This window comes from Salmo salar, chromosome ssa25 (assembly GCF_905237065.1).
Source record: "Salmo salar chromosome ssa25, Ssal_v3.1, whole genome shotgun sequence".
NCBI lineage: Eukaryota > Metazoa > Chordata > Actinopteri > Salmoniformes > Salmonidae > Salmo > Salmo salar.
In genome coordinates, this window is record NC_059466.1 from 6,146,162 (window position 1) to 6,218,250 (window position 72,089).

Consider the following 72,089-nt stretch of genomic DNA (forward strand, 5'->3'; position numbering starts at 1 on the left):
TATCTACTGAGAATATTGCAAAATGTGCTTTCACCGAAAAGCTATTTTAAAATCGGACATATCGAGTGCATAGAGGAGTTCTGTATCTATAATTCTTAAAATAATTGTTATGTTTTTTGTGAACGTTTATCGTGAGTAATGTAGTAAATTCACCGGATGTTTGCGGGGGTATGCTAGTTCTGAACGTCACATGCTAATGTAAAAAGCTGTTTTTTGATATAAATATGAACTTGATTGAACAAAACATGCATGCATTGTATAACATAATGTACTAGGGTTGTCATCTGATGAAGATCATCAAAGATTAGTGCTGCATTTAGCTGTCTTCTGGGTTTTTGTGACATTATATGCTAGCTTGAAAAATGGGTGTCTGATTATTTCTGGCTGGGTACTCTGCTGACATAATCTAATGTTTTGCTTTCGCTGTAAAGCCTTTTTGAAATCGGACAGTGTGGTTAGATAGTGTGGTTAGAGTCTTGTCTTTAAAATGCTGTGAAATAGTCATATGTTTGAAAAATTGAAGTTTTTGTATTTTTGAGGAATTTGTCATTTCGCGCCACGCCTATCATTGGATATTGGAGCAGGTGTTCCGCTAGCGGAACGTCTAGATGTAAGAGGTTAATGAACACAATGACTAAATTGGATGACAAATCAGCAGAACTCATTGAAGTCGCTGACCAAATGAATGATGAGAGAACTCAGGTGATGAAGATGGAAATATTGATTTCTAAGCAAGTGGAGGAAATCTCATCACTGAATCTCTCGCTCCGTACTCAGGACCTCTATCTGCAAACCATGACAGATAAGTTTGAGACCGAAAGGAGCAAGTGCAAAACTCACGTGTCCAAAGTCAGTACTCTAAGCGCTCAAGTGGACTCTGCAATGCAGCAGAATACCACCCTTAGGGACCATCTGGAGGAAGTCCAGAATGGTCACGCTCTACAGCGTGATTACCAATCCAAGCAACCGGAGCCCTGTACTCACAGGAGTAAAGACGATAGGTTTCAGACTTTGCCTCCCTTAAGTGTCCCTCAGTCTTCTCCTCTTGGCCATTCGGCACTGAGTAATATGGCGCCTCTTGGCCAACAACAACAAGGCTTGGCTTCTCCTCTTGGCCTTTTGGCCCCAATCTTCCCACAGGATGAAGCCAACCCTCTCTGCCCGCTTGGTGCGGAATACCTTGACAAACTCGTCAAGAATTTCCCCACCTTTGACCCCGTTCCAGGTCAGCCAAACTATATTGAGATGTTCCTAGATTACATAGAGGACGCGTTGGATGGCTAGCCAAACTCCAGGGTTCTGACGGGGTATACCTGTTGAAGCAACCGTCGAATAGACACGTGACGAGGTTCATTCATCTACAACAGCAACACGTGCTAAATGACTACGCAAAACTTGCCACAGCTTTGAAATTAGAATTCAGTGGTTCTGCAACTTGCAAACACGATAGCTCACTGGCTAACACCGTCAAAATAAGCTTGGAACGAACACCCACAAGCTTACTATCATAGACTTCGTTCAGCTTACTTTGGCCTACTCACTGAAACAGGAATGGAAGAGCTGTTACCATTCAAACAAATGTTTCTGTCGAACATGTATCCCACCTTCATTACCTACTTGGGCCCTGCAGCCCACATTGGCTTGACGATCTTACAACTCAGAGAGCTTGCAAGCACAGCTTTTGAGGCATCAAAAGTTCACAATGCTAAGAGCCCCGACCACTCGGTTTTGAAGTTTGACCAAGAGCACTCACTCCAGTTAGAAGGTGCATTATCAGGTATTGGAGCATTGAGAGATGACGCACAACAATGGTTTCTACCACGAAACCATGATTCCAATAACCTCTGCGGTCAAAATAACTGTAAAGTACGTCGCCATCAAAACGACTACCGCTACAATCAACTGGTTCGCTACGTTCCTGCACCCAACCCACAAAAAAGTGTCAGGAGCACAAGGGTAACAAAGGCTTGAAGGATGATCAAAACGTAGACCAATGTTCTCCAGAAGTTCCACTACGGGAAGAACTAAAGCGAGAACAATTTGAGAAAAGGGTTAAAGATAAGTCACAAGGACTAGACGGGGGATTACCGGACACCAGGTCAACAGGAATTAACACCCATTGCAAGGACGTTAAAGTTAAAATTTCTCCTTTGAATCTACAGCACTCACCAGTTTTCTTCCCAGAAGTCCATAGTTCATCCCTGTAGACTGCCCAAAACTAGTGCCTTGCAGCTGTAGACTTATCATATAGTTATCAACTTAGGATTGTGCCTAAGCAACACACCAAGTAGGAAAACCCTAGATATGGCTTTAGAGACAATGCCATGATAGTCATTTTGCCAGAACATTGGATGTATATAGAATACTGTCCAATTAGATGACTTTTGTGTGAGAACTATATTTTGTTTATCTTTTGTTTATGCTTTCATTCCTTTTCGGTTCAGTTCCTTTGACACTTAGGAAGTGATAGAGCCATAAACAAAGTCCCCATACAACCATCACTTAGTGCCACACCTCGCTCATTGGCGAATGAATGTAATTATAAATATTTCATGAGTGTGTGCGCGCGTGTGTGCGTTGTTAACTGAGGCTACGCAGATTTGTGAAGTGGCTATAGCACCCCCTAGCACCGGTGTAGTGCCGTGCCAGACAGGATGACGTATTCCTACGAAGTCATGTCGGAACAATGGAAAATGTCAGAGTAGGCCTACCTATAGTCATGTGTATTTATGCCAACCCCAGCTGTAACTTTTCTCTTTCAGAGTAAAAAATATATATGCAAGGAAAATGCAATTAATCATATGTGACCGAGCGGCTCAAATCGGTCTTATGTAGCAAAACTTGAAATTGTGTTTTTTAAATTGGATAAAAGTAGAGACTTAAAAAATGGTATATCATACACTACAGTTGAGGAACAATGGGAAAGTAATTTTGCTTTGAAAGTTGATAAACTTTTGAGAAAATCGTCTTTGAATATTTTGATACTACTACTGGCGAGCCCTTTGTCTACACCCATTCAATATCGTTCACACCCTCTTGAGCTTTAGCCCCACCTATCTCTTTAAGGGTTGATCTGAGCGTTCTGTCCTAACAACAGCAGTGAAGCACCCAAGCTAACTTGCTAGATACTTTCAGACACAAATGAGAGAACAGCTCACTGAACATTACTCGCTCTAGCAGAGCTGGTTAGGCTGTTCTGTTATCCAGAGCGTTGGTGACTAACTGTGCTGCTGGAAACAATTGAATTATACTTTTTTTGCCAATGTTTACTTACACCGGTCATATTCAACAGGTGTTCGAGCGTTCATAAATTCATCAGTTATTCTGCACTCTGGCACACAGATGACAGGGCTCTGAAATTCGGAGTAGATGGCCAGACTGAATTTACGAACGCACCCGAAATGGTTACTTTCATAGCTGGCTAGCTAGCTAGCTAAACAGTGAACAATAATCCCAACTCATGATCTTACTACCATATATGCATCTACAGGTAGCTAACCAACCAGGTTCGATGTTAGCTAGCTAACATTAGGCTATAACTAGCCAAGCAAATGGCTCTGAGATACGAATAATAAAGTCATACACATAACATTAGCTAGTGAGCCAGCCAGCTAACGTTAGCTAGCTAACAGTACACTTTAACTTGAAATTAAAAGACTTTGTCAAAATTAGAAACATGTAATATCTGAAAATGTAGCTTGCTGGACTATCTTACCCGGGGTCTGAAATCGGAGTAGATAGCCAGGGTGAATTTACCAGCTAGTACGTCTATCAACAGATGTTGCAGTGACATTTTATTGAAATGAATGCTTGCATAGTGGAGTCTTTTGTTAAAACTTCTTCAGGATTGGTGGGTCCCCTACGGGACGGGTGAGCTAATGTTGTCACGTCCTGACCAGTAAAGGGCCTATTTGTTATTGTAGTTTGGTCAGGACGTGGCAGAGGGTATTTGTTGTACATGTTTTTGGCTGTGTTTATATAGAGGGTTATTTTGTGTAGTGTTTCTGGGTTTAGTGGTGTATCTATGTAGAAAGGGTATTTGATTTAAGTGGTTCGGGGGTTATTTGATATGTATTTATGTAAGATGGGGTGTTTGATTTAGGTGTTCTGGGTTGTTGGGTATGTTCTTGTATTGTATTTCTAGGGGGCTGGTCTAGTGTTGTATTTCTGTGTTGGCCTGGTGTGGCTCTCAATCAGGAACAGCTGTACATCGTTGTTGCTGATTGAGAGTCATACTTAGATCGCCTGTTTTCACCTGTTAGTTTGTGGGAGGTGGTGCTTGTTTAGCTGTGTGCCTGACAAGACTGTCCAGTTCGTTTGTGTTTTGTATACGTTTATTGTGTTTCCCTTCTTCACCAAATAAAAAGAAGATGAGTATATATTTTCCCGCTGCGTCTTGGACTTTACCCTACGACACCCGTGACAAATGTAGGCTAATGAGATTAGCATGATGTTGTAAGTAACAACAAAATTTCCCAGGACACAGACAAATCAGATATTAACAGAAAGCTTAAATTCTGACTGCTCTGTCCAATTTACAGTAGCTATTACAGTGAAAGAATGCCATGCTATTGTTTGAGGAGAGTGTGTTAGACAGGATTACCTAGACATACTGACCAGCTCAAATAGACATAAGTGTGCTATATGGCAGACCAATCCAAACTAATTTCTCTGCATTTCCAGCCCACTCGTTATCTCATCCAATCATGGCTAGTGGAAAGGTTGCTGACTTTTTCTGTGGCTAAACCAACTAGGCTCATAATTTAAATGTTTTATTCTTATTTACAGATGGTATACATGTTTGTTATTAAGGCACATGAAAGTTCACATGTCCGAGAAGGCATTTCTGCCAAAAAATGCATTTTGTTAAAAAAAAGTTATGTTCAAACCACTCTCTCTTGAAGTATTGACCCGTGACATACGCCTAGTTTTCTTAAACGTGTCACATATTCAATCAGAGTTGCTTAGTCATTACTAGCAGTTTTTCCGTTGTGTTTTTGCTGCTGTCAAATTTTCTCAGATATCTCTCTGAGGATGACTCTGCACATGTCGGGGGTCTCTCCATTTGGCGGCCCCCGAAGGCAAAGACGGATGCATCCATACACAGAGCAGCACCACCGGGCAGCAGGCCAGATCCATCTCCATCACCCCAAGCAGGCAGGAAAGGGGGATAAACGAAGGGGAAAATGGAAAAGGGAGATGGAGAGGAAGGTTAAAGAGAAAAAAATAACAGACACCTGAAAGGTGAAGAAGAGACAGTGAGCATTTGGACAGATGCAAAAACAAGAACATTGGACAGATGTAAAACGAGAAAAAAATTTAAACATGCAAATAGAAAAAGGTAGATAAAGAGGTAGGGAAGAACAAAGATTGGCACAGAAAAGAGACTGTGAGAGCGGAGAAAGCAACAGAAGCAGAGTAGGAGAGAGGAAGTGGAGTCTCCCATGGGGTGTAACTGACTAAAGCAAAGGAACCATTGAGGACGATGATCACGGTCAAAATAGAAGAAAAGGGATGATGGAAGCGAGCTCTCCGAGGACTCTGCCATGTGTGCGCCGGAGGGAGCCAAAAGACCAGAGCCACTCTGATGGAACATGGAGGCAAGAGAATAGAAAGATGCTGTCTATTCTAGCTCTGCACCACTGGATACAGCGGTGCCTCTACTTGAATTGACATTGGAAAGACAGAACATTGGGCAACCTCTTGATTGTTATAGAAATTAAAAGTCTTCTATAAATTAGCAGTCTAGACTGAGTTTGATTTGGTTGGTTAAAATGCAGGTGTCTAACAAAACTGTTGTAAAACAAAACATTTATTTATTTGAAATTAAGAGGATTAAATCTCTTGAGATGCAATCTCCTTTATTTTCTAGAAACATCACCTATATCAAATTGCTCTGTGTTGGCACCACTCCACTCACAATCACTCTTTGCACCTTGTTGACTTAGTGCCGTCACATGGCTTCTGATCTTTTAGTGACTATATTTCAGCATTGAACTTCCATTTTCAAATGTTCCCTCAGTGATTGCCCAGTAGTGAGACCTGCTGACATGTTTATTCTTTTATTGCAATCTTTTTCCTGTGTGTCACAGCTTTTGTGGGTGGCCAAATAGCATAACCTCATCACATTAATGTTGAGACTTATTTCCACACGCAGGTTGCCATACACAAGGATGCTGGTTGAAATCTCAACTCCTAACTCTAAAAATAAAAGTTGTAATGCCTTCATTTACTTGATTTTGTGTATAGAGCACACTTCTGTCAAAACAGAATAACGTTTTTATTCCAGGTTTTCTAAAATGTTCTGCAATGTTGCAAACTAGCATATGCAACAACTATGTAAATATTGTCCTACCTGGTCGCAAACCTGTGACGATTATAACAAACACACAACAGGATTCTACGGCATGGGGGAGGGTTCTTGACATGTAATATCCAATCAAAATGTAGCCACTGGAATCCAGCGCTCCATTCTATCGGTTTCAGCTACTACAAAATTCTCCAGACCCCCAAATGAGGCGTGAAAACAACGTGATTTTGAAGGTATGGCTACACAAGACTATGCTGTGGTAAGTTGGGAGATGTACTGTCATGTTGCACAGTAGACCACGTTTGGCACGCATGTATCAGTGTATCTGTAGGATATTCTTGGAGACGAATGTTCTTGAAGACAAAGTCTCTTGCCGCTTTAGAAAGCCAAGCCCAGGAAGAAGTTTTCAGGTGACTGAAATGGTGTAGGTATTGCATGTAGGAATTCAGTTCAATCCCCATGGTACTTGACAGAGTTGACTTGTTTGTATGTGTTTTGACTGCCTGTTATGGACATATGTTTCCTATGTGTCTCAGCTTTTGGGAGTGGCCAAATAGCATAACCTCATCACATTGAGACTATATTGCCACATGCAGGTTGCCACAAATCCCACCCTAACTCCTAATCCTAAAAATCAAATTTCTTACCTAAACCAATCACATGTATTTCTGCCCTCAAGGCAGAGCTGCCCTTTGAACAGAATTTTGTGTACAAACTGGGCAGTGAGTGAGTACGAACTGGGATTTAAACTTGCTGCTTGTTGCTTACACTTCTCTCCTTCTCATCATTATTTGTATTTATTTCTCCCTTTGCTCTACATAACACCAAGAGAGAAAACAAACCTCGATAAACACTAAAGACCCAGCCCTCAAGATTGGCCCTGAAGGGACAGCTGTCAATCAAACGTCTCCCAGGCAGCACGTAGACCAATTCATTTCCCCCAAACGGAGCACAGACGACACAGATGAGGGACAAATTGGCCATTTATCCTCATGCTGTGTCATAAATTAGTCACGAGTCATTTGTCATTGTATCTCGGGAGATAGTTATAGTATTTATTGATCTTCGTTGAGGTGAAATAAAAGAAAATCAAGCTCAGTGAGAGAAGATAGAGAGAATGATTCTCTCTGGTGATTTGATTTCAGACAGGCTCTGTTCTTTTCAGCTATGGCTGTCCGTGTTGATGCCCTGAAGGCATTCTTAGTGGGATTGCCCAGTGTAGCTTGTAGTGCTGAGAAAAAAAATCCTTTGAAACCCCTTCAATCATCATTGGGATGATCATTATAGTTGGGTGTGTTTTCTGAGAGAACTGTATGAAGGGATTGTCCTACTACACCAAAGTTGTTTCTGCTTCATTTTAAATAAATTAGAAAAGGAAAATAAATAGAACATTGGTTTCTGCTGATTGTGACATTTTGAATTCCCAAAACACTCATAAATTGCATTTGGTTAGATTTTGAAGATGTTGCCTCAGACTCTATCTTGAGTTTCCCTAAAGTAGCATGCTGTTAGCATGCTGTTAGCATTTCCTTTTATTCAGCCGTTTTGATGTATGTTTGTGGCTCTGAATTGGACTATCGGAGAGTGTTTTAAATTTAGTGTAGTATTGGAGTGTAGTCAACCAGTCAACTGACGGGTATCAACTATAATTGAACCCAACTTTGCTGGAAGTGTAGTAGTGCTAGCTAGTATAGGTAGAGGGCTTGAGGGTGCGTGTATGTGAGCGAGAGAGGACAATGTTTGCCTCTGTCCCCGTTCTCGGTGATGCTAGAAGACCTATTACTGCTGTAGGAAACAGCTGGATGTTAATAATTGAAGGGAGACGCTCGACGGTACATGCCAGTGTTAGAGAGTTCAGACCCAGGCAACGTCCCAGTTTCCCAGCCCTGCTGTTGGCTTCTGTTAGCTGCAGAACGACTGGCAGCGACGGGCAAGAGTTCAATCTGCTAAAGAGCAAAACCACCAGACAATTCCCCCGTTAGAGTTGGGCGCATTACTAACTGCTTTTCTTGGCTCGTTCACAACAGAGGTGTGCCATTTAGGTCCTATTGGGCTGCAGTTTCTAGATTGATGTTTTCTTATCTGTCATCGGACAGCTGGGTTACAGCATTGAGCCCACATGATTAAATCACACTGCTTAAACCATGCATTAGGCCTACCTTTCACTTAATCAAATGAAATCAAGGTTTATTTGTCACATGCGCCGAATACAACAAATATAGACTTTACCGTGAAATGCTTACTTACAAGCCCTTAACCAACAGTGCAGTTCAAGAAGAGTTAAGAAAATATTTACCAAGTAGACTAAAATAAAACGTAATAATAAAAAAGTAACACAATAAAAACAGCAATAATGAGGTTATATACAGGGGGCACCAGTACCGAGTCAGTGTGCTGGGGTACAGATTAGTTGAGGTAATTTGTAAATGTAGGTGGGGGTGGGAGGGGGGGTCAATGTTAATTGTCCGGTGGTGATTTTATTAATTGTTCAGCAGTCTTATGGCTTGGAAGTAGTAGATGTTGAGGAGCCTCTTGGTCCTAGACTTGGCACTCCATTATCGCTTGCCGTCCGGTAGCATAGAAAACAATCTATAAATTGGGTGACTGGAATCTGACATTTTTATGGGCTTTCCTCTGACACCGCCTATTATATAGGTCCTGGATGTCAGGAAGCTTGGCCCCAGTGATGTACTGGGCCGTTCGCACTACCCTCTATAGCGCCTTATGGTCAGATGCCGAGCAGTTGCCATACTAGGTGGTGATGCAAATGGTTAGGATGCTCTCGATGGTGCAGCTTTAGAACCTTTTGTGGATCTGGGGACCCATCCCAAATCTTTTCAGTCTTCTGAGGGGGAAAAGGTTTTGTCAGGCCCTCTTCATGACTGTCTTGGTATGTTTGGACCATGATAGCTCATTGGTGTTGTGGAAACCAAGGAACGTGAAACTCTTGACCCGCTCTACTACAGCCACATTGATGTTAATGGGTGCCTGTTCAGCCCACCCTTTTCTGTAGTCTACGATCAGCTTAGTCTTGCTCACATTGAGGGAGAGGTTGTTGTCCTGGAACCACACTGCCAGTTTTCTGACCTCCTCCCTATAGACCATCTCATCGTTGTCGCTTATCAGGCCTACCACTGTTTTGTCTTCAGCAAACTTAATGATGGTGTTGGAGTCGTGTTTGGACACGCAGTCGTAGGTGTACAGGGAATACAGGAGGGGACTAAGTACACACCCCTGAGGGGCCCCAGTGTTAACCTCTCTAGGCTAGGCGGGACGAATTCGTCCCACCTACGTAACAGCCACGGCTATCCTGTGGCGCGATTTTCAAAACCTTAAAAATCCAATTACTTCAATTTCTCAAACATATGACTATTTTACAGCCATTTAAAGATAAGACTCTCGTTAATCTAACCACACTGTCCGATTTCAAAAAGGCTTTACAACGAAAGCAAAACATTAGATTATGTCAGCAGAGTACCAAGCCAGAAATAATCAGACACCCATTTTTCAAGCCAGCATATAATGTCACCAAAACCCAGAAGACAGCTAAATGCAGCACTCACCTTTGATGATCTTCATCAGATGACAACCCTAGGACATTATGTTATACAATACATGCATGTTTTGTTCAATCAAGTTCATATTTATATCAAAAACCAGCTTTTACATTAGCATGTGACGTTCAGAACTAGCATACCCCCGCAAACTTCCGGGGAATTCGCTAACATTTTACTAAATTACTCACGATAAACGTTCACAAAAAGCATAACAATTATTTTAAGAATTATAGATACAGACCTCCTCTATGCACTCGATATGTCCGATTTTAAAATAGCTTTTTGGTGAAAGCACATTTTGCAATATTCTAAGTACATAGCCCAGGCATCACGGGCTCGCTATTTAGACACCCGGCAAGTTTAGCACTCACCATAATCATATTTACTATTATAAAAATTTCATTACCTTTTGTTGTCTTCGTCAGAATACACACCCAGGACAGCTACTTCAATAACAAATGTTGGTTTGGTCCAAAATAATCCATCGTTATATCCGAATAGCGGCGTTTTGTTCGTGCGTTCCAGACACTATCCGAAATAGTAAAGAAGTGTCACGCGCTTGGCGCAATTCGTGACAATAAAATTCTAAGTATTCCATTACCGTACTTCGAAGCATGTCAACCGCTGTTTAAAATCAATTTTACGACATTTTTCTCGTAGAAAAGCGATAATATTCCGACAGGGAATCTCCTTTTCGGCAAACAGAGGAAAAAATCCCAAAGGCGGGGGCGGTCGGGGTCACGCGCATAAGCTAGTGTCTCTTGATGGGCCACTTGAGAAAGGCGATAATGTGTTTCAGCCTGGGGCTGGAATGACGACATTCTGTTTTTTCCCGGGCTCTGAGCGCCTATGGACGACGTGGGAAGTGTCACGTTAGAGCAGAGATCCTTAGTAAATGATAGAGATGGAAAAGAAGTTCAACAAATGGTCAGACAGGCCACTTCCTGTAAAGGAATCTCTCAGGTTTTGACCTGCCATTTGAGTTCTGTTATACTCACAGACACCATTCAAACAGTTTTAGAAAATGTAGGGTGTTTTCTATCCATATGTAATAAGTATATGCATATTCTAGTTACTGAGTAGGAGTGGTAACCAGATTAAATCGGGTATGTTTTTTATCCAGCCGTGTCAATGCTGCCCCCTAGCCCTAACAGGTTAAAGATCAGCGTGGCAGACATATTGTTGCCTACCCTTACCACCTGGGGGTGGCCCGTCAGGAAGTCCAGGATCTAATTGCAGAGGGAGGTGTTTAGTCCCAGAGTCCTTAGCTTCGTGGGCACCATGGTGTTGAACGCTGAGCTGTAGTCAATGAACAGCATTCTCACATAAGTGTTCCTTTTGTCCAGGTGAGAAAGGGCAGTGTGGAGTGCGATTGAGATTGCATCATCTGTGGCTCTGTTGGGGCCGTATGCAAATTGGAGTAGGTCTAGGGTGTCCGGGAGGATGCTGTCTTTCAAAGCACTTCATGGCTACTGACGTGATTGCCACGGGGCACTAATCATTTAGTCAGGTTACCTGTGCTTCTTTGGGCCTGGGGACTATGGTGGTCTGCTTGAAACATGTAGGCATTACAGACTCGGCCTGGGAGAGGTTGAAAATGTCAGTGAAGACACTTGCCAATTGGTCCGCGCAAGCTTTGAGTACACATCCTGGTAATCAGTCTGGCCCAGCGGCTTTGTGAATGTTGACCTGTTTAAAGGTTTTGTTCACATCGGCTACCGAGAGTGTTATCACACAGTCATCCAGAACAGCTGGTGCTCTCGTGCATACTTCAGTGTTGCATGCCTCGAAGTGAGCATAAAAGGCATTTAGCTCGTCTGGTAGGCTCACGTCACTAGGCTGCTCGCGTCTGGGTTTCCCTTTGTAGTCCGTAATAGTTTTCAAGCCCTGCCACATCCGACGAGCGTCAGAGCCGGTGTAGTAGGATTCAATCTTAATCCTGTATTGACACTTTGCTTGTTTGATATTTCTTATAAGCGCCCTGATTATTCTCCTGCTCCTTGAAAGTGGCAGCTCTATACTTTAGCTCGATGCAGATGTTGCCTGTAATCCATGGCTTCTGGTTGGGATATGTATGTACAGTCACTGGGGACGAGGTCATCGATGAACTTATTGATGAAGCCGATGACTGAGGTGGTGTACTCCTCAATGCCATTGGATGAATTCCGGAACATATTCCAGTCTGTGCTAGCAAAACAGTCCTGTAGTGTAGCATCCACGTCATCTGACCACTTCCGTATTGAGAGAGTCACTGGTACTTCCTGCTTTAGTTTTTGCTTGTTAGCAGGAATCAGGAGGATATAATTATGGTCAGATTTGCCAAATGTAGGGAGGGGGTGAGATTTGTATGCATCTCTGTGTGTGGAGTAAAGTTGGTCTAGGATTTTCTTTTTGCACATGTGACATGCTGGTAGAAATTTGGTTAAAAAAATAAAGTTTGCCTGCATTAAAGTCCCTGGCCACTAAGAGCGCCGCTTCTTTGTGAGCATTTTCTTCTTTGCTTAAGACCTTATAGAGTTGATTGAGAGCGGTCTTAGTGCCAGCTTCGTTCTGTGGTGGGAAATAGAAAGCTACGAATACCATAGATGAGAACTCTCTTGGTAGATAGTGTGGTCTACAGCTTGTCATAAGGTACTCTACCTCAGGCGAGCAATACCTAGAGACTTCATTAATATTAGACATCGCGCACCATCTGTTATTGACAAATAGACACACACCCCCACCCCTCGTCTTACCAGGGGTAGTGTCTCTGTTCGTCCGGTGCATGGAAAATCCATCTAGCTCTATATTGTCCATATTGTCGTTCAGCTGCGTCTCGGTGAAACATAAAATGTTAGTCTTTAATGTCCCGTTGGTAGGATAATCTCAATTGTAGGTCATCAATTTTATTATCCAATGATCGCACGTTAGCAAGAAGAACGGATGGCAGTGGGAGTTAACTCGCTCGCCTACAGATCTTCAGAAGATTTCCCGATCTGCGGCCCCTTTTCCTGCACCTTTTCTTCACTCAAAAGTTGGGGATCTGGGCCTGTTCCAGTGAAAGCTGGATATCCTTCTCGTCGGACTCGTTGAAGGAAAAAGTTTCTTCCAGTCCGCGGTGAGTAATCTCTGTTCTGATGTACAGAAGATATTTTCAGTCATAAGAGACAGTAGCAGCAACATTATGTACACAATATGTTACATAATAAGTTACACAAAACACCCAAAAAATTGAAAATAGCATAATTGATTGGGAGAATGTAAAACATCAACCATGTTCTTCGGCGGCATCTTTGTTTGTTCAAGTTTAAACTCAAGTTGAGGTACAGAACCAGTCATCACTGTGGCCCTGGATGTGGATGGTGTGGATCAACTGTGGCCCTGGATGTGGATGGTGTTGATCAAGCAGCTACAGTAACAGTACTCAAGTTAAAGTCAAAGAAATAGCTTAATAGAAAAAGGAACAGGTCAAGTGCAAATTACCTTGCAAACTCTGGCAATGGTCATATGAATCCTTAAAAAACAGTATTCAGAACGTTTGCTGAAGCATTACTATGCAAACTTGATTGGACTTGGTACAGCAGAATCAACAATTTACAATAACAGAGGTACACAGTGCAGGAAATTGCTGTTCCATATTCCATCAAGCTACAGTTACTGTACTTGAAGATTATAATTTAAAATGCCAAATGGAGGGTAGCACTGAAAATATTGACAGTTTTCTGGTGATCATTCCAAGTAGGAAATCATAACCACAGCACAATTTCCTTGTAAGCCCGTATAGTTATTTGATATGAAAGACTTTTACAACTGAACCAGTTTTGTAATGATGTTTGGCAGAATGTCAGCACACACAAGTTTACCGTCTCACTTACCCAATCAATAGAAGTTTAGATAACTTCTTTGGGATAGGGGGCAGTATTTGGAAGTTCGGATGACTGAGGTGCCCAAAGTAAACTGCCTGTTACTCAGGCCCAGAAGCTAGGATATGCATATAATTGATAGTGTTGGATAGAAAACACTCTGAAGTTTCTAAAACTGTTAAAGTAATGTTGTGAGTTTAACAGAATTGATATGGCATGCAAAAACCCGAGGAGAATCCATCCGGAAATGTTCTTTTTGAGGTGACCACCCATTGAAAAGCCTGTCTATGTGAAAATCAAAGGAAATCCTCCCAGATTGCAGTTCCTATGGCTTCCACTAGATGTCAACAGTCTTTAGAAAGGGTTTCAGGCTTTTTGTTTTTGTAAAATTAGCTAGAATTTGTAGTTTTTCTAGATGGCTCTCATTTTGAATGTAGTGTTGTGGCGCGTGTGGATGAGGGCGTGCACATCGTTATTTATCTCCGGTACTGAACACACTATTCTCTGTCTTAAATTGTATAGTTTATTTACATATTAGGGTACGTGAGGATTGATGAGAAACATTGTTTGACTTGTTTGGATGAAGTTTATTGGTAACTTTTGGGATTCCTTTGTATGCGTTTTGATCGAGGGGAACAGGTGGATTGTAGTCCCCTGTGGCTCAGTTGGTAGAGCATGGTGTTTGCAACGCCAGCATGGTGGGTTCGATTCCCACGGGGGGCCAGTACAAAAAAAATAAAAAAATACATGAAATGAAAATGAAATGTATGTATTCACTACTGTACGTCGCTCTGGATAAGAGTGTCTGCTAAATGACTAAAATGTAAAAAAAATGTAAAAATGATTACTGAATCAAGCAGTATACAATATACACTCACACTTAAGAAAATGTTCACACCACTTGACTTTTACACATTTTGTTGTGTTACAGACTGAATATAAAATAAATTAAATTCAGTTTTTTTTTGTCACTGGCCTACACAATTCCCCATAATGTCAAAGTGGAATTATGTTTTTCAAAATTTCTACAACTTCATTAATAATGAAAAGCTGAAATGTCTTGAGTCAATAAGTATTCCATCCCTTTGTTATGGCAATCCTAAATAAGTTTAGGAGTAGATATTTCAAATAAAATCACAGTTTATTTGTCACATGCGCCGAATACAACAGGTGTAGACCTTACAGTGAAATGCTTACTTACAGGCTCTAACCAATAGTGCAAAAAAGGTATTAGGTGAACAATAGATAGGTAAAGAAATAAAACAACAATAAAAAGACAGGCTATATACAGTAGCGAGGCTATAAAAGTAGCGAGGCTACATACAGACACCGGTTAGTCAGGCTGATGGGGTAGTATGTACATGTAGATATGGTTAAAGTGACTATGCATATATGATGAACAGAGAGTAGCATAAAAGAGGGGTTGGCGGGTGGTGGGTGGGACACAATGCAGATAGCCCGGTTAGCCAATGTGCGGGAGCACTGGTTGGTCGGCCCAATTGAGGTAGTATGTACATGAATGTATAGTTAAAGTGACTATGCATATATGCTAAACAGAGAGTAGCAGCAGCGTAAAAAGAGGGGTTGGGGTGGCACAGAATAAAAATAGTCGGGGTAGCCATTTGATTACCTGTTCAGGAGTCTTATGGCTTGGGGGTAAAAACTGTTGAGAAGCCTTTTTCTCCTAGACTTGGCACTCCGGTACCGCTTGCCATGCGGTAGTAGAGAGAACAGTCTATGACTGGGGTGCTGGGGTCTTTGACAATTTTTAGGTCCTTCCTATGACACCCCCTGGTGTAGAGGTCCTGGATGGCAGGCAGCTTAGCCCCGGTGATGTACTGTGCCGTACGCATGACCCTCTGTAGTGCCTTGCGGTCAGAGGCCGAGCAATTGCCGTACCAGGCAGTGATGCAACCGGTCAGGAAGCTCTCGATGTTGCAGCTGTAGAAGCTTTTGAGGATCTCAGGACCCATGCCAAATCTTTTTAGTTTCCTGAGGGGGAATAGGCTTTGTCGTGCCCTCTTCACGACTGTCTTGGTGTGTTTGGACCATTCTAGTTTGTTGTTGATGTGGACACCAAGGAACTTGAAGCTCTCAACCTGCTCCACTACAGCCCCGTTGATGAGAATTGGGGGGTGCTCGATCCTCATTTTCCTGTAGTCCACAATAATCTCCTTAGTCTTGGTTACGTTGAGGGATAGGTTGTTATTCTGGCACCACCCGGCCAGGTCTCTGACTTCCTCCCTATAGGCTGTCTCGTTGTTAGGGAGGAACCGTTCAAAGCACTTCATGGCTACAGACGTGAGTGCTATGGGTCTGTAGTCTTTTAGGCAGGTTGACTTTGTTTTCTTGGGCACAGGGACTATGGTGGTCTGCTTGAAACATGTTGGTATTACAGACTCAATCAGGGACATGTTGAAAATGTCAGTGAAGACACCTGCCAATTGGTCAGCACATGCCCGGAGCACACGTCCTGTAATCCGTCTGGCCCCGCAGCCTTGTGTATGTTGACCTGTTTAAAGGTCTTACTCATGTCGGCTACGGAGAGCGTGCTCATACATGCATGTTTCAGTGTTGCTTGCCTCGAAGCGATCATAGAAGTGATTTAGCTCGTCTGGTAGGCTCGTGTCACTGGGCAGCTCGCGGCTTTGCTTCCCTTTGTAGTCCGTAATAGTTTGCAAGTCCTGCCACATAAAACGAGCGTCGGAGCCGGTGTAGTATGATTCAATCTTAGCCCTGTATTGACGCTTTGCCTGTTTGATGGTTCGTCACAGGGCATAGCAGGATTTCTTGTAAGCTTCCGGGTTAGAGTCCCGCACCTTGAAAGCAGCAGCTCTACGTTTTAGCTCAGTGTGAATGTTGCCTGTAATCTATGGCTTCTGGTTGGGGTATGTACGTACGGTCACTGTGGGGACGATGTCCTTGATGCACTTCTTGATGAAGCCAGTGACTGATGTGGTGTACTCCTCAATGCCATTGGAAGAATCCCGGAACATGATAATAAGATGCATGGACTCACTCTGTATGCAATAATAGTGTTTAAAATGAATTTGAATTACAGATTCAACCACAAAGACCAGGGAGGTTTCCAATGCCTCACAAAGAAGGGCACCTATTGGTAGATCCCTTTGAGCATGGTGATGTTATTAATAACACTTTGAATGGTGCATCAATATACCCAGTCACAGCCTCCCGAGTGGCGCAGCAGTCTAAGGCACTGCATTGGAGTGCTAGCTGTGTCAATACAGATCCTAGTTCGATTCCAGGCTGTATCACAGCTGGTCACGAGCGGGAGACCCATGAGGTGGCGCAAAATTGGCCCAGTGTCGTCCGGGTTAGGGGAGTGTTTGGCCGGCCGGAATGTCCTTGTCCCATTGCGCTCTAGCAACTCCTGTGGTGGGCCGGGCGCTTGCATGCTGACACAGTCGCTGGGTGTACGGTGTTTCCTCTGACACATTGGTGCAGCTGGGTTCCAGCTTGGTGGGGTCGTGTTTTGGAGGACGCATTTAGATGGTATGATAGCCTTAAGTCCCTCTTTAGCTAAACAATGCTCTGACAGTGACTCACAAATTAAGAAGTGCACTGAGGTCTATTACTATGCAGAGCCTAGGACCAAGAGGCATGGAGAGGCAGCCTTTATTTACTATACCCCCAGCCTCTGGAATAGCCTGCCAGAGAACCTGAGGGGAGTCGAAAATGTGGGTATATTGTTTTCAGGGGTTGTGTGGTGGATGAATGTTATGTCCCTGCAAGATTTCTTCGTTTTTTGGCTGCCAGGAACACGGACATCAATGTGAAGTATTCCCCAGAGGCAGGACCATGGACAGCTCAGGGGAAAACTTCTAGACTGCAGCAGAACAGCGATACCTGTCTCCAGTTGTAATGAGAGCCAAACTGCAGCCAGGTGAAACCAATCAGTGCCTCTACTTAACCACACCCTGGGTTTTCTTTCTTTGGCTTGTCTTTGACCCCGGCAGGTGAAGGAGTATTGGAGAGCCTGGAGGTTATTGGAGAGCCTGGAGGTTATTGGAGAGACAGAGCATATGGTGGAGAAGGAGGTTTTAAGAAGGAAGAACATTTTGATTTCAATAAGGATTGAACCCCCCGAAGACCAAGATTGGAGGACCTTCCACTGGTGACGAAGTGTTTTGAGTTTTGTATATCAGGAATGTTGCTGAAGCATAATCATAATAAACCGGTTTAACTTCTCTAGGGCCAGTGGGACGATTTCGTCCCACCTACGTAAAAGCCAGTGAAATCCCGTGGCTCGTTATTCAAATACCTTAGAAATGCTATTACTTGAATTTCTCAAACATATGACTATTTTACACCATTTTAAAGACAAGACTCTCGTTAACCTCTCTAGGACCGGCGGGACGAATTCGTCCCACCTACGTAACAGCCAGTTGAATCCTGTGGCGCGATTTTCAAATACCTTAGAAATGCTATTACTTCAATTTCTCAAACATATGACTATTTTACAGCATTTTAAAGACAAGACTCTCGTTAATCTAACCACACTGTCCGATTTCAAAAAGGCTTTACAACGAAAGCAAAACATTAGATTATGTCAGCAGAGTACCAAGCCAGAAATAATCAGACACCCATTTTTCAAGCTAGCATATAATGTCACAAAAACCCAGAAGACAGCTAAATGCAGCACTAACCTTTGATGATCTTCATCAGATGACACACCTAGGACATTATGTTAAACAATACATGCATGTTTTGTTCAATCAAGTTCATATTTATATCAAAAACCAGCTTTTTACATTAGCATGTGACGTTCAGAACTAGCATACCCCCGCAAACTTCCGGCGAATTTACTAACAATTTACTAAATTACTCACGATAAACGTTCACAAAAAGCATAACAATTATAGATACAGAACTCCTCTATGCACTCGATATGTCCGATTTTAAAATAGCTTTTCGGTGAAAGCACATTTTGCAATATTCTAAGTAGATAGCCCGGCATCACAGGGCTAACTATTTAGACACCCAGCAAGTTTAGCCTTCACCAAACTCCGATTTACTATTAGAAAAGTTTGATTACCTTTGGTGTTCTTCGTCAGAATGCACTCCCAGGACTTCTACTTCAATAACAAATGTTGGTTTGGTCCCAAATAATCCATAGTTATATCCAAACAGCGGCGTTTTGTTCGTGCGTTCAAGACACTATCCGAAAGGGTAAAGAAGGGTGACGAGCACGGCGCATTTCGTGACAAAAGATTTCTAAATATTCCATTACCGTACTTCGAAGCATGTCAACCGCTGTTTAACCTCTTGGGGCTATGTGGGACGCTAGTGTGCCACCCGTGGTGCACCCTATCAACAGCAGGTGCATTTCAAGAGCGGCAAATTTGAAACCAAATAAATGTCAAAATTCAAATTTTTCAAACATACAACTATCTTACACCCTTTGAAAGATAAACATCTCCTTAATCTAACCACGTTGTCCGATTTCAAAAAGGTTTTACGGCGAAAGCATAAAGTTAGATTATGTTAGGAGAGTACATTGACAATAGCTGTGTGTAATGTTTTGTCAATTCAAAGACAGGCGTCACCAAAACCATAAAACCAGCTAAAATGATGCACTAACCTTTGACAATCTCCATCAGATGACGCTCCTAGGACATTATGTTAGACAATGCATGCATTTTTAGTTCTATCAAGTTCATATTTATATCCAAAAACAGCGTTTTACTATGGCGTTGATGTTCAGGAATCGTTTCCCTTCAATAACCGGCAGTCAAGTCAGCAATACAAATTAAATAATTAAAATTAGAAAACATTGGTAAAATATTATATTGTCATTTAAAGAATTATAGATTTACATCTCTTGAACGCAATCGACTTGACAGATTTAAAAATAACCTTACTGGGAAATCACACTTTGCTATAATCTGAAAAATACGCTTTGCGATACAGACAAACGGCCATGTTGGAGAGATCTAAAATCGAAAATACTATGTAAATAATCCATTACCTTTGATTCTCTTCATCAGATGTCACTTCCAGGTATCACAGGTCCATAACGAATGTAGTTTTGTTCAAAAAAGCTCATCATTTATGTCCAAAAAGCTCCGTCTTGTTAGCACATGATCTAAGCCCGCCGGACTTCACTTCATGAACGAGGGGAAAAAATATATTTACGTTCGTTCAAACATGTCAAACGTTGTATAGCATAAATCATTAGGGCCTTTTTTAACCAGAACATGAATAATATTCAAGGTGGACGAATGCATTCTCTTTTAAAACGTATTGGAACGAGGGTACCCAACATGACCTCGCGCGCCAGAGTCTAATCGGCCATCACCGTTCCAAGGCTCTTGTTCGGTCAGATCTCACAGTATAAGACTCAAAACACTTTGTAAAGGCTGGTGACATCTAGTGGAAGCAATAGGAAGTGCCAAAACATTAATCAGCCCCTGTGTGTTTCAATGGCATAGGCTTAAAGGTAATTCAACACATCAGGTATCCACTTCCTGTCAGAAAATGTCTCAGGGTTTTGCCTGCCAAATGAGTTCTGTTATACTCACAGACACCATTCAAACAGTTTTAGAAACTTTAGGGTGTTTTCTATCCATATATAATAAGTATTTGCATATTCTAGTTACTGGGTAGGATTAGTAAACAGATTAAATCGGGTAAGTTTTTTTATCCAGCCGTGAAAATACTGCCCCCTAGCCCCAACAGGTTAAAATCAATTTTTATGCCATTTTTCTCATAAAAAAGCGATAATATTCCGACCGGGAATCTGCGTTTAGGTAAAAAGACGAAAGAAAAAGCACAGGGTTGACTCGTGCATGCGCCTAAGCCCATTGTCCTCTGATCGGCCACTTGCCAAAAGCGATAATGTGTTTCAGCCTGGGGCTGCCTCGATATCATTCAGCTTTTTCCCGGGCTCTGAGACCCTATGGAAGACGTAGGAAGTGTCACGTTACAGCAAAGATCCTCAGTCTTCAATAAACAGAGACAAGAAGAACAAGATCTTGTCAGAGAGGGCACTGCCTGTAAGGAATCTTCTCAGGTTTTTGCCTGCCATATGAGTTCTGTTAAACTCAGACACCATTCAAACAGTTTTAGAGACTTTAGGGTGTTTTCTATCCAAAGCCAATAATTATATGCATATTCTAGTTACTGGGCAGGAGTAGTAACCAGATTAAATCGGGTACGTTTTTTTTATCCGGCCGTGTCAATACTGCCCCCTACCCCCAACAGGTTAACCCTTCACTTGGACAGGTGGTGTGTGTTTGCATGTGTAAACCCTGCCTTATGAAGATCTTGGTGCCGAAACCGCCACAATATTTAAAAAATCTTAACATCTTTTTAGCTTTTCTTTTCCTTAGGGTGCTTTTTAGTCTTTCAGTTTTTATTGTTATTTGGTTCTTATCCTCTTATGTTTGAATATTGCATTTTTTAAGCACATTTTGTTGCAGTCAAGTCTGAAATGTGCTGTATAAATAAAGCTTGATTTGATAGTAGATGAAAGAGCTAAAGCAAGACCACTATCCAATGCTTGGTTAGACTATTCAAAGAATTGTTTACAAAATGTATAAACAAGTTATATTTAAAAGTTAACACTGTACATTGATTTTCAACCACTATCATAGTTTAAAATAAACCAACATACACTCATTTCAGAGTTGGAAAAAAATCTAGACTAAACAGATTGCCAAGAAAAGGCCTTAAGTGCTAAATGTTTGATTGGAACTTTAAATACTTGCATTATCATAACATTTCCTGATGCTTCTCGTGTTGGCCGACGTCCCAGAGAGGGTCCTGACAGATTTCCCTGCGGTGATAGAACATAGTGGGTAGAAATCGTCCCGCACTATTTAACAGCCAGTGACGTATCAGAGCGCCAAATTTAAAACCACAAAATGTCATCATTCAAAGTTCTCAAACACATGACTATTTTACACCATTTGAAAGATAAGACTCTCGTTAATCTAACCACATTGTCTGATTTCAAAAAGGCTTTACAGCGAAAGCAAAACATTAGATTATTTTAGGAGAGTACATAGCCAGAAAAAAACACACAGCCATTTTTCAAGCAAGCATATAAAAACAAAAAAAACAGCTAAATGCAGCACAAACCTTTGATGATCTTCATCAGATGACACTCCTAGGACATTATGTTATACAATACATGCATGTTTTGTTCAATCAAGTTCATATTTATATCAAAAACCAGCTTTTTTACATTAGCATGTGACGTTCAGAACTAGCATACCCCCCGCAAACATCCGGTGAATTTACTAAATTACTCACGATAAATGTTCACAAAAACATAACAATTATTTTAAGAATTATAGATACAGAACTCCTCTATGCACTTGATATGTCCGATTTTAAAATAGCTTTTCGGTGAAAGCACATTTTGCAATATTCTCAGTAGATAGCCCAGCCATCACGGCTAGCCATTTAGACACTGACCAAGTTTAGCCCTGATCAAACTCCGATTTACTATTACAAAAGTTTCATTACCTTTGGTGTTCTTCGTCAGAATGCACTCCCAGGACTGCTACTTCAATAACAAATGTTGGTTTGGTCCAAAATAATCCATCGTTATATCCAAATTGCGGCGTTTTGTTCGTGCGTTCCAAGACACTATCCGAAATGGTAAATCAGGGTCGCGAGCATGGCGCAATTCGTGACAAAAGATTTCTAAATATTCCATTTTTTTCTCGTAAAAAAAGCGATAATATTCCGACCGGGAATCTCCGTTTAGCTAAACACAGGAAAGAAAACAAAGCTTTCGGTCGACGCGGGCACGAGCCTGAGTCTCACAGTACTGTAACCAGCCACGAGCCAAACGCGCTACTTTGTTTCAGCCAGAGCCTGCAAAGCCACGATTCAGCATTTTGCCGCCTTCTGAGAGTCCATGTGAGCCGTAGAAAGTGTCACGTAAGAGCAGAGATCCCCTCTTAATAGATAGAGATAATCAACAAGGCCAAGAAATGGTCAGACAGGGTACTTCCTGTACAGAATCTTCTCAGGTTTTGGCCTGCCAAATGAGTTCTGTTATACTCACAGACACCATTCAAACAGTTTTAGAAACTTTGGAGTGTTTTCTATCCAAAGCTAATATCTGGGCAGGAGTACTAATCAGATTAACCTGTTAGGGCTAGGGGGCAGTATTGACACGGCTGGATAAAAAACATACCCGATTTAATCTGGTTACCACTCCTACCCAGTAACTAGAATATGCATATACTTATTACATATGGATAGAAAACAGCCTAAATTTTCTAAAACTGTTTGAATGGTGTCTGTGAGTATAACAGAACTCAAATGGCAGGTCAAAACCTGAGAGATTCCTTTACAGGAAGTAGCCTGTCTGACCATTTCTTGAACTTCTTTTCCATCTCTATCATTTACTAAGGATCTCTGCTCTAACGTGACACTTCCCACGTCGTCCATAGGCGCTCAGAGCCCGGGAAAAAACAGAATGTCGTCATTCCAGCCCCAGGCTGAAACACATTATCGCCTTTCTCAAGTGGCCGATCAAGGGACACTGGGCTTATGCGCGTGACCCCGACCGCCCCCGCCTTTGGGATTTTTTTCTCTGTTTGCCGAAAAGGAGATTCCCTGTCGGAATATTATTGCTTTTCTACGAGAAAAATGTCGTAAAAATTGATTTTAAACAGCGGTTGACATGCTTCGAAGTACGGTAATGGAATATTTAGAATTTTATTGTCACGAATTGCGCCATGCGCATGACACTTCTTTACTATTTCGGATAGTGTCTGGAACGCACGAACAAAACGCCGCTATTCGGATATAACGATGGATTATTTTGGACCAAACCAACATTTGTTATTGAAGTAGCAGTCCTGGGTGTGCATTCTGACGAAGACAACAAAAGGTAATCAACCTTTTATAATAGTAAATATGATTATGGTGAGTGCTAAACTTGCCGGGTGTCTAAATAGCGAGCCCGTGATGCCTGGGCTATGTACTTAGAATATTGCAAAATGTGCTTTCACCAAAAAGCTATTTTAAAATCGGACATATCGAGTGCATAGAGGAGGTCTGTATCTATAATTCTTAAAATAATTGTTATGCTTTTTGTGAACGTTTATCGTGAGTAATTTAGTAAAATGTTAGCGAATTCCCGGAAGTTTGTGGGGGTATGCTAGTTCTGAACGTCACATGCTAATGTAAAAAGCTGGTTTTTGATATAAATATGAACTTGATTGAACAAAACATGCATGTATTGTATAACATAATGTCCTAGGGTTGTCATCTGATGAAGATCATCAAAGGTGAGTGCTGCATTTAGCTGTCTTCTGGGTTTTGGTGACATTATATGCTGGCTTGAAAAATGGGTGTCTGATTATTTCTGGCTTGGTACTCTGCTGACATAATCTAATGTTTTGCTTTCGTTGTAAAGCCTTTTTGAAATCGGACAGTGTGGTTAGATTAACGAGAGTCTTGTCTTTAAATGGCTGTAAAATAGTCATATGTTTGAGAAATTGAAGTAATAGGATTTTTAAGGTTTTGAAAATCGCGCCACAGGATAGCAGTGGCTGTTACGTAGGTGGGACGAATTCGTCCCGCCTAGCCTAGAGAGGTTAACATACATTGACAAGATTTTACCCAACACAGACGACCTGACAAAAGACTTGACGAGGACAGAAATTGACCAAGGACTGAAACATTTTAAGAGGGGTAAGTCACCGGGGGAGGACGGCCTCCCCTTGGAGTTTTATCTGACCTTTTGGGATGTTTTAGCCGACGAACTTCTGACTGTTTTTACTGACTTTGAATACCTCGACAGACTACCTGACAGTTTTAGAGTGGGGATCGTGACTCTTTTATATAAGAAAAACGACAGGACGGACCTGAAGAACTGGAGACCGATAACCCTTTTAAATTTTGATTGTAAACTTTTTACCAAGGTTTTAAGGTACTGCAAAAAATGGGTTTCCCGGACAGGTTTTTAGCTTGGGTGGGACTGCTGTATGGGGACATCACCAGCAAAATCCTTGTAAACGCAAGCGTCCCACCTAGCCCATAGAGGTTAAATCGGGTACGTTTTTTATCCGTCCGTGAAAATACTGCCCCCTAGCCATAACAGGTTAAATAAAGTGCAAAATTATTGATTATTATTATTTGTGCCCTGGTCCTATTAGAGATCTTTGTCACTTCCCACGAGCCGGTTTGTGACAAAAACTCACACTCATTCTTATGTTTAATAAATGTATCATATAGTGTGTGTGTGGCAGGCTTACAATGATAGAAAAAAATAACATTTGAGAGTACGCTGACCCTGGTGCTAGAGGGGGTACGCAGCTGGAGGTTAAATGTTTGAAGGGGTACGGGACTATAAAAAGTTTGGGAGCCACTGCTCTAGAGCAAAGTGAGTTTCTCTCCTGTGGTCAGGACGACAGCTGTGCTGCAGCACTATTGATTTCCACTGATCTGTACATACCTTTGTCACTGTGGAACAGGCTAAAAGCCATACTGTGTTATTGATTCAATCTGATCCAAGAATAGCTCTCTCCACAGCAACAGAAATGTCAGTAGGCGTTTGCCACTTTGCATAGAAGGGGGTGAAAGTGCCTATGTTGATTCATTCAAAGAATCCGGGAGACAGGATATTTGGATGAAAGTCTAACATAAAACTAGACCCTTTAGTCTTCGAAATCATTGCGATGCAAAACATGTGATTCACACTTATTGGTGCTGTTGGATCTGTTCTAATGTCATAGGAACGCAGTATAACAATGCCACCTCAATCAGTGAGAGTGACTGATTATTTCTAGGAAGAAAAAAATGGTCATGCAAACTTTATGAACCACTTGTAATAAAAATGTGAATGCAACTTTTTTTTAATGTAAGCAAATACGTCTTGTGTTCATGTCACGAGATCACTTTTGATTTGCAAATGCCATTAAAAGAAAATAAACTTTTCTGATCTGATTGTCTCCATGCAGGAGTCCCAGCGTATAATGATCGGCCTGATTCCATTGAAAGATGCTTCTGCAATCAGACTTGTTCTGACGCATTAACTCTGTCACCAACACATAAACGCTGTCACCCACCTGCTATCTAGCAGTTAGGGGGTATCAACATGCCTCATAGCCTCAGTAAAGGATAGTGCTACCATTTCTCCAGCTCTTGCAGGTGCTATTTGCAAGGGTTAAAGTGGAAACAATACAGGCCTAAGGGCAAGCTCTACTGCAAGATGAAACTAGGCCAACACAGTCATCACTGAGATGGCAGTAACCCGTGGGAATGCCTGTCCAAAAACCAGGCAGGCGAGAGAGCAATGCTCGCATTAAGTCATTGTTCCACCCTACTCCGCACGTCGCCAGCCGCCTCCTCCGGGAGAGCGTGACAGCGCAGCACGCCACTTCCGCTTAATGGCATCTTCTCTCGAGTTTCTCTTATTTCTAAAATGCACATAGACAGGCCTCAGGCCGTGTATCTTGAAAAGTGAAGGCATTGGTGGGAACATTAGGCACAGGGGGCCTGGGGAGTTGGTGTGTGTGTGTGTGTGTGTGTGTGTGTGCAATAGTGCATATGTGTAGCAGCAAATTCAAAGAGCTACTGGAGTTTGTGGGACAGGGGCATTGGGGGGGTAAAGTATGTGTTTGAGAAATGCATAATGTAGGGGTTGTGGTAATTATGGAGTCAGAGAGAGCCGAATCTCAGTCATGGAAGAGCACAGCATAGGTTCTCTACTGAAATAGACACATTCACACAGCTGGGCAAATCATTAACAACTGACTGTTCCACACAGTGGCAGCAGGGTATATCCAAAAATACACAGTGTGAACCTCCTAAATGTAAACCACCATTACATTATTGATAGATGCCTCTTTATTGTGTCAGTTAGGGCATTAAAGGCCTAACAGGCTTACTACACCGCTCGCGTCGTGTGCGCGAGCGTTGCAAAATAAATTTCGAAATCTATATTATTCAATTATTGCACCCACACTGCTCGCACCCGCCAACGAGCATCTGCGTTGCCAAGGGCTAAAATAGAAGTCTGTTCTATTTGTGACGCAGATCGCGCTGCAAGTCCTGCCTCTCCCATCTCCTCATTGGTCTATAGAAGCAGGTACCCACGTGCCATCTCCTCATTGGTTATACCCACATGGGTGACTGAAAGACGAACGAGGTCAGTGTCGGTAATGCACCTAATTTATGTCAAGTGAAGAAAAAGCCTAGGAGGAGAGATGACTAGAAACAATTCAGTTGACCGTTTTATGTGTGGATTAATTGTCGGAGTAGAGGACCTTGTGCATTTCAGGTAAAATAACAACTCAATGTTTATATCCCAGGACAAATTAGCTAGCAACAGCAAGCTCGCTAAATAGGACATATTAGCTAGCAAGTGCAAGTTAGCTAGCTAAAGTACCATACATGTTTAATGCTCTTCGACCTGTCCCCAAATTAATGTAATTGGTTCAGAGTTTGTTTTGATATTTTAACCTGCGTGTCATGATCGCGTTTGGTGTGGGGGGACAAAATACATTTATACACAACGGCGCACAATGGTGCACGCGCACAGCCGGTTTGGGTTCCGGGTAAAGCTTACCCTATTTTTACCCAAAATCGAGCATTGTTTTACTGTTCTGAATTATTCAATATAATGCCAGTACAACCATGAATGAAGTGCCTAAGCAAAATGGCAGACAAATCAGTTGACAGGTCAGGTGGTTGACAGCTAACCATATCAAGGAAATGGATGCATTTTCTAGAAGCTGGGAGATTTGGGAGATTTGGCATCACCTTTGACCTTTAAACGTGTTGGCTGGAGTTTTACTGTTCTCTATTGCCAGGGAAGGAGAGTTGTGACAGGTCGAGTGGGACTCTGGCAAATAGTATATGTAGTTTCATAACATTGCCTTTTGGATGGTAAACTCAAAATAACATGACTGATATGGAACAATGTCGAAGAAAGGTATACTGCTAACAATACAGCCAAATGGATGCACTGCGATGGGATTGATACGCCAAACAATTAATTAATTGCATGGCAGCCATTAGCCCTTGGAAAACAGAAAGAAAATGATGCACACTGCTGCTCATGCTCCCAGATTAATTAATTTATAACGTTTCGACCCTTAGATCTTCATCAGGCATTCATATCTCAGGTGGGGGTGGAAGGTGCTATACATAGGAGCAGTACTCATTGACATAACTTCTTGAAACAGGAGGTAAAAATATTTATATTAGTCCTTCTCATCTCATGTCCGCTTAACCTCTTACATCTAGACGTTCCGCTAGCGCAACACCTGCTCCAATATCCAATGATGGGCGTGGCGCGAATTACAAATTCCTCAAAAATACAAAAACGTCCATTTTTCAAACATATGACTATTTCACAGCATTTTAAAGACAAGACTCTCCTTTATCTAACCACACTGTCCGATTTAAAAAAGGCTTTACAGCGAAAGCAAAACATTAGATTATGTCAGCAGAGTACCCAGCCAGAAATAATCAGACACCCATTTGTCACATAAACCCAAACCACAGCTAAATGCAGCACTAACCTTTGATGATCTTCATCAGATGACACACCTAGGACATTATGTTATACAATACATGCATGTTTTGTTCAATCAAGTTCATATTTATATCAAAAACCAACTTTTTACATTATCATGTGACGTTCAGAACTAGCATACCCCCCGCAAACCTCCGGTGAATTTACTAAATTACTCACAATAAACGTTCACAAAAAACATAACAATTATTTTAAGAATTATAGATACAGAACTCCTTTGTGCAATCGAGGTGTCCGATTTTAACACGGCTGGATAAAAAAACATACCCGATTTAATCTGGTTACCACTCCTACCCAGTAAGTAGAATATGCATATACTTATTACGTAAAACGTGGTTAGATTAAGGAGATGTTTATCTTTCAAAGGGTGTAAAATAGTTGTATGTTTGAAAAATTTGAATTTTGACATTTATTTGGATTCAAATTTGCCGCTCTTCAAATGCACCTGCTGTTGATGGAGTGCACCACGGGTGGCACGCTAGCGTCCCACCTAGCCCATAGAGGTTAAATAGCTGTAAAATAGTCATATGTTTGAGAAATTGAAGTAATAGGATTTTTAACGTTTTGAAAATCGCGCCACAGGCTGCCAGTGGCTGTTACGTAGGTAGGACGCAAGCGTCCCACCTAGCCCATAGAGGTTAAAGAAAACACTTAACGAAAACGACGAAAAACAGTTCCGTAAGGCAACACAGGCTATACTGGAAAACAACCACCCACAAAACACAAGTGAAACCAACCCCAACTAAATATGGCCTCCAATTAGAGACAACGACAACCAGCTGCCTCTAATTGGAGATCATTGCCAAAAACCCAACATAGAAATAGAAAACTAGATATAAACATAGGAATAGAGAACATAGAACCTGAAACACACAAAACAAACACCCCGTGCCATGCCCTGACCAAACTACAATAACAAATAACCCCTTTTACTGGTCAGGATGTGACAGTACCCCCCCAAAGGTGCAGACCCCGAATGCACCTCAAACACAAAAAACCCACAAAAATAACCCCAAACTTGAAGGGAGGGAAGGGAGGGTGGCCACTGTCAACAACGGTCCCTGTGCTACACCCCCCCTTCCCAATCCTCCCACTACGGAGGTGGCTTTGGCTCTGGGCGCAGCTCCCGTTCAGAAGACCCTAGGCTGGGGAGCGTCGCTGGAGACTCCCGGCTGAGGACCGTTGCCGGATACTCCCGGCTGTGGAGCGTCGCCGAAGGCTCAGGGCTGAGGAGCGTCGCCGAAGGCTCAGGGCTGAGGAGCGTCGCCGAAGGCTCAGGGCTGAGGAGCGTCGCCGGAGGCTGCAGACTGGAGAGCGTTGCCGGAGGCTGCAGACTGGAGAGCGTCGCCGGAGGCTGCAGACTGGAGAGCGTCGCCGGAGGCTGCAGACTGGAGAGCGTCGCCGGAGGCTGCAGACTGGAGAGCGTCGCTGGAGACCGAGTGCTCATAGCAGGCATTGGCTGTACCGGGATATGGAGGCGCACTGGAGGATGAGTGCGGGGAACAGGAACAGGACGTACTAATGGCAGAGTGCTCACAGCAGGCACTGGCTGTACCGGGTTATGGAGGCGCACTGGAGGGTGAGTGCGCGGAGCAGGAACAGGACGTACTGGACTGGGCAGGTGCACTGGAAGCCTGATGCGTGGGGCTGGCTTTGGAGGCGCCAGACTAGTAACACATACCTCAGGCCTAGTGCGGGGAGCAGGAACAGGACGTACTGGACTGGGCAGGCGCACTAGAGGCCTGATGCGTGGGCGACACAGTGCGTATCTCTGCATAATAAGGTGCTTGCTTGATCCGTCGCTCCCCATAATAAGCACGGGGAGTTGGCTCAGGTCTCCATCCTGACTCTGCCCAACTCCCCGTATGTCCCCTCCCCATTCTTGGGGGGATGCCTCTCGGCCTCATGTAGCTCCCTTAACCTCTATGGGCTAGGTGGGACGCTAGCGTGCCACCCGTGGTGCACTCCATCAACAGCAGGTGCATTTCAAGAGCGGCAAATTTAAATCCAAATAAATGTCAAAATTCAAATTTTTCAAACATACAACTATTTTACACCTTTTGAAAGATAAACATCTCCTTAATCTAACCACGTTTTACGATTTCAAAAAGGTTTTACGGCGAAAGCATATATTTAGAGTATGTTAGGACAGTACATTTACAAGAGTTGTGTGTAATGTTTTGTCAATTCAAAGACAGGGTCACCAAAACCATAAAACCAGCTAAAATGACGCACTAACCTTTTACAATCTCCATCAGATGACACTCCTAGGACATTATGTTAGACAATGCATGCATTTTTAGTTCTATCAAGTTCATATTTATATCCAAAAACAACGTTTTACTATGGCATTGATGTTGAGGAAATCGTTTCCCTCCAATAACCGGCAGTCAAGTCAGCGTCACAAATTAAATAATTAAAATTAGAAAACATTGGTAAAATATTATATTGTCATTTAAAGAATTATAGATTTACATCTCTTGAACGCAATCAACTTGCCAGATTTAAAAATAACCTTACTGGGAAATCACACTTTGCAATAATCTGAGCACTGCGCCCAGAAAAATACGCGTTGCGATACAGACTAGACGTCATGTTGGGGAGATCTAAAATCGAAAATACTATGTAAATAATCCATTACCTTTGATTCTCTTCATCAGATGTCACTTCCAGGTATCACAGGTCCATAACGAATGTAGTTTTGTTCAAAAAAGCTCATCATTTATGTCCAAAAATCTCCGTCTTGTTAGCACATGATCTAAGCCAGCCGGACTTCTCGTCATGAACGAGGGGAAAAAATATATTTACGTTCGTTCAAACATGTCAAACGTTGTATAGCATAAATCATTAGGGCCTTTTTAACCAGAACATGAATAATATTCAAGGTGGACGAATGCATACTCTTTTATAACGTATTGGAACGAGGGTACCCAACATGAACTCGCGCGCCAGGTGTCTAATGGGACATCATCGTTCCATGGCTCTTGTTCGGTCAGATCTCCCTCCAGAAGACTCAAAACACTTTGTAAAGGCTGGTGACATCTAGTGGAAGCAATAGGAAGTGCCAAAATATTCCTCAGCCCCTGTGTTTTTCAATGGGATAGGTTTAAAGTCAATACAACACATCAGGTATCCACTTCCTGTCAGAAAATGTCTCAGGGTTTTGCCTGCCAAATGAGTTCTGTTATACTCACAGACACCATTCAAACAGTTTTAGAAACTTTAGAGTGTTTTCTATCCATATATAATAAGTATATGCATATTCTAGTTACTGGGTAGGATTAGTAACCAGATTAAATCGGGTACATTTTTTTTATCCAGACGTGCAAATGCTGCCCCCTAGCCCTAACAGGTTAATTCATTCTGCCTTTGCTGCCTCCAGTTCCTCCCTCGGTCGCCGGTACTCCCCAGCCTGCCTCCAGGGTCTCTTTCCGTCTAAGATTTCCTCCCATATCCATGACTCCAAATATTTCTCCTTCTGCTCCTTCTTCCGCTGCTTGGTCCTCTTTTGGTGCTCCAATCCCTGCTGCTTGGTCCTTGTTTGGTGGGTGGTTCTGTCATAGACGTCATAAGGATTGGACCAAGGCGCAGCGGGTAAAGTGCTCATCTTCTTAATTTATTTTAAAAAAACACAACCTCTTGACGGTCGCCTAGGATAGGGGGCGCTACAGCGATTTTTGAAAATAATTCGTGCCCATTTTAAACGGCCTCGTACTCAAACTCAGATGCTAGGATATGCATATAATTAATACTTGTGGATAGAAAACACCCTAAAGTTTCTAAAACTGTTTGAATGGTGTCTGTGAGTATAACAGAACTCATATGGCAGTCAAAACACCGAGACCGATCGTAACAGGATGTGGAATTCTGAATTGCGGACTCAACTTCATCACTTTGCCTATAAATCACACCATGAGCAATGGTTCATTGAGCACTTCCTATTGCTTCCACTAGATGTCCCCAGTCTTTACAAAGTGGTTTGAGTCTCCTACTGTGAAAACTGACAGAATGAGAGGCTGTGGAAAGTGGTCACATGAGGAGGGCCATCACCATTATGACGCCGGCGCCCCTGGCTGCCCTCCCCTTTCGAAACGTTTAGAAAGACAATGCAATCGTCCCCCTTGAATCTTATTGGAGTTCTGGTTGAAAAAGGCCCTAAAGATTTATGTTATACAACGTTTGACATGTTTGAACGAACCAAAAAAAATACAAATGCATTTTATTGAAAGAGGAGTCCCGCGGCCGACGGAGTTTTTGGAGCAGCCTTCAGAACGCGCTAACAAGAACAAGCTATTGGGACGTAAAGGATTAACTTTTTCGAACGAAAATACATTTGTTGTGGACCTGGGATCCCTGGAAGTGCTTTCTGCTGAAGATAATCAAAGGTAAGGGATTATTGACAATAGTATACAAGAGTAGATTTGATATGCGATTGTTCCAAGATGGCGCTGACCTGTAACGGTAACCCATTTTTCTGAGTATCGCATCCCCTTTTATCACAAAGTGTGATTACCCAGTAAAGTTATTTTTAAATCTGGCATTGCAGGTGCTTTCAAGAGATGCAAATCTATAAATCTTAGAATGACAATATTACATTTTAAAAATGTTTTCGAATAGTAATTTAGTAAATTGTAGCGCTGTTTCACCGGACGCATTTGAGGGAAAATAGTCAGTCAACGTTACGTGCCGATGTAAAATGCTGTTTTTATATATAAAAATGAACTTTATCGAACAAAAGAATGCATGTATTGTGTAACATGATGTCCTAGGAGTATCATCTGATGAAGATTGTCAAAGGTTAGTGCTGCTTTTTGGTTATTTGTGATGCATGTGGTTGGTCGGAAAATAGCTATATGGCTACTTTTACGATATACTCCTCTAACATAATCTATGGTTTTGCTTTTGCTGTAAAGCCTTTTTGAAATTGGACAACGTGTTTCGATTCAGGAGAGGTGTATCTATAAAACGATATAACAGAGTCCTATATTTGAAAAAATACAAATAAAAAATTGTTATGCTAATGGCGATAGGATTTTTCGCTGGATGTCCGTCCCGACCAGGGATTAAACAAAATAAACATAACAACAAAATAGTTCCGTAAGGCAACACAGGCTATACAGGAAAACAACCACCCACAAAACACAAGTGAAACCAACCCCAACTAAATATGGCCTCCAATTAGAGACGACAACCAGCTGTCTCTAATTGGAGATCATTGCCAAAAACCCAACATAGAAATAGAAAACTAGATATAAACATAGAAATAGAGAACCTAAACCCCCCCAAAAAACAAAACGCACAAAACAAACACCCCCTGCCACGCCCTGACCAAACTACAATAACAAATAACCCATTTTACTGGTCAGGACATGACAGAAGGAGATGTATCTTCTGCTTGGATATTTCCATCGGTGTCACTGACTTAGTCTGGCTTTAATTCCCGTTGGTCTACATATTAAAAATGTATATGTTGGATCTCCATCTAAACCAAAAATCTCAGTTAAAGAATAGGACTACCGTAAATTCCGGACTATAAGCCGCAACTTTTTTCCCAGGCTTTGAACCTCGCGGCTTAAACAATGACGCGGCTAATATGGATTTTTCCCGCTTTTTTGGCGGCATGAAGCTTTCATTAGACCAATGGAATTGCCGAACGGGTTAAGGTCAAAACTTTTTTGTTTACTGTTTAGATTAAATCGAGCGCTCTCAAACTCCCCATCATTCTGATTACGGTAGTCATTTTGTCACCCTCATCATGGAAAAGACACAGAGAAATGCATATGACGCAGCTTTCCTCCCTCTGCCGTCTGCCTCCTCCATTTTTGGGTTAATGCTGTAATCAATTGGTTGTACTCTTGGATTGAGCAGACCTTCCCGTACAATTATGATAATTCCATGAAGGGCATAACTATACCATTCCAATTTACAATATAATTTAAGAACAAAATACCCTCTTCAAACATCTTTCCCATAAATACAGGTATTTTATCAAACAGCACATTTGAGTTCAGCCATAATATTTGTTCTATCTTTTCAGGGGGATGAAATTTTAATTGTAGCCAGCTCTGCAATACTTGTTTGAAAAAGTGAGATACTTTGAAAAAAGTGTAATTTCAATTAATCAAAAATGAGTCATGGCAATCTGCACAAAGGCAAAAAGGCCATTTTTAAACAATGGATGAGCTTTTCTTTTAATATACTTGAGAACCATTTAGGGTTCAAATAAAACTTCTGAATGAGTGAAGCTTTTAGAGAGAGGTTTAGTGCTTTTATATTTAATAATCTCAACCCACCCAATTCATATTCATTATATAGATAGGCATGTTTTATTTTGTCTGGTTTAGCATCCCAGATAAACAGGCCGTCACATGATTTAAAAAACGAATCATCAGGAGTAGGCAGCGCCATAAGTAAGTGAGAAAACTGAGATATGACTAATCAGGCCAATTTCTTCATGAATAGACAGGTATTTACCTCTCCATGGTTGCAGGATCTTGTCTATTTTTACAAGTTTTCTATTGAAATTCATTGTGGAGAGCTTATTTATATATTTTGTGATATGAATACCAAGTACTTCACCATCAGCCCATGTTATAGGTAAACTGCAGGGTAATGTAAAAGTTGTATTATTTTAAGATCCAATATGTAATATTGTACACTTATCATAATTAACTTTTCTGTGCTCTCTGGACTGAGAAGTAGTCGTTATTTACTATTTTATACCTGGGGTTGATTCTTGGCTGAGATGGAGATGTGAATCCAACATACTGTATACATTTTTAATTTGAAGACAAACTGGAATTTGTTCACAATTAAACACAATTCAATATCACTTTTGCAGTACAGTAATTAGCCTATTAAGAAGTGGATCTGATATTGGCTGCCTCTGTGTCAAGTGCGATTTTTCCTGACTGGAGAATTACGTTCCTGTCCTCACAATGCATTGCAGTACCTGCAATTATGCCAACTGACATGTCATTCAACACAATGCTGCTCACCTCCTTCTGGAGTTGGGAGTAGGGCTGGTTCAGGGGTATGGGGATGGGGAGACAGGGCTGCTGAGCCTGAAGCTGCATCTGATTTAGTATGAATAGCTTGCTAAAAGTTTGCCTGTATACAGAGGCTCTCTGGATGTTTACTTTTTGCCAAAAACAAGAAAAGAAAAAGAAACCATTAGTTGTATTAGTAAATTGTAAATAGAATATAATATTAATGATGATATGTTAACTATCCTGAAGAAGCTTTAGTTCTTGCAGGCTCTTAGAGATGGATGGGAGTCTCTCCTGTCTGAGGCAACACTGATTGCTACGCAAATGGATGTTGCACCTCAGTTTAGCAAGGAACACAGCCGCCAGAGGAAAAGGAAGAGATTCCATGAGGAGACCTCTCAAGAGGAGACAGCTCAGGACAGTTCAGCTACGGTGTTTCGGAACACAACGTTTTTTACTGCTATGGACAACATCATAAGTGACTTGGACACTCGGTTCCACACCACTGCAAAAATTGTAGAATAATTTTCTGCTGTTCTGAAAGTTGGGCAGATTAGTGAGGACGAAGTCCCTTCTGTGTGCCAACCACTGATCATGTAGTGTTCCAGAGATATTACACCTGATTTTCAAAATGAAGTCAGATACCTGAACACTGTATATGCTGCCACTTTCCCTCCTGACCTGTCCCCTCTTCTTGGTCTCCCGAATGCAAATTGTAAGATGCAGCTGCAAAGCATTTTTGGAGGAGTGTGCATTGCTTTACATACAGTTGAAGTCAAAGTTTACATACACCTTATGAAAACACATTTCATCTCAGTTTTTCACAATTCCTGACATTTAATCGTAGTAAAAATCCCTGTCTTAGCTCAGTTAAGAATGTGAAATGTCAGAATAATAGTAGAGATAATGATTTATGTAAACTTTTATTTCTTTCATCACATTCCAAGTGGGTCAGAAATTTACATACACTCAATTAGTATTTGGTAGCGTTGCCTTTAAATTGTTTAACTTGGGTCAAACGTTTTGGGTAGCCTTCCACAAGCTCCCCACAATAAGTTGGGGGGATTTTGGCCCATTCCTCCTGACAGAACTGGTGTAACTGAGTCAGGTTTGTAGGCCTCCTTGCTCGCACACGCTTTTTCAGTTCTGTCCACACATGTTCTACAGGATTGAGGTCAGGGCTTTGTGATGGCCACTCTAATACCTTGACATTGTTGTCCTTAAGCCATTTTGCCACAACTTTGGAAGTATGCTTGGGGTCATTGTCCATTTGGAAGACCCATTTGCGACCAAGGTTTAATTTCCTGACTGATGTCTTGAGATGTTGCTTCAATATATCCACATCATTTTCCTACCTCATGATGCCATTTATTTTGTGAAGTGCACCAGTCCCTCCTGCTGTCACGGTTGTCGAAAGGAGGAGCGGACCAAAGTGCAGCGTGTGTGTCGTTCCACATTTTATTTACACTGTGAAACTATGCAATCCATAAATAAACTGAATGACAAAAACAACAAACCGTAACGCAGAGGTGAAAGATAATCTCCCACAAACCCAGGAAGAAAAAACTACTACTTAAGTATTATCTCCAATTAGAGACAACGAGGACCAGCTTCCTGTAATTGGAGATCATCCCAAACAAAACCCAAGATAGAAATACAAAACTAGAACATGACAACATTGAAAAACTAAACTAGAAAACCCCCCTGTCACACCCTGACCTACTCTACCATAGAAAATAACATCTTTCTATGGTCAGGACGTGACACCTGCAGCAAAGCACCCGCACAACATGATGCTGCCACCGCCGTGCTTCATGGTTGGGATGGTGTTCTTCGGCTTGCAAGCATCCACATTATTCCTCCAAACATAACGCTGGTCATTATGGCCAAACAGTTCTATTGCTGTTTCATCAGACCGGAGGACATTTCTCCAAAAAGTACGATATTTGTCCCCATGTGCAGTTGCAAATCGTTGTCTGGCTTTTTTATGTTGGTTTTGGAGCAGCGGCTTCTTCCTTGCTGAGCGGCCTTTCAGGCTATGTCGAGATAGGACTTGTTTTACTGTGGATATAGATACTTTTGTACCTGTTTCCTCCAGCGTCTTCACAAGGTCCTTTGCTGTTGTTCTGGGATTTATTTGCACTTTCTGCACCAAAGTACGTTTATCTCTAAGTGGATAGAAAGCATCTCCTTCCTTAGCGTTATGATGGCCGCGTGGTCCCATGGTGTGTTTATACTTGTGTACTATTGTTTGTACAGATGAACGTGGTACCTTCAGGCGTATGGAAATTGCTCCCAAGGATGAATCAGACTTGGAGGTCTACAATTTGTTTTCTGAGGTCTTGGCTGATTTCTTTTGATTTTCCCATGTTGTCAAGCAAAGAGGCACTGAGTTTGAAGGAAGGCCTTGAAGTACATCCACAGGCACACCTCCAATTGGCTCAAATTATGTCAATTAGCCTATCAGAAGCTTCTAAAGCCATGACATAATTTTCTGGGATTTCCCAAGCTGTTTAAAGGCATTGTCAACTTAGTGTATGTGAACTTCTGGCCTACTGGAATTGTGATACAGTGAATTATAAGTGAAATAATCTGTCTGTAAACATTTGTTGGAAACATTACTTGTGTCATGCACGAAGTAGATGTCCTAACCGACTTGCCAAACAAAAGTTTGTAAGCAAGAAATGTGTGGAGTGGTTGAAAACGGGTTTTAATGACTCCAACCTAAGTGTATGTAAACTTCCGACTTCAACTAAATATTTTGCACAGTGCCTGTGACTGTTCCTAGTGGCAAGAGAGCTTTCAGTAAGCTAAACAGTTTGAGGTCCACTATGTCCTAGGACAGGCTTTGCAGTCTTGCCATGCTGTCCATTGATAGTCAGTTTGCTAGGAAGCTGGACTACAACAACTTGATCAGTAACTTTGCTAGCAAGAAGGCTTGGCGCTGGGCTCTTGGTGAGTAAGGCTGAGCAATGGCCAGTGAACCTCTTACATCTAGACGTTCCGCTAGCGGAACACCTGCTCCAATATCCAATGATGGGCGTGGCGCGAATTACAAATTCCTCAAAAATACAAAAACTTCAATTTTTCAAACATATGACTATTTCACAGCATTTTAAAGACAAGACTCTCCTTTATCTAACCACACTGTCCGATTTCAATAAGGCTTTACAGCGAAAGCAAAACATTAGATTATGTCAGCAGAGTACCAAGCCAGAAATAATCAGACACCCATTTTTCAAGCTAGCATATAATGTCACAAAAACCCAGAAGACAGCTAAATGCAGCACTCACCTTTGATCTTCATCAGATGACACACCTAGGACATTATGTTATACAATACATGCATGTTTTGTTCAATCAAGTTCATATTTATATCAAAAAACAGCTTTTTACATTAGCATGTGACGTTCAGAACTAGCATACCCCCCGCAAAACTTCTGGGGAATTTGCTAACAATTTACTAAATTACTTACGATAAACGTTCAAAAAAAGCATAACAATTATTTTAAGAATTATAGATACAGACCTCCTCTATGCACTCGATATGTCCGTTTTTAAAATAGCTTTTTGGTGAAAGCACATTTTGCAATATTCTAAGTACATAGCCCAGCCATCACGGGCTAGCTATTTAGACACCCGGCAAGTTTAGCACTCACCAATATCAGATTTACTATTATAAAAGTTTGATTACCTTTTGTTGTCTTCGTCAGAATGCACTCCCAGGACTGCTACTTCAATAACAAATGTTGGTTTGGTCCAAAATAATCCATCGTTATATCCGAATAGCGGCGTTTTGTTCGTGCGTCCCAGACACTATCCGAATGGTAAAGAAGGGTCGAGCGCATGGCGCAATTCGTGACAAAAAAATTCTAAATATTCCATTACCGTACTTCGAAGCATGTCAACCGCTGTTTAAAATCATTTTTTATGCAATTTATCTCGTAAAAAAGCGATAATATTCCGACCGGGAATCTCCTTTTCGGCAAACAGAGGAAAAATTCACAATGGGCTTAGGCACGCGCCTAAGCCCACAGTCCCTTGATCGGCCACTTGAGAAAGGCGATAATGTGTTTCAGCCTGGGGCTGGGATGACGACATTCTGTTTTTTCCCGGGCTCTGAGCGCCCATGGAAGACGTAGGAAGTGTCACGTTAGAGCAGAGATCCTTTGTAAAAGATAGAGATGGCAAAGAAGTTCAAGAAATGGTCAGACAGGCCACTTCCTGTAAAGGAATCTCTCAGGTTTTGACCTGCCATTTGAGTTCTGTTATACTCACAGACACCATTCAAACAGTTTTAGAAACTTTGGAGTGTTTTCTATCCAAAGCCAATAATTATATGCATATTCTAGTTACTGGGCAGGAGTAGTAACCAGATTAAATCGGGTAAGTTTTTTATCCAGCCGTGAAAATACTGCCCCCTAGCCATAACAGGTTAAATGGCATGGCCATGGATATTGAATCACTACACACATGATACCCACAGGCTGAGAACAACACTGAAAACAGACTGAAAACAAGATATATTTCAAAGTTTGGCTGGATTGCCATAAAATGTGTCGTGCACAATCAAGACCCCAAGTGGAAGAAGCCTATTGATTTGGTGACCTTTCCTCTAGTGCCACCATCAGGCCTTTTCATTACATTTACATTTTGTTTCCATTTTCTAATTTAACTTTTACAGCTGCTTATTTTCTAGTTGGAATGTATACTTCGTTTAAAAATCTGCTGCTGATTTTATTATTTTGTTTGTTGTATCATCTTAAAGATGATAATGTTAATTTATTTTAATTTAAGAGGTTATTGTATTTTGAAGTTATTCATTAATGTTAAGAGAATTTTCCAGTCAAGAATTTTACCATTAAAATGACATTTAGACTGTAAAAGATGGCCTTTAGCACATTTCTTATAGAGGGCATCAGTCTTGCATCAAATAGTGAATTCCACTGTATGCAGAATGTTGCATGCATGTCTGCACAGTGTTATATTTTCACAGCTCACTGTCAGTAAATATCATACAGTAAATATTGGACTACAAGAGAGTTGCAAGTCTGCAAAAGGTAGAGTTTTTTAAAGCTTTGAATGGGTCGATTGGGTTCTGGAGGTGTGTGGTTGCAGCAATTGCGCAGGGTTGGTTTGGCCTGTGGTGGTAGGCCCCAATGTGATATCTTTTCATGGGGCCAGTCACGCCCTGAACGTAGAGATCCTTATTTTTTATTTTCTCTATGTTTGGTTAGGTCAGGGTGTGACTCGGGTGCGAAAGTCTGTTTTTTTTTTGGGGGGGGGGGCAGTGTGGTTCCCAATCAGAGGCAGCTGTCTATCGTTGTCTCTGATTGGGAATCATACTTAGGCAGCCTATTTTCCACCTGTGTTTGTGGGATGTTGTTTTCTGTTTAGTGTCTGTTCCTGACAGAACTGTGTGCTTTCGTTTTTTTACTGGACTGGGCAGGTGTTTGTTTGGTGAATAAAAGTATCATAAACACTTTCCACGCTGCACCTTGGTCCACTTCAACTAGGAATGAGAGCCGTGACAGGGCCCAAAATCCCTGGCGGCACCATTGCTTGTAGTATACTACATATGTTAACCTACAGACATGTGATGCATTGATTTATTTCACTTTCCTAGGACAATATCCAAACAGTTTCAAGTTGAGGAGAATTACTCTCAACCATGTCTTATTAAACCATAATATGGGAGTATAGGAAACTCGAGGGGCAAAGATCATGTGTGTGTCAATCACTGAGTACGGTTACATTGTGGATAGTCAGATTAACCTGTTGGGTCTAGGGGGCAGCATTTGCACGTCTGGATAAAAAAAATGTACCCGATTTAATCTGGTTACTAATCCTACCCAGTAACTAGAATATGCATATACTTATTATATATGGATAGAAAACACTCTAAAGTTTCCAAAACTGTTTGAATGGTGTCTGTGAGTATAACAGAACTCATTTGGCAGGCAAAACCCTGAGACATTTTCTGACAGGAAGTGGATACCTGATGTGTTGTATTGACTTTAAAGCTATCCCATTGAAAGACACAGGGGTTTAGGAATATTTTGGCACTTCCTATTGCTTCCACTAGATGTCACCAGCCTTTACAAAGTGTTTTGAGTCTTCTGGAGGGAGATCTGACCGAACAAGAGCCATGGAACGGTGATGTCCCATTAGACACCTGGCGCGCTACTTCATGTTGGGTACCCTCGTTCCAATACGTTATAAAAGGCTATGCATTCGTCCACCTTGAATATTATTCATGTTCTGGTTAAAAAAGGCCCTAATGATTTATGCTATACAACGTTTGACATGTTTGAACGAACGGAAATATATTTTTTCCCCTCGTTCATGACGAGAAGTCCGGCTGGCTTACATCATGTGCTAACGAGACGGAGATTTTTGGACATAAATGATGAGCTTTTTTGAACAAAACTACATTCGTTATGGACCTGTGATACCTGGAAGTGACATCTGATGAAGAGAATCAAAGGTAATGGATTATTTACATAGTATTTTCGATTTTAGATCTCCCCAACATGACGTCTAGTCTGTATCGCAACGCGTATTTTTCTGGGCACAGTGCTCAGATTATTGCAAAGTGTGATTTCCCAGTAAGGTTATTTTTAAATCTGGCAAGTTGATTGCGTTCAAAAGATGTAAATCTATAATTCTTTAAATGACAATATAATATTTTAACAATGTTTTCTAATTTTAATTATTTAATTTCTGACGCTGACTTGACTGCCGGTTATTGGAGGGAAACGATTTCCTCAACATCAATGCCATAGTAAAACGCTGTTTTTGTATATAAATATGAACTTGATAGAACTAAAAATGCATGCATTGTCTAACATAATGTCCTAGGAGTGTCATCTGATGGAGATTGTAAAAGGTTAGTGTATCATTTTAGCTGGTTTTATGGTTTTGGTGACCCTGTCTTTGACTTGACAAAACATTACACACAACTCTTGTAAATGTACTGTCCTAACATACTCTAAATTTATGCTTTCGCCGTAAAACCTTTTTGAAATCGTAAAACGTGGTTAGATTAAGGAGATGTTTATCTTTCAAATGGTGTAACATAGTTGTATTTTTGAAAAATTTGAATTTTGACATTTATTTGGATTCAAATTTGCCGCTCTTGAAATGCACCTGCTGTTGATGGAGTGCACCACAGGTGGCACGCTAGCGTCCCACCTAGCCCCAAGAGGTTAAGATAAATTAGTTTAAAATGTTTTCATGCATTGCAAGAAAAAATATTTATTTCATAATTCTGTTTACATGGACACATCTGAAATCAGACTACCTGATGGGACTTTTTTTGCAAAAATATATTAAAACTATTTCTAGATGCATACTTGAGGATTTTCCAAACTCACTTCACTTGCGCTACAGATGATGGCACATCCGCAGATCAAATACATAGCTGGAATGCCGATTTAAGATGTTTACATGTCATAATAATACCAAAGATTGCTCAGAAAAACAGGTATTTTAATCAACGTATGCTTACTCTGATTTTGACCTTATGGCAATTTCAAATAAGCAGAGTAAAGTCTTTACATGACTATTGCCATACTCGGCCTACTGCCACAACACGTTTAATATTGAATTATTGGTGTACAGGTAAACGTACTCACTGTGGTGATTTGAACACAGGGCAGTGGCTCTAAACACATATGAGTCATAATAGCATGGAAGCTGAGAGAGTGGGCAGCACACAGTTTGAGAGAAATGCACATTTGTGAAAATGGGTGATCGCTCAACTTAGAGACGTTGACACTTGTGTTGGATCAACCTATTAGTTGCCTTATGTGATGATTTATCTATGTCCGTAAGAGTTGAGACGAGGCGCTGACTTGATCACAGCAAGAATGGACACTGTGGGGCCTTACCTGCGAACATTTGAACAATTTCAACTTCCAATTAAAATCATTGGCAGTGTCACGATAGAACACTACATTGTTGGCCCTATCCTAACCTCACCAGGTGACAGTGATTATTTCCTGTAAGACATTCCTCATCAGCCTTTGAAAGATTTTAAAACTTTTTTTTTCGCAATAAAATAATGCATTTCTTAAAGCCCATGGCTGTGAATATGGACTCCCCCTTGGACCTAGACGTGGCACTCCAGTACAACTTGCCATGTGGTAGCAGAGAGAACATTCTATGACTATGGTGGCTGGAGTCTGACAATTTTTAGGGCCTTCCTCTGACACCTATAGAGGTTCTGGATGGCAGGAAGCTTGGCCCCAGTGATGTACTGGGCCACATGCACTACCCTCTGTAGTGCCTTGCGGTCGGAGGCCGAGCAGTTGCCATAGCAAGCAACACGTCAGCATGCTCTTGATGGATCTGAGGACCCATGCCAAATCTTTTCAGTCTCCTCAGGGGGAATAGGTTTTGTCGTGCCTTCTTCACAACTGTCTTGGTGTGCTTGGACCATGTTAGTTTGTTTGATGTGGCTGGCAAGGAACTTGAAGCTCTCAACCTGCTCCACTACAGCCTCGTCGATGAGAATGGGGGCGTGCTCGGTCCACCTTTTCCTGTAGTCCACAATCATCTCCTTTGTCTTGATCACGTTGAGGGAGAGGTTGTTGTCCTTGCACCACACGGTCAGGTCTCTGACCTCCTCCCTATAGGCTGTCTCATTGTTGTCGGTGATCAGGCCTACCCCTCTTGTGTCATCAGCAAACTTATTGATGGTGTTGGAGTCATGCCTGGCCGTGCTGTCATGAGTGAAATGGGAGTACAGGCGGGGACTGAGCACGCACCCCTGATGGGCCCGCGTGTTGAGGATCAGCGTGGCGGATATGTTGTTACCTACCCTTACCACCTGGGGGTGGACCGTCAGGAAGTCCAGGATCCAGTTGCAGAGGGAGGTGTTTAGTCCTAGTGTCATTAGCTTAGTGATGAGCTTTGAGGGCACTATGGTGTTGAACACTGAGCTGTCGTCAATGAATAGCATTCTCACATAGGTGTTCCTTTTGTCCAGGTGGGAAAGGGCAGTGTGGAGTGCAATAGAGATTGCATCATCTGTGGATCTGTTGGGGCGGTATGCGAAGTGGACTGAGTCTAGGATTTCTGGGATGATGGTGTTGATGTGAGCCATGATCAGCCTTTCAAAGCATTTCAGGGCTACAGACGTGAGTGCTACAGATCGGTAGTCATTTAGGCAGGTTACCTTAGTATTCGTGGGCACAGGCACTATGGTGGTCTGCTTGAAACATGTTGGTAATACAGACTCAGACAGAGAGAGGTTGAAAATGTCAGTGTCGGCTATATCCTTTACAATCACATTCTGTGCTGCTGCTCACACTCCCCTTCCCTCTAAGTTTCTCTCTTTTTACTGACCCTCTTCTGAACCATGATGATGTAGCCTATGTCTGCCTCATATTTGAAATGGCTGAAGTAAATAAGAAATGTGGCAATTTGAACTGACATAACCAAAAATATATATTGAATGCTATACAACCTTCCCTGTTATTATATTGCAGTTGCACAAGCAGGACGCAGTCCCTACACATTGCATTTGAGCAAAAACAATCAGCGTTTTGTGTGATGATATAGGCTAATCTTTATAGCTGCTGCCGTATAGCAGCCACTAGCCAGAATTCCTGAAGAAAAAAACCCTGAGTACTTTGACTGCCGGTCTGCCTCCTGCTTAGCCAAGTATTGGAATGATGATTAAAATTGCTTGTGTTTGTGCATTTTAACCACACACGTTCTATTTCACTTCTCATTGATCATGCATTGTTCCACCTCTGGGCAGCCGAACTTGTGTATCCGGACCAGTAACCATACTCTTACAATGGGCGAGTTTGTTTTGCATTGGCCAGCGGTGCGTTATTTCTTCCATCGTTTGTCAACTACTGCTTTAGACTGCCTACTATTTGTGATCACAATCGTCATGGTTACAGTGCATGCAAAAAGTATTCAGACAACGTGACATTTTCCAAATTTTGTTATGTTAAAGCATTGTTCTAAAATTGATTAAATCATTTTTATTCCTCACCAATCAATCTACACACACTACCCATGAAGACAAAGCAAAAACAGGTTTTAGAAATATTTGCAATGTAAAAAAATAGGAACAACTGAAATATCACATGAAAATAAGTATTCAGACCCTTTACTCAGTACTTTGTTGAAGCACCTTTGGCAGCGATTACAGCCTTGAGTCTTCTTGGGTATTGTCACATCCTGACCATGGTAAGCTGTTATTTTCTATGGTAGAGTAGGTCAGGGCGTGACAGGGGGGGTTTCTAGTTTATTTTTTCTATGTTGTTGAGTGCTCTGGAGCATGTTTTCATCAAGGATCTCTCTGTATTTTGCTCCATTCAATTTTCCCTTGATCCTGACTAGTTTCCCAGTCCCTGCCGCTGAAAAATATCCCCACAGCATGATGCTGCCACCTCCATGCTTCACTGTAGGGATGGTGCCAGGTTTCCACCAGAAGTGACGCTTGGCATTCAGGCCAAAGAGTTCAGTCTTGGTTTCATCAGACCAGAGAATCTTGTTTCTCATGGTCTGAGAGTCTTTTGGCAAACTCAAAGTGTGCTGTCATATGCCTTTTACTGTGGAGTGGCTTCCATCTGGCTGCAGAGATGGTTGTACTTCTGGAAGGTTCTCCCATTCCCAAGGTGGAACTTGGCAGCTCTGTCAGAGTGACCATTGGGTTCTTGGTCACCTCCCTGAGTAAGGCCCTTCTCCCTCGATTGCTTAGTTTGGCCGGCGGCCAGCTCTTGGAAGAGTCTTGGTGGTTCCAAACTTCTTCCATTTAAGAATGATGGAGGCCACTGTCCACTGTCGGACCTTATATAGACAGGTGTGTGCCTTTCCAAATCATGTCCAATCAATTGAATTTACCACAGTTAGACTCCAATCAAGTTGTAGAAAATCTCAAGGATGATCAATGGAAACAAGATGCACCTGAGCTCAATTTTGAGTCTCATAGCAAAGGTTCTGAATACTTATGTAAATAAGTTCTGTTTTTTATTTTTAATACATTTACAAAAATCTATAAAAACCTGTTTTTGCTTTGTCATTATGGGGTTTTGTTTGTAGATTCATGAGGAAATACATTGATATAATCTATTTTAGAATAAGGCTGTAACATAACAAAATGTGTAAAAAGTCAAGGGGTACGAATATTTTCTGAATGCACTGTATGCTTCCATATCAGAGAGAATTGCTGAAACATGAACTAGTCAATGTTTGCAATGATGATAATAATCACTATTTTGACTGCCTGTCTGTGTCTTGCTTGTGTTTGATATGCTTGCCAAAATAGCAGCATTTAAGTCAGCAGCAAAGGACATGAAATAGATTGCCTTTGTGTTATGCTTATGTTTGAAAACAGACAACAAATGTTTTCAATGTCTTTCATGTAGGCTACAACATGAGAGCTGCATGTAGCCTAACACCCCTACTGAAAAAATAACATGAAATTGTTTTTTACGGTATTGTTATCTGATTGGACCAGCTACAATGTAGTATTCTTTCACCCGACACTATAACGTGCATTTAAACTGGCTGATGCTTTAACATAAACAGGTTCGGATCAGTCACAGCAGTTTGTCATGAAATCAAGAATAAGCGTGACATCCAAAACAACTTGTTCCAAAACTTTTTGAAAGGAGTGCATCTACCATATCCTCTTTAGACTATGATTCAGGCAGTCACTGGGACTCCAGTGAGGTAGTCTACATCTTTCCACGTCTTCACACTAGCAAGAGAAGTGGGATCTTCACTACGTGGCGTATGCTCATTACCAGGGGCGAAAATCTGATGTCAACTTTGGAGGGGACAATTACATTAAATTTTCTCAAGAGCAATTCCTGAGGGGGACACCAAAAGTAGTGCTGTAACACATAGCCTACATTGGAATATGGTAAATGTATATTGAGGAACCAAAGAAATAAGGTGTTTGCCGTACTCCTAACTACCGGTACCTAAAACTACACAACTAATCACAACAGCAATACCATTGCCTTTAACCTGTTATGGCTAGGGGGCAGTATTTTCACGGCTGGATAAAAAACATACCTGATTTAATCTGGTTACCACTCCTACCCAGTAACTAGAATATGCATATACTTATTACATATGGATAGAAAACACTCCAAAGTTTCTAAAACTGTTTGAATGGTGTCTGTGACTATAACAGAACTCATTTGGCAGGCAAAAACCTGACAAGGTTTCAGGCAGGAAGTGGCATGTCTGACAAGGTGTCGTTCTTCTTGTCTCTGTTTATTGAAGAGTGAGGATCTTAGCTGTCCCGTGACACTTCCTACGGCTGCCATAGGGTCTCAGAAGGCGGCAAAAAGCTGAATCGTGGCTTTGCAGGCTCTGGCTGAAAAAAAGTAGCGCGTTTGGGTAGTGGCTGGTTACAGTACTGTGAGACTCAGGCTCGTGCCCGCGTAAACCGAAAGCTTTGTTTACTTTCCTCAGTTTAGCTAAAAGGAGATTCCCGGTCGGAATATTATCGCTTTTTTACGAGAAAAATGGCATAAAAATGGATTTTAAACAGCGGTTGACATGCTTCGAAGTACGGTAATGGAATATTTAGATTTTTTTTGTCACGAATTGCGCCATGCGCGCGACCCTGATTTACCATTTCAGATAGTGTCTGGGACGCACGAACAAAACGCCGCTATTCGGATATAACGATGGATTATTTTGGACCAAACCAACATTTGTTATTGAAGTAGCAGTCCTGGGAGTGCATTCTGACGAAGACAACAAAAGGTAATGAAACTTTTATAATAGTAAAGCTGATATTGGTGAGTGCTAAACTTGCCGGGTGTCTAAATAGCTAGCCCGTGATGCCTGGGCTATGTACTTAGAATATTGCAAAATGTGCTTTCACCAAAAAGCTATTTTAAAATCGGACATATCGAGTGCATAGAGGAGGTCTGTATCTATAATTCTTAAAATAATTATTATGCTTTTTGTGAACGTTTATCGTGAGTAATTTAGTAAAATGTTAGCGAATTCCCCGGAAGTTTGCGGGGGGTATGCTAGTTCTGAACGTCACATGCTAATGTAAAAAGCTGGTTTTTGATATAAATATGAACTTGATTGAACAAAACATGCATGTATTGTATAACATAATGTCCTAGGGTTGTCATCTGATGAAGATCATCAAAGGTTAGTGTTGCATTTAGCTGTCTTCTGGGTTTTTGTGACATTATATGCTAGCTTGAAAAATGGGTGTCTGATTATTTCTGGCTTGGTACTCTGCTGACATAATCTAATGTTTTGCTTTCGTTGTAAAGCCTTTTTGAAATCGGACAGTGTGGTTAGATAAAGGAGAGTCTTATCTTTTAAAATGCTGTGAAATAGTCATATGTTTGAAAAATTGAAGTTTTTGTATTTTAGAGGAGTTTGTATTTCGCGCCACGCCCATCATTGGATATTGGAGCAGGTGTTCCGCTAGCGGAACGTCTAGATGTAAGAGGTTAACAAATCTTAGTTCAGTCACCAGTTTAAGTTGAGAGTGGGGGTATCCATGGCATTTTCCAATTATGTTCCTATTTTATAAGTAAAAAAAATTGAGAACCTTTCATAATGTTGCCAAACAAAGACTCAACAAACTTACCTGAGACTCCCTGTCTCTGCCAGCCTGTCCCTGCATATCTGTCCCCAACTCTGCTGTCTGTGTGCCATCTCTTGCCTGCTCTGCCTAATGACATCATTGTGAAACATTTCCATTAGAATTTCATTTATTTCTTATGAACATTTTATCAACTAGTCTTTGAGATATTAGGCTACTAGGGTTCTTATCCTCTTACATCTAGACGTTCCGCTAGCGGAACACCTGCTCCAATATCCAATGATAGGCGTGGCGCGAATTCCTCAAAAATACAAAAACTTCCATTTTTCAAACATATGAACTGAACGCGCGAACAACAAGGAGCTATTTGGACATAAATTATGGAGTTTATCGAACAAAACAACATTTATTGTGATCCTGGGAATCCTGGAACTGCCTTCTGATGAAGATTACTAAAGGTAAGCGAATATTTCTAGTATTATTTATGCTTTTAGATGACTCCAAAATGGCGGCTATCTGTATTGCTTGATGTCTTTTTCTGAGCGCAGTACTCAGATTATTGCAAAGTGTGCTTTCCACGTAAAGTTATTTTGAAATCGGACAACGTGGATGGATTCAGGAGATGTTCATCTATAATTCTTTGAATAACAATTTAATATTTTATCAATATTTTATCAAGGTTTATGAATAGTATTTTTGTAAATCGGTGTGCTGATTCACCGGCAGTTTTGGAGGCAAAATATTTTCTGAACGTCACGAGACATTGTAAAATGCTGTTTTTGGATATAAATATGAACTTGATCGAACAAAAAATGCATGATGTTCTAGGAGTGTCATCTGATGAAGATTGTCAAAGGTTAGTGCATCATTTTAGCTGGTTTTGTGCTTTTGGACGGCTACCGTTGCTTTGAAAATGCTAAGAAAATGGCTGTGTTGTTGTTCTTTTGCTGTGGTGGTATCCTAACATATTCTAATGTTTTGCTTTCTCTGTAAAGCCTTCTTGAAATCGGACAACGTGGTTGGATTCAGGAGATGTTTATCTATAATTATTTTATCAAGTTTTATGAATAGTATTTTTGTAAATTGTTGTGCTGATTCATCGGCAGTTTTGGAGGCAAAATATTTTCTGAATGTCAAGCGCCAATGTATAATGGGGGTTTTGGATATAAATATCAACTTGATAGAACAAAAAATGCATGTATTGTCTAACATAATTTCCTAGGAGTGTCATCTGATGAAGATCATCAAAGATTAGTGCTGCATTTAATTTCCCTTTTCCCAGGGATGATAGTGGTCATCTTGAAACAGGTGTGGGCTAGAGAGGGATTGAAAATTTCAGAAAACAGAAAGATAGTATAATGGCGCCAGAGGGGATGGCTGCCGTTTTACGGGCTCCTATCCAACTGTGCAATTATTTTGTTTTTTCGCATTGTTTGTAACTGATTGTTTTACATAATGTTGCTGCTACCATCTCTTATGACCGGAAATAGCTTCTGGACATCAGAACAGTGATCACTCACCTCAAACTGGATGAAGATTTGTTCTTTAATGAGTCCGACGCAAAGGATAAACTGCTTTGTTGAGACTAGGCCCAAATCTTCCACATGAAGAAACGAAGGAGAAAAAGCAGAAGGAGGGCAGGGTGCCTTGTAAGAATTCGCCAGAGAGTAGGTAAACCACCACTACCCTGGTTGAAAAGAAAGAGCTGTGTTTATTTTGCTTTATTTTTTGGGGACCGCCCGGACTTTTAATGTACCAACTGCTTGCTTGCAGAGGACTACAGGGGTGAAGTGTCTACTCTTAGCAAACAAGTAGTGAACCTACACATGCTACTGGGGAATCCACACCTGCCTACTTTTTTTTCAACCCCAGTAGCCGGACGCTGCTCTGGTCTGGTGGAAGTGTCCCCGCCATTTCGGCTCTCCACAGTTGACTGGCCGGTACTCTGCAATGATTCCTCCCAGAAGGGGTCTCCCCCTACATAAGGGACGCCGATGGCATTTCCCGTATGATTGATGAGTATCTCCATATTGCAAATGTACGGTCCCTTACTTGACGTCCGCAAATGTTTTTAAAATAGGCCGACGGACTCAGGTCGTGCACCAGGGCCAGATCTTAAGGGAAGTCATTAAATAAAGTCTCTCTGACATTTGGTTTCCGTTTTATAAATGTTTTAATATTTGGAAATTTTTCAGCTGTTATGGAAAATTTCACCAGATGGCGACTGGCTGCTTATTGCAAATGGACAAAACATCACCAAAGTGACATGGCCATTTCTCCTAAACGGAAAAGACTTTGAAGACGAAACTCGATGAGCACAGGTTTGGCCAAATTGGCAATTAGCCCAGAAACAAGATGGCGTCAAAGCCTCAACGCTTTTTGAGTAAAGGCTAATTTTCTGGGATTAAAGGTCAAAATGGTAATAGAGTGCTAATTTGACCACTTCACATCAAAGTACATGAACCTACATTGTAAGGAAAAAAAGAACCAGCCATTTATCTGTAAAAATTTACGAGAAATCGTACAATTGGTGATGGTTAAAGAATTATTTTTTGCAAAGAAGTTACAGATCCAGTTCCGGTGTGTTCAGAGGAATCCGTTAAGGCAGGTTTCGGAGCGCTCTGTGATTTCTGTGATTTTCTGAACTCACACACACACACACACACACAGTCAATGGGGAGTGACAGTATGAGGCTTACAGACACACAGAGCCTGTAATAGTTACCTGCATTCAAACTATCAAAGAACCATCAGACATAGAACTTTGAAACTTTAAATACATGTTCTGGAGCTTAAAGCAATAGTGCACGGTGAGTTATGTGGATCTAGAAGGTTCTCAGCCTGAGCCTTGTACATTTGTAAAGACTTCAATTGATTTTGACCGTCGCGAAAATGACGATATTTAGTCACAAGACTAGGTGCATAGAAACCGCCTCGGCCCATAGAGACGGACCCTAAAGTTTCTGTCCGATAGCTCATTCAGGGACCCCATAGCAACGCCCAGAAAAAGTGAATTTTCAGCACTAATTAAGGTCGCTGTGACATATCGAAATGACCTGCTCTGAAATATGTGATAGTTGGCTTCTAAACGAGTTGGACAAAGTGGGTTTGGTGTCAGTTTTTATCAGTTTGGTGTCAGAATGATATCTTATTGACTGATGGATGCTGACTTGCTGGCTGACTTTTCTCCATTTGCAATAAGTTTAAACAGTAATGAACCATTACCAAAATGACAGACCGAAATCAACACTTTAAGTGTTGGAAAATGGCATCACCGTAGTCTCTAGGCCGTGCCGAGTTCTAGGAGATGCTCCACTTGACAGCAGCTCGCTCTGTCTGACCGCAGCGACCATGCAAAAAAGTAGGCCCAAAATGAAGCCTGACCTAAATTTGAGGTGCTTTTGGGTGACAGTGGCAGAGCCGTTGAGGCTAGAAAAACAATTCAACCACAGGAACGTTCCTGAGGACCTCCCGATCTGCACAAGCCTAACCATAATAGTGAAAACAGGGTGTTTTCTTCTAACAGTTTACAATGACATCTCTCCCCATGGGAATACATTGCCTGCTCCCATATCTTTAACCTGATGCCTATGTAGGTTCAATTTGCCATATCAAACTGTCTTCGATGTCAATCCATCAGGTCACTATGAGGATTACCTGTGTTAATTCTAAGCTTTCGGGAGCAACTGGAAGTGGTTAAATTGACCCTAAAAGTGGTTTTGATATACCCAACCTGCAGTTTGTGAAAACACTGCATTCAACCCTCTGTAAATCAGCCAGTTCTTAATGTAAAGACTTTAAACTCACAATTCTGTAAAAGCCTACCCCAATGAGGATATGTATTTACTTTCAGCTTCCTGTGACCACCGGAAATGCCTTAAATTGGGGTCATAGGGGCTGTGTCGAAGGGTTAAAAGGGTCACATATTTCCAAAATTTCATATGTGTGATTAGGCAACCCTCATGAACTATAAATCAGTCATTTCTTCCAACATATGTCCAAGAAAGAACTCACACACACACACACACAGCTAGGATGGAGTGACACAGTGTGGGGCTTAACCTCTCTGGGCTAGGCGGTACGAATTCGTCCCACCTACGCAACAACCAGTTGAATCCCGTGGTGCGATTTTCAAAAACCTTAGAAATGCTATTACTTCAATTTCTCAAACATATGACTATTTTACAGCATTTTAAAGACAAGACTATCGTTAATCTAAAAACACTGTCCGATTTCAAAAAGGCTTTACAACGAAAGCAAAACATTAGATTATGTCAGCAGAGTACCCAGCCAGAAATAATCAGACACCCATTTTTCAAGCTAGCATATAATGTCACAAAAACCCAGAAGACAGCTAAATGCAGCACTAACCTTTGATGATCTTCATCAGATGACACACCTAGGACATTATGTTACACAATACATGCATGTTTTGTTCAATCAAGTTCATATTTATATCAAAAACCAGCTTTTTACATTAGCATGTGACGTTCAGAACTAGCATACCCCCCGCAAACTTCCGGGGAATTTACTAACAATTTACTAAATTACTCACGATAAACGTTCACAAAAAACATAATTATTTTAAGAATTATAGATACAGAACTCCTTTGTGCAATCGAGGTGTCCGATTTTAGAATAGCTTTTCGGTGAAAGCACATTTTGCAATATTCTCAGTAGATAGCCCAGCCATCACGGCTAGCCATTTAGACACCGACCAAGTTTAGCCCGGACATATATAGCTAGCCTGTGATGGCGAGCTATTTTGACACCCACCAAGTTTGGCACTCACCAACCTCAGATTTACTATAAGAAAAATTGGATTACCTTTGCTGTTCTTCTTCAGAATGCACTCCCAGGACTTCTACTTTACACCAAATGTTGTTTTGGTTCCAAATAATCCATAGTTATATCCAAATAGCAGCGTTTTGGTCTTGCGTTCAAGACACTATCCGAAGGGTGACGCGCCGGCGCATATCGTGACAAAAAAATTCAAAATATTCCATTACCGTACTTCGAAGCATGTCAAACGCTGTTTAAAATAATTTTTTATGCGATTTTTCTCGTAAAATAGCGATAATTTTCCGACCGGGAGACGTTGTTTTCGTTCAAAGACTGAAAGAAGAAAATGGTGTCTTCACGTGCACGTGCGCACCCTTGTCATTGTTCTCAGATCGACCACTTTCCAAATGCGCTACTGTTTTTTGCCCAGGGACTGCAGAGTCATCATTCCCCATTTTGCACCTTCTGAGAGCCAATGGGAGCCTTAGAAAATGTCACATTACAGCAGAGATCCTCTGTTTTCGATAAAGAGGCTATAGAAGGCCAAGAAATGGTCAGAGAGGGCACTTCCTGTATAGTATCTTCTCAGGTTTTGGCCTGCCATATGAGTTCTGTTATACTCACAGACACCATTCAAACAGTTTTAGAAACTTTAGGGTGTTTTCTATCCAAATCAAATTATTTTCTATCAAAATCAATTATATGCATATTCTAGTTTCTGGGCAGGAGTAATAACCAGATTAAATCGGTTACGTTTTTTATCCGGCCGTGAAAATACTGCCCCCTATCCTAAACAGGTTAAATCCCAATAAAAATCAATTTAAGTTACAAGTTGTAATGCAACAAAATAAAAAAAACACCAAGAGGGATGAATACTTTAGCAAGGCACTGTATCTCTTTGTCCTAGCAAGCTTGGTAGCCTTAGAATTCAGTCCTGATAAAGTAAAATATATTATTGTAATTTATTATTCTTCTTGGCTTTTGAAAGTAAAAAATAGCTTCAGACTAAGCATTACTCACTCAGTTCCAGGTTGGATGGCGTTTTCAGGTTTCTATTTGTTTCCCAGAGCATTTGCTGTATAGTTTGAGAATAATTATCCTTGGGTGTAGGAAGAATTCCAGGTAGTTCCGTCCAAAATCAGGTCGTAGGTTTGGAGTTTGATTTGGAGTGAAGGTTATGTTGTTTAGGGTAGCATCCTGTATATGTCCCTGGCATAAAATCTAAGTTTTTAAAAACATGCTGAAAAATGTTGGAGCTCATCTGCTCATGACTTCCCTCTCTCTCTCCATTCTATTAGCTAATTCATATTGTGGTTTTTGTCAGCCGAGAGTTATAAAAATATGACCGCTTGTGTTACGTCAGTTAGCACTAGGACAAATGTAGTCTACATTATCCAGTTGGGATGATTGTGTTATGCTGTAGCACATTCTGGACATAACTTTGTAAGGACTGTGTTTGTGCAAAATGTTTCTGTGAATTAACAGTGTGGCCAGCTCAAATGCTGATTATTACGTGAATCAAAACTGGACGTTCTAAATAAGCATTCCAATCAAGCGTTCAAATCACACTGGTTTGATCATACGCAACAGTGACCACTGTAGAATGATCACACCCGTTTGTTGGTACAATAGAAAAGGTTAAATACTGTTGATGACCCCTTAGGTAGTGCCGTGGCGGAGATCTTTGTGGGCTATACTCGGCCTTGTCTCAGGATGGTAAGTTGGTGGATGAAGATATCCCTCTAGTGGTGTGGGGGCTGTGCTTTGGCAAAGTGGGTGGGGTTATATCATTCCTGTTTGGCCCTGTCCAAGGGGTATCGTTGGATGGGGCCACAGTGTCACCTGACCCCTCCTGTCTCAGCCTCCAAGATTTATGCTGCAGTAGTTTGTGTCGTGGGGCTAGGGTCAGTCTGTTATATCTGGAGTATTTCTCCTGTCTTATCCAGTGTCCTGTGTGAATTTAACCTGTTGGGGCTAGGGGGCAGTATTTTCACGGCCGGATAAAAAACATACCCAATTTAAACTGGTTACTACTCTTGCTCAGAAACGAGAATATGCATATAATTAGTAGATTTGGATAGAAAACACTCTAAAGTTTCTAAAACTGTTTGAATGGTGTCTGTGAGTATAACAGAACTCATATGGCAGGCCAAAACCTGAGAAGATTCCATGCAGGAAGTGCCCTGTCTGACAATTTGTTGTCCTTCCGTTGCATCGCTATCGATATTACAGCATCTGTGCTGTTACGTGACACTTTCTAAGGCATCCATTGGCTCTCTAAAGCGTTCAGAAAGCGGAATGACGCGTCTCCTGTCTCTGGGCAAAGTACAGCAGCAGAGTTTGTAAGTGGCCTTTTTGGGTACAGTGAGACTGAGATGCGCGTTCACGAGACTTCTCAATTTTTTTCTTTCAGTGTTTGAATGAATACAACGTCGCCCGGTTGGAATATTATCGCTATTTTACGAGAAAAATAGCATAAAAATTGATTTTAAACAGTGTTTGACATGCTTCAAAGTACGGTAATGGAATATTTAGATTTGTTTTTGTCACGAAATGCGCCCGCACGTCACCCTTCGGATAGTGACCTCAACGCACGAACAAAACGAAGCTATTTCAATATAACTATGGATTATTTCGAACCAAAACAACATTTGTTGTTGAAGTAGAAGTCCTGGGAGTGCATTCTGACGAAGAACAGCAAAGGTAATCTGAGTTTGGTGAGGGCCAAACTTGGTGGGTGTCAAATTAGCTAGCCATGATGGCCGGGCTATGTACTCAGAATATTGCAAAATGTGCTTTCACCGAAAAGCTATTTTAAAATCTGACACCGCGATTGCATAAAGGACTTCTGTATCTTTAATTCTTAAAATAATTGTTATGTTTTTTGTCAACGTTTATCGTGAGTAATTTAGTAAATTCACCGGAAGTTTGCGGTGGGTATGCTAGTTCTGAACATCACATGCTAATGTAAAAAGCTGGTTTTTGATATAAATATGAACTTGATTGAACAAAACATGCATGTATTGTATACATAATGTCCTAGTAGTGTCATCTGATGAAGATCATCAAAGGTTAGTGCTGCATTTAGCTGTGGTTTTGGTTTTTGTGACATATATGCTTGCTTTGAAAATGGCTGTGTGATTATTTTTGGGAGGGTACTCTCCTGACATAATCTAATGTTTTGTTTTCGCTGTAAAGCCTTATTGAAATCAGTCAATGTGGTTAGATAAAGGAGTGTCTTGTCTTTAAAATGGTTTAAAATAGTCATATGTTTGAGAAATTGAAGTTATAGCATTTTTGAGGTATTTGTATTTCGCGCCACGCTATACCATTGGATAGCGGAACATCTGTCTCTAACAGGTACTAAAGCTTTATTCACTTATTAATAAGGGAGCAGGTCAATACAACGCACACATATAAAGTTAATCGATTGAGTGCTCTACATTTATGCCTGGTCGACGAATCACCCTCAGATGATTCGTTGAGCGCCCCGAGACAAAAGTACAAAGGTCTTTTATAGCCAAGATACACCCCTTTCAACCTACATGATGTACAACAGATGTATGAAAGATACTTATAATTCACAGCAGACAGTATCTGCTGTAAAAACAGTTACCTTTGTGCAGAGACCAGTGTCTGGACCTGGGGTCATCTCTCCCTGGTACCATATAGAACAAAAACATTAACTCATGCTCTGGAATGCTGTCTCTTTAGGTTTTGTCACCCAAAAGACATTGTAAATCTCCTGTCAGTGTTATCTCCCAGAGGCCCATCCTCAGTAGAACACACACAGATGAGCGTTCTAACAACCCCTTATTCTGTTGCATAAAACAACCATTTGATGCAATAAAAGTATTAAAACATAATCTTGTAATTTCCACCACAGTTCTCAGGCCTGAAGGGAAGCAAAAGTCATTCCTCTACCCAATAATAGTAAAGACCCCTTTACTGGCTCAAATAGCCGACCAATCAGCCTGTGCACCAACACTTAGTACACTTTTTAGATTTTTTCGTTTACAGTTAACCAATTGACAACAGACTTTCAGCACGCTTATAGGGAAGGATGTACAACAAGCAGAGCACTTACACAAATGACTGATGCTTGGCTGAGAAATGTGGGGGCTGTTTTGGTAGACTTCAGTGCAGCTTTTGACATGATTTATTATAGCCTGCTGCTGGAAAAACATATGTGTTATGGCTTTACACCCCCTGCTATATTGTGGTTAAAGAGTTACCTGTATAACAGAACACATAAGTTGTTCTTTAATGGATGCCTCTCCAACATAATCCAGGTATAATCAGAAGTTCCGCAGGGCAGCTGTCTAGGCCCCTTACTTTTTTCAATCTCTACTAAGTAAAGCCAGTGTGTCTATATATGCGGATGAATGAACACTATACACGTCAGTTACTACACCGACTGAAATGACTGCAACACTTAACCTTTTAGGGCTAGGGGGCAGCATTTGCACGTCTGGATAAAAAAAATGTACCCGATTTAATCTGGTCACTAATCCTACCCAGTAACTAGAATATGCATATACTTATTATATATGGATAGAAAACACTCTAAAGTTTCTAAAACTGTTTGAATGGTGTCTGTGAGTATAACAGAACTCATTTGGCAGGCAAAACCCTGAGACATTTTCTGACAGGAAGTGGATACCTGATGTGTTGTATTGACTTTAAACCTATCCCATTGAAAAACACAGGGGCTGAGGAATATTTTGGCACTTCCTATTGCTTCCACTAGATGTCACCAGCCTTTACAAAGTGTTTTGAGTCTTCTGGAGGGAGATCTGACCGAACAAGAGCCATGGAACGATGATGTCCCATTAGACACCTGGCACGCGAGTTCATGTTGGGTACCCTCGTTCCAATACGTTATAAAAGAGTATGCATTCGTCCACCTTGAATATTATTCATGTTCTGGTTAAAAAAGGCCCTAATGATTTATGCTATACAACGTTTGACATGTTTGAACGAACGGAAATATATTTTTTCCCCTCGTTCATGACGAGAAGTCCGGCTGGCTTAGATCATGTGCTAACAAGACGGAGATTTTTGGACATAAATGATGAGCTTTTTTGAACAAAACTACATTCGTTATGGACCTGTGATACCTGGAAGTGACATCTGATGAAGAGAATCAAAGGTAATGGATTATTTACATAGTATTTTCGATTTTAGATCTCCCCAACATGACGTCTAGTCTGTATCGCAACGCGTATTTTTCTGGGCGCAGTGCTCAGATTATTGCAAAGTGTGATTTCCCAGTAAGGTTATTTTTAAATCTGGCAAGTTGATTGCGTTCAAGAGATGTAAATCTATAATTCTTTAAATGACAATATAATATTTTACCAATGTTTTCTAATTTTAATTATTTAATTTGTGACGCTGACTTGACTGCCGGTTATTGGAGGGAAACGATTTCCTCAACATCAATGCCATAGTAAAACGCTGTTTTTGGATATAAATATGAACTTGATAGAACTAAAAATGCATGCATTGTCTAACATAATGTCCTAGGAGTGTCATCTGATGGAGATTGTAAAAGGTTAGTGCATCATTTTAGCTGGTTTTATGGTTTTGGTGACCCTGTCTTTGACTTGACAAAACATTACACACAACTCTTGTAAATGTACTGTCCTAACATACTCTAAATTTATGCTTTCGCCGTAAAACCTTTTTGAAATCGTAAAACGTGGTTAGATTAAGGAGATGTTTATCTTTCAAATGGTGTAAAATAGTTGTATTTTTGAAAAATTTGAATTTTGACATTTATTTGGATTCAAATTTGCCGCTCTTGAAATGCACCTGCTGTTGATGGAGTGCACCACGGGTGGCACGCTAGCGTCCCACCTAGCCCATAGAGGTTAACAAAGAGCTGCAGTAAGTTTCAGAATGGGTGCGAAGGAATAAGTTAGTCCTAAATATTTCAAAAACTAACATTATTGTATTTCGGACAAATCATTCACTAAACCCTAAACCTCAACTAAATCTTGTAATGTATAATGTGGAATTTGAGAAAGCTGAGGTGACTAAACTTCTTGGAGTAACCCTGGATTTTAAACTGTCATGGTTAAAACATATTAATACAACAGTAGTGAAGATGGGAAGATCTGTCCATAATGAAGAGCTGCTCTGCCTTCTTAACAACACTATCAACAAAGCAGGTCCTACAGGCCCTAGTTTTTTCGCACCTGGGCTACTGTTCAGTAGTGTGGTCAGGTGCCACAAAGAGGGACTTAGGAAAATTACAATTGGCTCAGAACAGGGCAGCACAGCTGGCCCTTAAAAGTACACAATAATGATATGCATGTCAATCTCTCATGGCTCAAAGTGGAAGAGAGATTGACTTCATCACTACTTGTTTTGGTAAGTGAAGACAAGCTGAATGTACCGAGCCGTCTTTATAAACTACTAGCACAGAGCTTGGACAACCATCCATACCCCACAAGACATGCCACCAGAGGTCTCTTCACAATCTCCAAGTCCAGAACAAACTATGGGAGGTACACAGTACTATATAGAGCCATGACTACATGGAACTCTATTCCACAACAGGTAACTGATACAAGGAGTAGAATCAGATAAAAAATACTGGTAAAAATACACCTTATGGAACAACAGAGACTGTGAAGAGACACACACAAAGGTACAGACACACACATACAGTTCAAGCTGGATGTTTACACACACTTAGGTTGGAGTCATTAAAACTCGTTTTTCAACCACTCCACAAATTTCTTGTAAACAAACTATAGTTTTGGCAAGTCGGTTAGGACATCTAGTTTGTGCATGACACAAATAATGTTTCCAACAATTGTTTACAGACAGATTATTTCACTTATAATTCACTGTATCACAATTCCAGTGGGCCAGAAGTTCACATGCACTAAGTTGACTGTGCCTTTAAACAGCTTGGAAAATCCCAGAAAAATATGTCATGGCGATAGAAGCTTCTGATAGGCTAATTGACATCATTTGAGCCAATTGGAGGTGTGCCTGTGGATGTATTTCAAGACCTACCTTCAAACTCAGTGCCCCTTTGCTTGACATCATAGGAAAATCAAAAGAAATTAGCCAAGACCTCAGAAAAGAATGGGAGACCTCCACAAGTCTGGTTCATCCTTGGGAGCAATTTCCATACACCTGAAGGTACCACGTTCATCTGTACAAACAATAGTACACAAGTATAAACACCATGGGACCACGCAGCCATCATAAAGCTCAGGAAGGAGACGCATTCTGTCTCCTATTGATGAACGTACTTGGGTGAGAAAAGTGCAAATCAATCCCAGAACAGCAACAAAGGACCTTGTAAAGATGATGGAGGAAACAGGTACAAAATTATCTATATCCACAGTAAAACGAGTCCTGTGTCGACATAACCTGAAAGGCAGCTCAGCAAGGACGAAGCCACTGCTCCGAAACCGCAATAAAAAAGACAGACTATGATTTGCAACTGCACATGGGGACAAAGATCGTACTTTTTGGAGAAATGTCCTCTGGTCTGATGAAACAAAAACAGAACTGTTTGGCTATAATGACCATCGTTATGTTTGGAGGAAAAAGGGGGAGGCTTGCAATCCGAAGAACAGCATCCCAACCGTGAAGCAAGGGGGTTGCATTGTCATGTTGTGGGGGTGCTGTGCTGCAGGAGGGACTGGTGCACTTCACAAAATAGATGGCATCATGAGGTAGGAAAATGATGTGGATATATTGAAGCAACATCTCAAGACATCAGTCAGGAAGTTAAAGCTTGGTCGCAAATGGGTCTTCCAAATGGACAATGACCCCAAGCATAGTTCCAAAGTTGTGGCAAAATGGCTTAAGGACAATGATGTCAGCCCTGACCCCCATCCTGTAGAAACTTTGTGGGCAGAACTGAAAAAGCGTGTGCGAGCAAGGAGGCCTACAAACCTGACTCAGTTACACCAGCTCTGTCAGGAGGAATGGGCAAAATTCACCCAACTTATTGTGGGAAGCTTGTGGAAGGCTACCCGAAAAGTTTGACCCAAGTTAAACAATTTAAAGGCAATGCTACCAAATACTAATTGAGTGCATGTAAACTTCTGACTCACTGGGAATGTGATGAAAGAAATGAATGCTGAAATAAATCATTTTCTCTACTATTATTCTGAAATGTCACATTATTAAAGTAAAGTGGTGATCCTAACTGACCTAAGACAGGGAATTTTTACTAGGATTAAATGTCAGGAATTGTGAAAAACTGTGTTGAAATGTATTTGGCTAAGGTTTATGTAAACTTCCGACTTCAACTCTTCAACTGTACGCACACAAGCGCTAGTGCACACACTCTGCATACACATACATTGTAATATTGTTGTATGGTGGTATTATACATCTTGTGTTGTAGAGTTGTCGTGGTGTAATAATGATATATGATGTACTGTTTTATCTTTTGTTTTATATGTAATGGTAGTGCCTTTATCTGATTTGACCCCAGGATGAAAGCTGCTGCCTTGGCAACAGCTAAAGGGGATCCCTAATAAATACTAATGTTATCCCCAGATGCGACCAAAACATATTCCAGTCCACTTGATCAAAACGGCCTTGGATTATCGATTCTGACTGGCCAGACCAGCGTTGAAAAGACCTGATAACCGGAACTTACCTCTTGAGTCTTTGTTGTAGGGGGGAATGATGTCAAATCAAATCAAAAATTGTACTTATCACATGCGCCGAATACAACAGGTGTAGTGACATGCTTACTCACAAGCCCTAAACCAACAATGCAGTTAAGAAAATATTTATTAAATTAACTAAAGTAAAAAATGTATTAAAAAGTAACAATAAAATAACAATAACGAGGCAATATACAGGGGGTACCGGTACCGAGTTAATGTGCGGTGGTACAGGTTAGTCAAGGTAATTTGTTCATATAGGTAGGGGTAAAGTGACTATGCATAGATAATAAACCTAGAGTAGCAGCAGTTTAGGCTGTCTCTTCGTTGTCGGTGATCAGGCCTACCACTGTTGTGTCGTCAGCAAACTTAATGATTGTGTTGGAGTCGTGCTTTCTCATGCAGTCATGGGTGAACAGGGAGTACAGGAGGGGACTAAGCACGCACCCCTGAGGGGCCCCAGTGTTGAGGATCAGCGTGGCAGATGTGTTGTTGCCTACCCTTACCACCTGGGGGCGGCCCATCAGGAAGTCCAGGATCCAGTTGCAGAGGTAGGTGTTTAGTCCCAGGGTCCTTAGCTTAGTGATGAGCTTTGTGGGCGCTATGGTGTTGAACACTGAGCTGTAGTCAATGAACAGCATTCTCACATAGGTGTTCCTTTTGTCCAGGTGGGAAAGGGCAGTGTGGAGTGCGATTGAGATTGTGTCATCTGTGGATCTGTTGGGGCGGTATGCGAATTGGAGTGGGTCTAGGTTTTCCGGGATGATGGTGTTGATGTGAGCCATGACCATTCTTTCAAAGCACTTCATAGCTACCGACGTGAGTGCTACAGGTCGGTAGTTATTTAGGCAGGGACAGGGACTATGGTGGTCTGCTTGAAACATAGGTAATAGGTAACATAGGTAATACAGACTTGGTCAGTGAAGACACTTTCCAGTTGGTCCACGTATGTTCTGAGTGCACGTCCTGGTAATCCGTCTGGCCTCGAGGCCTTGTGAATGTTGATCTGTTTAAAGTTCTTGCTCACATCGGCTACGGAGAGCGGGATCACACAGTTGTCCGGAACAGCTGGTGCCCTCATGCATGCCTCAGTGTTGCTTGCCTCTAAGCGATCATGAAAGATAAAAGGCATTTAGCTCCTCTGGTTGGCTCTCTTCACTGTAATAGTTTGCTAGCCCTGCCACATCTTACGAGCATCAGAGCCGGTGTAGTAGGATTCAACCTTAGTCCTGTATTGATGCTTTGCCTGTTTGATGGTTTGTCTGGGGGCATAGCAGGATTTCTTATAAGCATCCGGATTAGTGTCCCGCTCCTTGAAAATGGCAGCTCTAGCCTTTAGCTCAGTTCGGATGTTGCCTGTAATCCATGGCTTCTGTTTGTGATATGTATGCACGGTCACTGTGGGGACAACGTCATCGACGCACTTATTGATAAAGCTGGTGACTGAGGATGTATACTCCTCAATGCCATTGGATGAATCCCGGAACATATTCCAGTCTGTGCTATCAAAACAGTCATGGTCAGATTTGCCAAAAGGAGGATGGGAGATGGGCTTATACCAGTGTCAAAAAGGTGTGTAGCAGTGGTCCAGTGTAGAATATCCACAAGTTGGACAGTCTGTGTAATTCGGGAGCTCGGTTCTCAAATTACTTCTGTTGAAGTCCGCCGCGACAATGAACAGCGCCTCCGGGCAGTCTCCATTTTTTTCGGGGTCCAATGAAGATCTTTGAGTGCATTCTTGGTGTCGGCTTGGGATGGGATGTACACTGCCATGCTGATAATCCCTGAGAACTCTCTCGGAAGGTTAAAAGGGTGACAAGGTCTTGTACGTTTCCCTTGTTGCACCACTTGTTATTTGTCACCTTGGTTCTTGCCAGAGAGATCCCTCTTCCTATCTGCTTGATGAACTGTGAAACCCGCTGGTTGTATATAATCTGTTATGATATCGGAGGAAAGCCAGGTCTCAGTAAAACAGAGGATGTTGCAGAATCTGATTTCCCTCTGGAAGGAGCTCCTCAAGTTCGTCAACTTTATTCACTAATGATTGAACATTGGCGAGTAGTATGCTGGGTAATGGAGGATGGATTGACTGGCCTCTCAATCTCACTAAGACCACCTCCCCATGTATTCCAATAGTTCTACCGGGGTGTTCGAAGTAATGCATGAAACAAACTGAGTAAGAAAAAATTGAGAAAAACACTAGAAAAAAACACTAGAAAAAGTAAAAACCTGCAGTCTTTTGTAGGAGCTCATCAGAAGTCGCCATCCGTCGGCACCATATTAATGTATGTGTGTGTGTTACGCACATATATTAATATGGCGCCGACGGATGGCGGTTTGTGTGAGCAGCAGATGTTCCATAGCGATGCTCCATCTGACTCACGTTGCACTACTGTACTGACTAACAATAGAAAAAACCTCTCTAGTGTACGTGGGACGGTAGCGTCCCACCTGACCAACATCCAGTGAAATTGCAGTGCGCCAAATTCAAAAACAGAAATACTGATTAGAAAAATTCAGAAAACATACAAGTGTTATACATAGGTTTAAAGATGAACTTCTTGTGAATCCAACCACGGTGTCAGATTTCAAAAGGATTTACGGTGAAAGCATACCATGCGATTATTTGAGAACAGCGCCCAGCAGACAAATCATTACAAACAGTAACCAGCCAAGTAGAAGCGTTACACAAGTCAAAAATAGAGATAAAATTCATCATTTACCTTTGATAATCTTCATATGGTTGTGCTCAGAAGACATTCATTTACTCAATGTTTGCGCGTTTTCTTCAGTAATCCACAGGCTCAAACGCAGTCACAACAGGCAGACAAAAATCCAAATTGTATCCGTAAAGTTCATAGAAACATGTCAAACGATGTTTATATTCAATCCTCAGGTTGTTTTTAGCCTAAATAATCGATAATATTTCAACCGGACAATAACGTCGTAAATATAAAAGGTAAACGAGAAAGGCGTGCTCTCAGGATTGCGCATGAAAAGTTCTGTGACACTTTAGGGTCCAGTCATTCAGACTGGTCTTACTCCCTCATTTTTCAGAATACAAGCCTGAAACAATTTCTAAAGACTGTTGACCTCTAGTGGAAGGCATAGGAACTGCAATTTGAGTCCTGTCAATGGATACTAACGGCAATGAATAGAAAACTACAAAATAAAAAAAATCCTACTTCCTGGATGGATTTTTTCAGGTTTTCGCCTGCCAAATCAGTTCTGTTATACTCACAGACAGTTTGGAAACTTTTGAGTGTTCTCTGTGCATATCCTAGCTTCTGGGCCTGAGTAGCAGGCAGTTTACTTTGGGCACACTTTTCATCCAGAGGTGAAAATAGTGCCCCCTACCCTAGAGAACTTAATGACTAACCAAAAAACCCAAACAGTCAACACCATAACTACACATAATCTCCCACAGGGATCCTTCTCCATGGCGACTTGCCTACCATTCCTAAGTGTGTTGCATCTATGGTCAGCTACTTTTCCCTGAAGCATTTTTTGTGATTAATAAGACCCTTGCAGTGGTTTATCCAAATATATTTCAAGTTAAATTTTTGTGTCACGTGCACAAGTACAGTAAAATGCCTTTAGAGCTTGCAAGAAAAGCATTTCACCGCACTTGTGCACTTGACATTTAATTAACCTTTTATTGCAGTGGGTTAAATCAGGGTCACACAGAGTGTTCTTGGTAGTCTTAAACAAATCTACTTTGAAACAAATGTATACACCCCACACACATGGTATGGGCTTTAAAAAAATAAGACCATGTCAGATATAAAGTTGAAATCTCTTCAATTTTGAGTTTGCATCCCAAGACTGAAACATAAGAAAACCGTTTGATATAGAAACACGGCATTTTTCAGCATTTTTTTATAAAGTTGATTAATTATGGAATTCTGAAAAATACTAATAACATTCCACCCATGAGGCTACTAGGTAATTTGACTGCAGAAAAGGGCTACAACTTCAAACTATATTTGCACTCACTTTATTCAAACAGCAATACCCCCAATGAGAGCAAACTCTCCCTGAGACTTGGCACCTCTGAAATCCTGCTATACCCACTTGCATTTAAAGTGCTACTCATACGAACCCATGTGTCCTCTGAAATGAGTGGTTGTAAAATGTCAGTTCTGGATCTAGAGACACTGACTTAGCTTGTCTTCTAAAATTACTATTATGTTTTTCTGATGCTATACAATATGTAATTTGTATAGGTAAAAGCAAGTATATGTTATTCCCCCCCAAACAAAAAAATGTATCTGATGATTTACATTACATTACATTTAAGTCATTTAGCAGACGCTCTTATCCAGAGCGACTTACAAATTGGTGCATTCACCTTATGATATCCAGTGGAACAACCACTTTACAATAGTGCATCTAAATATTTTAAGGGGGGGGGTTAGAAGGATTACTTTATCCTATCCTAGGTATTCCTTAAAGAGGTGGGGTTTCAGGTGTCTCCGGAAGGTGGTGATTGACTCCGCTGTCCTGGCGTCGTGAGGGAGCTTGTTCCACCATTGGGGTGCCAGAGCAGCGAACAGTTTTGACTGGGCTGAGCGGGAACTGTGCTTCCTCAGAGGTAGGGAGGCGAGCAGGCCAGAGGTGGATGAACGCAGTGCCCTTGTTTGGGTGTAGGGCCTGATCAGAGCCTGAAGGTACGGAGGTGCCGTTCCCCTCACAGCTCCGTAGGCAAGCACCATGGTCTTGTAGCGGATGTGAGCTTCAACTGGAAGCCAGTGGAGAGAGCGGAGGAGCGGGGTGACGTGAGAGAACTTGGGAAGGTTGAACACCAGACGGGCTGCGGCGTTCTGGATGAGTTGTAGGGGTTTAATGGCACAGGCAGGACGCCCAGCCAACAGCGAGTTGCAGTAATCCAGACGGGAGATGACAAGTGCCTGGATTAGGACCTGCGCCGCATCCTGTGTGAGGCAGGGTCGTACTCTGCGAATGTTGTAGAGCATGAACCTACAGGATCGGGTCACCGCCTTGATGTTAGTGGAGAACGACAGGGTGTTGTCCAGGGTCATGCCAAGGTTCTTAGCACTCTGGGAGGAGGACACAATGGAGTTGTCAACCGTGATGGCGAGATCATGGAACGGGCAGTCCTTCCCCGGGAGGAAGATGTACGCATAGCTACAGTACGTACAGTACATTGGATGGTGCCTTCATTAATCATGTCTAGACTTATAAATATCTGGGCATCTGGATTGATGAAACGATATCTTTCAAAAAGCATGTTGATGACTTAGTGGCAAGAAAAAGTATGTGAACCCTTTGGAATGACCTGGATTTCTGCATAAATTAGTCATAAAATTTGATGTGATCTTCATCTTATTCACAACAATAGGCACAGTGTGCTTAAACTAATAATGCACAAATTATTGTATTTTTCTTGTCTATATAGAATAAATAATTTAAACATTCACAGTGTAGGTTGGAAAAAGTATGTGAACCCCTAGGCTAATAACTTTTCCAAAAGCTAATTGGAGTCAGGAGTCATCAACCTTGAGTCCAATCAATGAGATGAGATTGGAGATGTTGGTTAGATCTGCCCTGCCCTATAAAAAACACTCACAAAATGTGAGTTTGCTATTCACAAAAAGCATTGCCTGATGTGAACCAATGCCTTGAACAAAAGAGATCTCAGAACAGCCTAGATGAAGTTTTGTTGACTTGCATAAAGCTGGAAAGGGTTACAAAAGTATCTCTAAAAGCCTTGATGTTCATCAGTCCACAGTAAGACAAATTGTCTGTTATTGGAGAAAGTTCAGCACTGTTGCTACTCTCCCTAGGAGTGCCAGTCCTGCAAAGATGACTGCAAGAGCACAGTGCAGAATGCTCAATGAGGTTAAGAAGAATCCTAGAGTGTCAGCTAAAGTTTCTGGAACATTGAACATCTCTGTTGATGAGTCTATGATACGTAAAACACTAAACAAGAATGGTGTTCATGGGAGGACTACACGGAAGAAGCCACTGCTGTCCAAAAAAAACATTGCTGCAGGTCTGAAGTTAGCAAAAGAGCACCTGGATCTTGCACAGCACTTCTGGCAAAATATTCTGTGGACAGATTAAACTAAAGTTGAATTGTTTGGAAGGAGAACACAACACTATGTGTGGAGAAAAAAAGGCACAGCACACCAACATCAGAATCTCATCCCAACTGTAAAGTATGGTGGAGGGAACATCATGGTTTGGAGCTGCTTTGATGCCTCAGGGCCTGGACAGCTTGCTATCATCGACGGAAAAATGAATTTCCAAGTTTATCAAGACATTTTGCAAGAGAGTGTAAGACTATCTGTCCACCAATTGAAGCTCAACAGAAGTTGGGTAATGCAACGACCCAAAACACAGATGTAAATCAACAACGTAATGGCTTCAACAGAAGAAAATAAGCCTTCTGGAGTGGCCCAATCAGAGTCCTGACCTCAACCTGATTTAAAATGCTGTGGCATGACCTCAAGAGCAGTTCACACCAGACATCCTAAGAATATTGCTGAACTGAAACAGTTTTGTAAAGAGGAATGGTCCAAAATTCCCCCTGACCATTGTGCAGGTCTGATCCGCAACTCCAGAAAATGTTTGGTTGAGTTTATTGCTGCCAAAGGAGAGTCAACCAGTTATTAAATCCAAGGGTTCACATACTTTTTCCACCCTACACTGTAAACGTTTACACGGTGTGTTCAATAAAGACATGAAAACCTATAATTGTTTGTGTTATTAGTTTAAGCAGACTGTTTTTGTCTATTTTTGTGACTTAGATGAAGATCATATCAAATTTTATGACCAATTTATGCAGAAATCCAGGTAATTTCAAAGGGTTCACATACTTTTTCTTGCCACTGTTGTTAAGATATCAAGAATTAAAATGTGCTTCTTTTATAGGAATGCCTTTTGTTAAATATCAGAAGACAAATTATTCAGTCAACATTCATCCCGATTATAGACTATAGCAATAACATCTATATGACTGCAGCTGCCACTGTTTTGAAGCCATTGGACCCAGTTTATCATAGCGCATTACGCTTTATCACGGGTGATAGGTATAGTACAGATAATTGCATTCTGTATCAGAAAGTAGGCTGGGCCTTTTTGAAGTCTCATAGATCGATGCATTTCACTCTTTTTGTTTCTTGCACAAATTCTCCCCCAAAAATGACTTAATTGTTAACCTTCAGAAGTATGAACTACCAGACCCAAGGGTGGCTAACTCTGGAGATCGCTTCAATCTCTACACTGTGTTAGGTAAATCTGCTTTTAGTTTTTTGCACCTTGTGGAATTACATCCCAAACTCCCTAAAATGTGATAAATTGGTGCCTCTAAGCCAATTCAGACAGCTGATTGAGGACCTTTTCACTGAAGAATGTGTTTGTTTTCTATGATTGTGTTTGACTTTTCATGTATATTTGTATTTATTGTGTGTATCTTTGTAATTACAGGGCTCATTTGTAAAAGATACCTTGGTCTCAATATGACTCCCTCTTAAAATAAAGAATAGAACATATAAAATCCAAAGTGTTTATGGACCTGGAGAAGATCATATCATATGGGAGCCGAACAGTACTACATAGAGCTATGACTACATGCAAATCTATTCCACATCAAGTAACTGATGCAAGCAGTAAAATTAGATTTTAAAAACAGATAAAAATACACCCTATGGAACAGCGGGGACTGTGAAGCAACACAAACATAGGCAGAGACACATGCATACACATAAACTATAAAATACGCACTATTCACACAATAACACATGGATTTTGTACTGTAGATATATGGCAGTGGTGGAGTAGGGGCTTGAGGGCACACAATGTGTTGTGAAATCTGTGAATGTATTGTAATGTTTTTAAAATTGTATAAACTGCCTCAATTTTGCTAGACCCCAGGAAGAGTAGCTGCTGCCTTGGCAAACACAAATATCCAGTGTGTTTCAATCAAAGTGGATTTTAGAGGAATACCCATGCCTAAAGACTTAGAACACTGTAATTATAGAACAACGATTGCCACCAATGGCCTTGAGTTAGTGTCCGTCTTGAGCTTGGAAGTAAGGGGGTTCCGGTGGAGGTATACCAAAAACTCAAAAAACGTCTACGTCTAATAAATCGCTGTTTGTTAATTTAATGAAAATAATTGAGCCTCCTTTGACCCTTGAAATGCTCAGTCTGGTTGTGTTTTTACATACACATACCTGATTGGCTGAAAGGATGGTCTAGAGCCCACCTCTTACTCAGATGAGCAGGCATTGGTCTATTATAATCAGATTACAATGTGATGTCATAATGTGGGCCAAAAGTTCCATCCCACCTGAACAGGCTGAAATTTCAGGCATTTTTTTCAAACAGCTCTAAAACAAAAAGGGCTTTATCATAATTTTCACAATTTCATAGTGTTATTTAAACCTCATAGTGTGGAAATATCATTAAAAAACATATTTTTAACTGCACTGCCCCTTCAAGGAGATGGCTTGGGGATAGATTAATTTAAATCAAATCAATTTTATTTGTCACATGATTCGTAAACAACATTCGTAGACTGACAGTTAAATGCTTACTTATGGGTCCTGTCCAGGGGGTGTACTTGTACATCAAGCAGCCTCACGTTATAGAAACAAAATATAGGCTCCTGCCCTAAGTGGGAGAGGGTATACAAACACACCTGGTGCCCAAATTGATGACGAGTGGTTTCGGCTCAGTCAGTCGTCCTGATGAGCTCTTCCCAGTTAGCTAGTTTATGCTGGCTAGCTGGCAACAACAGCAGCATAGCACTAATTAAAATTTGTTAAATAAATTTGAGTTTATTTAGATGGATCTGCATGTCACCGTGAAATGCCAAATAGCTAACGTAACGACAAGCCGTTGTGAATGACAAGTGCAATGATGTTGTATCGAGGTGCTTGTCGAAGTAAGTTGCTTCCTACTGGGCAGCTGTATCACATGTCACCGGCGATAGCTAATATAAATTTGTTCCATCCCACTTGATTTTATTTTTAGTAGGATAGCAGCCTAAACAATAAATAATGTGTAATATTGGTAGTAACCATCTGGATGTCACCGTAATACAGTCTACTCTTCAATGAGGAAAGTTTGCGCTGCAAGCCGGCAACACAACAACATGGGGCACAGTGTGCTTCACTCCCACCCCACTTGTCGAGCACTGCTGTCCATAGCTGCTGTCCCACAGTAAGGAGAGGGAAGTGTAGCCAATATCAGGACAGGGTGACTGCTAACGCACAGAAAATGTACAACTACAGTGTTAACGTTTACATTTTTGTATAAAAAACAACACTTATTCCGAAAAAAAGCTGAATGACTCTGAACACCCTCCCAAGTCCCAACTTCAGCAGATAAGTTTTGTGACGAGGGCCAACGTGGAGTCCATGCTCAATGAGGGTGATTTACAATGACCCGTTAAAACAGGAACCAGGGTAACCCTTCCTGCCCTTGAGTGGGTTACAAGAGCTGGAATGTGCTTCATTACATGATGTGGTCATAAAGGCCACCAGGGACCATAGCTCATCTGTTCCCCCCATTTCTTTACAACCCAACTGAGGACAGATTAACAACATTGTCATTACTCCACAATACTAACAAAATTGACAGAGTGAAAAGGACTAATCACTGATCATAATCTTGATGTGATTGGCCTGACTGAAACATGGCTTAAGCCTGATGAATTTACTGTGTTAAATGAGGCCTCACCCCCTGGTTACACTAGTGACCATATCCCCCGCGCATCCCGCAAAGGCAGAGGTGTTGCTAACATTTATGATAGCAAATTTAAATTTACCAACAAAAAAAACAACAACGACGTTTTCGTCTTTTGAGCTTCTAGTCATGAAATCTATGCAGCCTACTCAATCACTT